Here is a 72,089-nt window from a genome sequence, read left to right as displayed (position 1 = left end):
TGATACTGGAGACTTGGCTCACAAACCGCCAGGACTGGGTACTAAATATTTCTGGATACAAGGTGTTTCCAAAAGATAGGTAAGGAAAGAAAGGAGGAGGGGGCCCAGTAATGAATAAGGAAAACATTGCAGTGCTGGAGAGATAGGATATCCCAAAAGGGTCAAGGGCAGCATCTATATGGTTAGAGCTAAGGAACAATAGAAGTACCATTGCATCACTGAAGATATTCTATAGGCCACCAACTAGTGAAAAAGATATAGAGGAACACATTTCTGAAGAAATTACAGAGAAGTGCAAGAATTATAGAGTTATCATAATAATGATTTTAATTATTCCAATATACACTGGGATAGTCAAGGTGTAAAGGACAGAGAGGGGCAAGAGTTTCTAGAGTTTGCTCACGGAAATTTTCTCCACCAGTATGCTCCCAGTCCAATGAGGAGGGAGGCATTGCTGGATCTAGATCCAGGGAATGAGATGAGTCAAGTGAATCAAGTGTCGGTAGGAGAACATTTAAGGGACAGTGATCATACTGTTGTAAGATTTAGGTTGACTATGGAAAAGGACAAGGAGTAAACTCGAGTAAAAATAATTAATTGGGGGAGGGCCAACTTCAATGGGGTTAGAGTAGATCAGCCTGAGTAAATCGGAATCAAAGGTTGGCAGGCAAAACTGTAATGGATGAATGGACTGCCTTTAAAGAGGACATAGTTCGGGTATCGTCAAGTTATATTCCCATGAGGGAGAAAGGTAGGACAAAAAAATCCAGAATTCCCTGAATGTTGAAAGTGATAGAGAATAAGATGAAGCAGAGAAAGTGTACAGATGTCAGATAGATAATACGATCAAGAATCAGGCTGAATATAGAAGATTTGACAGGGAAGTGTAAAAACAAATGAGAGAAGCAAAGGGAGAGTATGAGAAGAGCTTGGCAGCTAACAGAAAAGGGAATCCATAAGACTCTGATAGGCAAATAAGTAATAAAAAGGTGATAAAAGGAGGGGAAGGAGGACTAAGGACCTAAAAAGGTTTTCAGCATGGAGGCAGGGGGCATGGCTGAGGTACTACTTGAGCACTCTGCTTCTGTTTTTACCAAGGAAGAAGATGCTGCCCAAACCATAGTGCAAGAGGAGTGGTTGAGACACTGGAAGGTCTAAAAATTGATAAAGAGAAGATATTAGAAAAGCTGGCTGTTCTTAAAGTGACTAAGTCACCAGGACCAGATCAGATGCATTCAAGGATACTGAGGGACTTATGGGCAGAAATTGCGGAGGGACTCGCCATAGTCTTCCAATCCTCCTTAGATACAGGGATGCTGCCAGAGGACTGGAACATTGCAAAAGTTATGCCCTTGTTCAAAAAGGGTATATGGATAAGCCCACCAACTACAGGCCATTTTAACCTTTGTGGGAACAATATTGGAAATGATAATTTGGGACAAAATTAACAGTCACTTAGACAAATGTAGGTTAGTTAAGGAAAGCCAGCACAAAATTTGTCAAGAGAAAATCATGTTTAACAAACTTGCTTGAGTTTTTTGATAAGGTAACAGAGAGGGTTTGTTATGATCCCTGCAAAGGCTGATAACTTTTAAAAAGAGATGCAAATTTCCACTTAGCAGCTAAAAGAATGACACGGCAAAATTTCATGCTTTAAAACTTTTACAGTAACAAATGATTAAAAGCACTATTGACTAAACTCCATTTTCATTTTTGTAGGCAACTTTCACATTAAATTACAGAGAGAAATATTCTCCTTTTATACACATCACATTCTGCATGGAATTACAGTCCTTAAAGCAAACAGTCCACAGTTGCTCCCAGCTTTCAACAGGTTCCTCTATCACCATTTTACCGAATAGTAACTTTAAGTGGCCGTCTCCAGGCAATTTCCTCAATTTTTGGACAGTTTCTTAAATCCCATCACTAGCAGTAAAGCCTATTCCAATGATTCCTCTTCCCTCTGAAGATGCCAGAACAAATCTCCCAGAATCCATTGAAGGCCACTGGTTTTGTCTCTTCAACTTGAGACCATCTCCCTCTTGCATCCGGCCGTGTTAGCTCATAAAGTCAAACAGCCTTTTCTCTCTGCTGACCACACAGTAACTCTGAGAGCCCCCTGTCCCTCTCTCTCTTCTGCTGATAAGCCTGGAAAAGCCAACAAATCTACTTTCTGCTAGCACAGCTGCTCTGGCCCATTGTCCCAGGGTTGAGAATTTCATACCTTGGCCACAAGTTCCTTACTTGAGCCTCTTGTTCCCATAGCAACTAAACCTGACTTGTTATCAAGCAGCGTTCGGAACAGGTCACATGACCTCCTTCTTTACCCTACTTATAAATGTAAAGCCACAGTCCCAAAATGTAATAATCTTATGATCTTCTTAATTATAGGTTGATGAGAGTAATGTAGTTGATGTAGTGTATGTGGACTTAAAAAGGTATTTGATAGAGTGCCACATAATAGGCTTGTCAGCAAAGTTAGAGCCCGTGGAATAAAAGGGACAGTCGCAGCAGAGATACAAAATTGGCTGAGTGACATGAAACAGAGAGTAATGGTAGACAGTTGTATGTAGGACTGGAGGAAAGTATATTATGAGGTTCCCCAGGAATCGATGTTGGGACCCCTGGTTTTCATAACATATATTAATGACCTAGACTTGGGAGTACAAGGCATAATTTCAAAATTTGCAGATTACACAAAACTTGGAAATATTGTGAAATGTGAGGAAGATAGTGATAAACTTCAAGAGGACATAGACAGGCTGGTGAACTGGTTGGATAAGTGGCTTATGAAATGTTATGCAGGGAAGTGTGAAGTGATTCATTTTTGTAGGAAGAATGAGGAGAGGCAATATAAAATAAAGAGTACAATTCTAAAGTGGTGGCAGGAGCAGAGGGACCTGAGAGTATATGTGGCAAAAGCATTGAAGCTGGCATGGCTGGTTGAGATAGCAGTTAGTAAAGCATATGGGATCCTGAGATTTACAAACAGGGGCTTAGAGTACAAAAGCGAGGAGGTTATGATAAACTGTATAAAACTCTGATTTGGCTTCAACTGGAGTATGTGTCCAATTCTGGGCACCAAACTTTAGGAAGTTTGTGGGGGCATTAGAGAGGTTGCGAAAAAGATTCATGAGAGAGAGATGAGGAACTTGTATTACATGGATAGATTGGAGAAGCTGGGGCTGTTCTCCTTGGTGAAGCAAATATTAAGAGGAGATTTGATCGAGGTTTTCAAAATCATGCTGGATCTGGACAGTGTAGGTAGGGAGAAGGATCAAGAACTGCAGTGGTCTCTCTGAGAATGTGATGAAGGCAGGTTCAAGTGAGGCCTTCAAATGAGAATTGGATAATTACCTGAAAAGAAAGAATTTGCAGTGCTATGGAAAAAGGTGGGGAACAGAGTTGCTCTTGCAGAGAGCCAGCATGGACAACTGGCTGAATGGCCTCCTGTGCTGTAACCATTTTATGATTCATCGCCTCCCCTGTTGCAATTGTTTCTTAAGTTAATAATAACTTTTTGCCTGCACTACTCCACTTGATCAACACAAAGGCCAGGATTTCCTGGTTGGTGAGCAGGGGGCGGGGCCCACTCGCCAATGCGTAAAATGACGCGGGGCGAAAGTCCCAACGTTACCCAGCCTCATTTCAATTTTTAGGTTGGTGGGAGCTCAGTAGAATCAGCTGTGCGTCTGCCAACCTGTCAATAGCCAATTGAGGCCATTGACAAAGTAGTTAAAGTAATTAATGGACCTGCCCGCCCAACCTTAAGGTTGGCGGGCAGGCCAGGAGCCCTGGCAGGCTTAAGAAAAAGCATGAATCCTCATCCACGGGTGGGATGAGGTTTCATGTAGGTTTTAAAATTTTTAATAAAATTGTCAATGAAAGTGATTTAAATTTTTTTCAGACAGGAGCCGACCTCCCTGAGGCAGCTCTTAGCCTCAGGGAGATGAGTGTGCTCTTTGGCGCGGGGGGAAAATTCTGCCCAAAAAGCGTCAAACAGATTCACTTATGTGGATTTAAATTTTAAGTATAATTTTGTTCCAATAACTTTTAAAAAGTACTAATTTTTCCCCCTCTAGAAAATTATGTCAATAGATGTTGAAGAGGTCAATCTTTGCCTCGAGGAGATTGAAGTATAAAAAGGAGCCACACAATATTTATGTAGTAGACAATGGCCGGGATTTTCCGTGCTTGCCAGTGTCGTGCATGTTCGGTGGTATGAGTGGACAATATGGCACGATCAGTTTCATGATGGCATGAAACCAATTCGCGATCGTCCGCTCAGCCCGCCAATGGCTGGCTGCGTTTCCAACCATCAGACATCAGGATCTTCATTGTAAACATCTGCATGTCATTATTAGGCCAGCCTGCCAGAATTGTTCCCTGCACCCCCCCCAACCCAGCCTCCCTCGCTGGATTGTCAGCGGGAAAGCACTCCAACGTGTTTCACAACAGCACGTAAAAGGCATGCACTTGGCAGGCTGCACTTTGAGTAACTTGGAGGTGAGTACACAGCAACGATATGCAGCCTTCGCCAGGGTCGCCTATTGGATTTCAAGCTTGAGGAACATTGGTGGGGGGGGTGTCAAGGGCAGCCCTGCAATTGAGGTGACGAGGGGGAGGCAGGCAAGGGCTGCCTTGCAGTTGAGACGACTTGTAGGCAGTGGGGGTGGGTGAGTGGGGTCAAGGGCAGCCCTGCCATGGAGCATAGTGCACAAGCATTTGGGGTGAGGTGTGGGGTGGGCAAGGGAAATGGCCACGTATTAGGGAAACCTGTAATAAGTGACCATTCCTCTGCAGCTGAGACAGTTCAGGCGCAGCCACATTGATTTGATTGGAGTCGGGCTTCTAGCTTATCTGCCCACTCAAAAACAGCAGAAGCATCAAAGTGCCACCAAATTCTCCAAAGCTTTTCACCACCCCACCCCCCGCACAGACTGCAAAGTCATGAGTGTTTTAGTGGACTGCAGAACATTTGGATGACTGCACATGTTGTACAATCACCTTGCTAAAGTTGGCCATGGATCAGTTACTGCTGGAGGCGCTCACAGCCCCTTGTAATGTCAGCACACTGGTTTGGACCAGTCTCCCCGATGGTTCAAGTTAACAGTGCAGCCTTGCAGTGTGGGTTAGGAGAATGCCTGTGCCTGAGCTGAGAGCACAGCCTGCAGTCCAATGGGCAAAGCTGCCGCCAATTGATTAGGTGGAGTGGTGCGGAGGTGGGTGGGGTTTTGGGCAGCCATGCAGTACACAAATCTCTGGCCATCCAGGTGGTGGCCAGTACTTTCCAGGAAGCGTTAAGGGACCTTCACACTTAACCAGGACAGGTTGTTAGTACACCCATGTGTCCCTTTCTTTCATCCTGCAGGAGAAGTACATCAGGATATGAAGTCTGGTAGACTAGCCGTTTGCCTGATGACCTACAGAGAGTGAAGGCAACGGAGGAGAGAGCAACTGAGGCTCTTAGGTGCACAGAGGCAGGAGCAGCAAACTCAGGAAGGGGCGGCTGGGACTCCTGCACACGCCGCCCAAGAACCACAGCCAGCTCTAGCTGGTTGGTGCCTAGCAACACCCAGGGTCTATAGACGCTGTCTTTCATTCCTGTGGATGATCGAGAACCAGTGTCATGCGCATGTCTAAGGAACTGGTTGGTCACATCTGCTAGTTACTGCAGGATTTGGCGTCACAGGGGCATAGAGGGAATCCACTGCCAGTGGCTGTAAAAGTGACCATGGCACTCAATTTCTATGCCAATGGCTCCTTTCAGGGCTCCACAGGTGGTCTCTGTGGAATCTCACAAGCCTCCACCCACAAATGCATCCATGATGTCACAGTTGCCATCTTTGCGAGGGCACACAACTTTGTGCATTTCGCCCAGGACCAGGAGAGCCAGGATCCAAAAGTGATTGGTTTCGCCCAGATCTCGGGTTTCTCACAGGCATAGGATGCGATTGACTGCATTCATGTGGTGCTCAGATCTCCATCGCAACACGTGGTGAACTACATCAATCACAAGAGGTTCCACTCACTGAACGTGCAGCTGGTGTGCGACCACCAGAAATGCACCCTGCAAATGTGCACACAGTTTCCAGGGAGCTTGCATGACTCCTACATCCTCAGTAGGTCACAGATCCCTGACATCTTTCAGGGTCCACAGAAGCTGCAGGGATGGCCCCTCGGGGACAAGGGCTACCCGCAGAGGGTGTGGCTGATGACACCCGTGTGGCAGCCTCAGGCTGCAGCAGAGCAATGGTATAATGAGGCTCATGCAGCAGCTCACAACTTGGTGGAGCAGAACATCGGGATGCTGAAGGTGAAGTGCCTGGACCGGTCTGCTGGAGCCCTGCAATTCAGTCCACACAGAGTGTCACAAATCGTCATCATCTGTTGTGCCCTTTACAACCTGGTGTTGCAACAGGGAGAGGAGGAGATGGAGGTGCTGGAGGTCTCCTCCTATGAGGAGAATGCCAACGGGGATGAGGGTGAGGAGGTCCTCGGAGGCGACGATGATGGGGAATGAGACCCTCGCACTTGCTAGACAAGGCAGTCGCATGCTGGGGGCCCTCATAGCTGTTAGATTTGTGGAGGATGATGATGACATGCAGTGAGGACACTCCATAGATCTCTGTGATCAGGGTCACATCATGGAGATGCCGCTGTGAAACTTTGTCTGCCTTCAGCATCTGAGCCCTTCAGGAGCACAGCGTCAATGGTCACAGATGCTGAAGAGATGGGGGCCAGCCCCACCTTGAAAGTGCTGAGATTACACAGAGAGAAAGATGGAACTCTGTGTCACCAGCCCACTACATTCTGGCAGCATTGACAAGTACCATCAAGGTGCAGGCATCGGGAAGTGTGAGGTCAGACCATCACTTTGGTCTGAAGGCTGCACAGAGCACAGGGAAGAGGCCCTGGACTGAGACACCTGCCTTTCTCTTGTGCAGAAAGGTTTCACGTCCGAGTGACAAGAACACTGCTCATCAGAACAAGGAGCCATAGACAGGAAGAGATTCTTGGGAGTTTATTGACAATAGTGAACGGTATGTACAAGCGATTAACATCCATGCCCAAGCTGTGCAACTAATTCTTATTAACTTTCCTAACCCTGTCGCTATGTCTTGGTGCTCCCCAGATATCCTGCTGACTGTGATGACCTTGGCAGACGTCCTCTGGAGGGCAGAGACTTGGAGGGCCCTGACCTGCTTTCGGTGTCCTGCTGTGTGGCGGTGGCACCCTCCTTGGCCTGTGGAGCTGGAGCTGCTGAGGTCAAAGGGATTCGGATGGGCCGGACACTCCCGGAGTCACCTGGATGGATGGCCCCCGGGGTGTGCACCTGCTGATCCGGCACCCTATGGGTGCCGAGCGCCCCAGGCTGACTCGTTGAGGAGAAGGGGAAGCTGGAGTGAAATCGAGCTGCCTGGCACCCCTCTCACGGACACAGTATTGGAGGCCAACTATGGCATCAGTGTCAGGGAGAGGTATTAATGTATATAATGTTATTGGAAATTTTTTTTTTAAATAGAGGTTTAGTTTGTGTGTGTGTTAATCGGATTAAAGCCAGTTAGTCTGGGTGCTTTGATGTATAGTAATTTTGAGATGTAAACAGTAAGTAGAGGTATATTTGCATGTTGTTGAATAGAGCATTCAAAGACTCGGGGGTGAAATCTTGTGCCTAGCTAGGAGACACCAGGCAATGTTTATATTACTAATAAAATCGGTAATATGAAAGTGATTCAAAGAGCCTGGTGATACAATGACAATTTACATTCACAGGGGAGTGCTGGATATAACAGAAAGGAGTTTGTGTGTACAGGTCAGAGGCATGTAAGATCTAAGCCTGGAAGCCTACACTGTCTGCAAAGGAACCAAATTGAAAGGAACTTCATTTTAAATTTGTGAGGTGAGAATAATTTGCCTGATGTCTGTTTAAGTCTATTGGTTATTGTTGCCTTAGTGGAGATTAATTTGGGAATTTGTTAAAAGTTATGATAGTAGTAATTTGTAGCCATGTGTATGTTTTGAATTTGTTGTAACTTAACAAATATCTCATTTAGTTTGATATAAAAGCCTCTCTAGAACTGGTGGTCTTATTCCTGAATTTAGAGCTGCAACTCAAAACATACCAATTGAAATATCAGTTATGACAGTTGTTTAAAGTTTCCCTCTGGGATTTTAAATAACTCAGCCTTTACAAACTGCTATGTCATAACAATCAGTGATAAGTTGAGCCCGCGCAGCAGTGCAGGAATGACATCTTGAACCAAGGTCTCCATGGCAGCCATCATCCTACCAGTGTTGACCTCGGTGTGTTGGCATGCCAGTGCTATCCTCAGAGTGAAGGTGGATGGGCTCCTCTGTCATGCCTTGCAATCTGAGGGGTACCGTGGATATCCCTTCCTGATGTTCCCGAGCTTGCCTTTGCAGCTCCAGCAACTGTGACATGACCAAGTCCAGAGGCTCGTCATCTGACTTGGACTCAGCAAATTTCTGCCCTCCAACAGTTCTCCGAGTGCCGGACACCTGGGAAGTCCTTGCTGCCACCTGCTGTGGATCAGTCAGTGTGACGTGTTCACCAGATTGTGATCCCAGGGCTATTCTAAAGCTAGGTCCCATTGAGGCGTGTGTCTCTGCACTGGTAGAGGGTGTGGGTGAGCGCTGTGACGGGACTTCAAGGAGGGTGCCTCCAGATTCCTCTTCAGAGGTTTCTTCTGGGCTTGATTGGAGGCCCTGGACTCTCTTGGCTGTTTCCCAGCTGTGCCTGAGGAAGCAAGGGAAAATAATTAGTGTATGGCAGTGGCCTGTGAAACAGGACGCATTACTCACAACATGGTTGTCTGATGGATGTTGCACTGCTGGACCCTCATTTGGTAGGGCACAACCAACCACATTCAACACAGGAATGGTCAAGATCATTGCTGGCCAACTGGATGACTCTGTTTTCAAAGTCGGTGAAGACCTTGATCTCAGACATTCATCCACTGGTCTGTGACCTCTCCCTTTTGTTGTGTGCCGGCTTGTCCTGCATGAATAGAGATACAGAGGAAGTGTAAGCAGGACACTGGCCAGGCCAGATGATAAGTATGCCAGACATGTGCGGGTGGTGAGTGGTCCCATGGATGGGATGAGAACAATGACGGTGAGTAAGAGAGTAAATGGTGGTGTCCATTGAACTGGCAGTGAGTGAGATCCCTGTGGATGTGTGATGGGTTTCTGAGTGTGTGATTTGAGAGTGATGAGAAGAGTGACTTACCCTGGCGGAATGGAGCAGATAATTCATCCTCTTGTGGCACTGGGTAGCTGTCCTCTTTTGAAGGACGTTGGCGCTGACCACCGCTGCCACCGCCTCCCAAGCCTGGTTGGTCACGCCACTGACCATCCTGCAGCCAGAGCGGGGGGTAGAGGACATCCTGGCAGGACCCCATGGCATCCAAAAGGCGTTCCAGTGATGTGTCTCCAAATCTGGGGGCTTCAGTCTTTTTGCCTTTCATGGACACCTTCCCTGCAGCAGCCGTGGGCTGGAAGCACTGAGATGTGCGTGAGCAGCTACACTTTAAATATGGCGCCTGGCATGATGAAGAGGCTAGGTAATGGTGGGCGGGTGAATGAGAGCCCAACAGCCATGGAAATGGCATGTTTCCTGGGAATGCATAAATAATGTGGCAGGTTTGAAACAATATGGTGTGAAAATTCGCCATCATGGCTGGCGGGTAAAACATCATTTTCCTGTCCATTTCTGCACTTAGTGCAAATCTGGGGTGATTGTATCCAATGTCTCACATTGCACTCAGTGCTAAGGAGTGAACTTCAGGTGGTTAAAGGGTGGGCAAATAATTGTACCAAGGCAAACATAATTTAGTCCCCATATTAAAGTCATATTACTTTTTATATTCTGTTTTTATTTTACATTTATAGTGTAGTGTCAAGATGACATGAAAAGAAATCCAACTTTATTCTTTTTGCAATTTTTAAAATGAACTTTCTGCAGAACCAAAAAAGATGGCTGCTACAAGTCAGATGACCACAAGATTGGCCCTTTGTCCTGGAAGCTACCAACAGGAGTTACAAGAACAAAAGAATCCTCCTCTCATCGTGGAATCTTACACCCGATTGTAAGGACTCGCAGATCGAAACTCATTATGCCCGCAAATCTGTTAGCAGACTCATCTCACACCTTGGATTGTCCAGATTCATTTCAAAAGGAGATCATTGAAGGGACAATAGACATTATGTGAATCTTGATAAGCTTACTATAGCAGAGTCAGTGGGTCCGCCTAGCCAATGGTTTCCCAACGCAACACACTCAATATGGATGGTCACTCTTTCAAAGGCTAATGGCTGGGACATTATCAGTCCTGAAACCAAAGCCAGTTCTAGACATTGGATAAACATCCCTTTTGAAATCACTATGGACAAAGAAGGTCACATGACTCAGTGACTATTTTGAAATCTCTACATTCCCTTTGAGAATTGAGAAATCATAAGTATGCCGGTGAACCACCAAGAAGCAGAACTCCAGACTGAATAACAGCCTGCTCATCAAAGCCTGTCTCTGCTAGAAGATTTCCTACCTACTTCCTATGGTAGGAAATCTGCAATCTGCAAAAACTGCAGAACTGACACAGTTTTTGTATACCAACTTCACCTTGTGGTATCAGCACTAACTGTAAAGAGAACTCTACAACCCCAGTCATCAGCCAACTGAACTCAAATTCCTTTGTGAAAGACCTCCTCATTGGACTCTGACTCTGGGCTCTGATAATCACATGAATTAATTATTGTGATTCTTTTACTGTTACTATCCATGGTGGTAAAACTTTCTTTTTTCTATCCCCACTTAGTGTGTGTTTGCGTGCGTGTATGTGTGTGTGGTGGAGTGGGATGTTGCAAACACTCCTCCCCTGGGCTTTGAATGTGAAGAAACTATCCTTCTAAGTTAATCATAATGTGGTTTTGCTGCAAGTTATTAGTAAATTGGATCAAACAAACTGAGCTTGGCAAACCTTAAAAATAATTCAAAACAACTTCTCCTTATGGACAGCTGGTGAGAAGAAAGAAGCCCAGTTTGCCTGTCTCTCCTGTCCATAACAATAGTTAAATAGCAAGAGTCAAATAATGGGAATAGTGGAGTAGAGTTCGATGGAGCATTGGAGTTTCACTGCTGTAGAAGCTGGAAGATGAAAAATTGAGATTCTAGACTGCCAACACAACAGCAAGGGTGTAACACCAATATGTGTACTTGGACTGTTTCAATTTTAAAGTGGAAATAGGAATTGATAGTGGGAAAAGTTCATACAAAACGTGATTGAAAATGTGACAGGAAATCAGGTTTTATTAACAGGAAGTGATTTTTATAATTATAAGCACCAGTCTTCAATTTGTTTGTGTTCTGTTGTTAAAGCAGTCAATAGGGATAGCTAGCTTTCAGTCTATCAGATAAGCCAATGAATAAAGAACAATGAGCGCAAATGAGATAATAGCTGTCCAATATTTTAAAGATCACTCATCTGCAAACTTTTAACTTCCACTTGTTTCAAACAATTGACTCGAGGGCTCAGGCTAATTTTGAAACCAAAGAGATAATGGAAGCCGGATATCATAACTGGAATTCCTATTCCCCTTTATTTACTAATCCTTTACCAAAAGTCATATTGCTCACTTCCTATTTTCAGTAACTATCATATCAACTTTCCACTTCATCGACTATTGAGCACCAAAGGACTTCAGACAGTTATTTTGAAGCAAGTTTTTGCTTTGCTGAAACAGGAATACAGCTTAATTTCAGTAATTCTCATCAGGTTGCTTAATTTATTATTCACAATGAGCAAGAATAAGATGCTTTGTCACCACCAATTCCACTGTTCCTGGCTGAATCAGACTGAAATCTTGATATCCTATTTGATCCCAATCGAGCTTTTGGCTCCATGCCCTCTCCATCACCAAGACCACCCACTTCAACCTATGTAACTTCATCTATCTCCACTCTGCTCTAGCTCATCTGTATCTGAAACCCTTGTCCATTCCTTTGTGAGTGCCAGGCACAACTATGTAAATCTTAAGTCCTCTAAGTTTGACTCAATGAAAATTCTGCTGCCCATATCCTATCCCATGCCAAGCCTCATTCAAGCATCACCCCTGTGCTTGCTGCACTTTGGATCCTGATACCCCCAAGCCTCAAATTTAAAATTCTTGCCCTTGTGTTTAATTCCGTCCATGGCTATGAGCCTGTTTCTCACTTTCTAATAGCACTGTGGGTGTACCTGCACCACATGGAAGGTCAAGAAAGTGGCTCACCACTACCTTCTCAAGGACAATTAGGGATGGGTAATAAATTCTGGCCTGGTCAGTGATGCCCACATCCCATCTACGAATAAATATAAGAAAACATCTACAACCACCTCCTTTCATACTATCCATTTACCTTATTGCAGTTTCTTGTACATCCCTCTTCCCTCCATTCCGCCATTGCCATCAACATTCAAGAAAGAAAAACTTGCATTTATATTGTGCCTTTCATTGCCACCAGTTGCCCCAAAGCATTTTACAGCCAATGAAGTACATCTGAAGTGTAATCACTGTTGCAAAGTAGGAAAAGCGGCAGCCAATTTTCCCAAAGCAAACTCCCACAATTAGCAATATGATGGTAATAAGATAATCTTTCTTTAGTGATGTTGATTGAGGGATAAATATTGGCTAGATCACCAGGTGATAACTCCCCTGCTGCTTTTCAAAATAGTGCTGTGGGATCTTTTACATCCAGCCGGGAGGGTAATTGGGGCCTAGGTTTAATGTCTCATGAGGCATCATGTTCTGGAACTCCCTCCTTAAGTTTCACCACTTATCTTTTAATAATACACAATACAAATGCAAGTATTTCTTCCTTCCCTAAAATTTACCTCTGTCCAAACTTTTGGTCACCCTCCCCACCCCTCCACCATCCACCTCCTAATATTTCCTTCTTTGGCTTGATGCCTTACTTTTATCTGAAAGAAAGATTTGTATTTATATACCAACTTTTATCACCTCAGAATGTCCCAAAGTGTATGCAGCTGATGAAATATTTGGGAAGTGTAGTCACTGTTGTAATGTAGGAAATGCAGCAGCCAATTTGTGCAGTGCAATTTCCTACAACCAGCAGGATGATAACGATTGAGTTTTAGTTATGTTGTTTGAGGGATAAATGTTGGCCAGGACACTGGGGATAATTCCCCTGCTCTTCTTTGAAATAGTGTAATGTTTTTTATGTCCACCTGAGAGAGCAGACAGGACCTCGGTTTAACTATTGCACTCCTTTGACATTTTTCCACTATATAAATGCAAGTTGTAGTTGATGCTGTCTCATCAAAATGGCTCTAAACAAAGTCATGAAACATTACCTGTGATGCTTTATTCCTTTTCATTCTTCTTGAGGAAGAAATACAACAGGGAGGCAGAAGAAAACAGAGAGATGGAAATACTGAGATCAGGAGATGAATTGAGAGTCTGGTATAGGAAGAGAAAAGGATGGAGGAAAACATAACAAGAGATAGAAAGAGAAGATAGATAATGAGGTAAAAACAGTATTTCAAAGAATGGGACTACAGTATATATGATATTATTATATTATCTGTTTTTTTTTTGTTCATTCATCAGATGTACGCATCTTTGGCAAGGCCCTTTATTGCCCATCCCTAATTGCGCTTGAAAAGCTGCTGGTGAGCTACCTTCTTGAACCACAGCAGTCAATGAGGGTGTAGGTACACCCACAGTGCTGTTAGGTTGGGAGTTCCAAGATTTTGACCCAGCAACAGTGAAGCAGCAACAATATATTTCCAAGTCAGGACAGTGTGCAATGTGGAAGGGAACTTGCAGGTGTCGGTGTTTCCATGCATATACTGCCCTGCTCCTGTGGTAGAGATTGTGGGATTGGAAGATGTTGTCAAAGGACAATTGTCAGTTTGCCAGAGTGCATCTTTACAAGGTGGTTATACACTTTCAAATGTAAGGTTAAGAAAGAAAAATGATTCCAGAGAAACCTGAACTGAGTGGCTCCCATATAAAACATTTCACACAATCAAGTTGCATTTCAGTTCTTGTTTCCTCAAACAGATATTTTTATTCACAAGTGCAACACACTTCTAAATGAGGGCTTGGCCATTGCAAAGCAAACCTGGAGAGGTCTATCCTTCCCCTGCACACAGTGTCAGGCTTTAACAACAATAATTTGCTTTTATTTATCACCTTTAACATAGTGAAATGTCCCAAGGAACTTCACATGAATGTTAGCATCAAAATTTGTCACATAACTATATGTTAGATGGTGACCCAAAGCTTGGACAAAGGAGGACAATTTTAAAGAGCATCTTAAGGGAAGAGACAGAGGCAGAGAGGTTCACGGAGAGCATTCCAGAACTTAGGACAGCTGAAGGCACAGCTGTCAAGAATGGGGTGATAGACACATAGAAACATAGGAGCAGGAGTAGGCCATTCAGCCCGTTGAGCCTGCTCCACTATTCAAACAGATCATGGGTGACCATCTACCTCAACTCCATTCTTCCTCACTATCCCCATATCACGTGATGTCATTAGTATCCAGAAATCTTATCAATTTCTGTTTTGAACATGCTCAGTGATTGAACTTCCATAGCCCCCCGGAGTAGCGAATTCCAAAGATTCACCACCCTCTGAGTGAAGAAATGCCTCCTCATTTCAGTCTTAAATGGCCTGCCCCTTATTCTGAAACTGTGTCTTCTGGTTAAGTTGGAGTTTGGTGACAGGGAATTTAAGGGTTAATTTCTATCTAAAATCTAGTTTTTCTTTAATTTAGCAATTAACTAAAAGCTGCTGTTTGGATTGGAAGCAGGCAAGTTTTAGGCCAGCTTTAAGACAGGGTTTATACAGGCTCTGCTTGCAGCTACAACTAGTTAATTAGATAATTGGCTTAAACAGGTTTTCAGAGGCTAGATTCAGAGAGTATAAAAACAGGCCATCTTACAGTGCTGATTTTGTCGGCACTGGCGTGCTGTTCTAGGCTGCAGTAGAGTGCTTAAGTTTGAGTTTGGTGACTGAGGGAGGAGGTGAGGAGGGAACGAGGTGATCCCTTGAATACCGTGAGTACAGTCGGACAAGTATTTACTACTTTTATCACTTATAGTTTTTAAGGTCTTATTTTGTGGTTCATTGTTTGTAAGGGCTATATTCTGTAACAATGAGGAGCAGGGAAGAAGAGCCCTAGAATAATTGATATTATTTGATATTAAGTATCTTCCAAAAGATTTAATTTAACTTAAAGGGGTAAGTCATGGCAGGAGAGCTCAAAGCCACGGTGTGTTTCTCCTGCTCTATGTGGGAAGCCAGGAACATTTCCAATGCCCGGGGCCAGCATATATGTGGGAAGTGTCTCCAGCTGCATCTCTGGAAACCTGAGTTTCGGAGCTGGAGTGGCGGCTGGGGACACTGCGGAATATCTGCGAGGCGGAGAGTATCATGGATAGCACGTACAGAGAGGTGGTCACACCACAGACTAAGAGTCCACAGGCAGGAAGGGAATGGGTGACCACCAGCAAGAGTAAGAGAACTAGGCAGGCAGTGCAGGAATCTCCTTTGGCTATTCTTCTGCAAAACAGATATACCGCTTTGGATACTGTTGGGGGGAATGGCCTCTCAGGGAAAAGCAGCAACAGCCAAATTCATTGCACCATGGTTGGCTCTGCTGCATAGGGGAGGAGTAAAAAGTGTAGGAATGCAATATTTATAGGGGACTCAATTGTAAAGGGAATAGATAGGCATTTCTGTGGCTGCAAACGAGACTCCAAGATGGTATGTTGCCTCTCTGGTGCTAGGGTCAAGGATGTCTCAGAGCAGCTACAGGACATTCTGAAGGGAGAGGGTGAACAGCCAGTGGTCGTGGTACACATTGGTACAAACAACATAGGTAAAAAATGGGATGAGGTCCTAAAAGTAGAATATAGGGAGTTAGGAAGTAAGTTGAAAAGTGAGACCTCAAAGGTAGTGATCTCAGGATTACTACCAGTGCCATGTGCTAGTCAGAGTAGAAATAGCAGGATATATCGGATGAATATGTGGCTGAAGAGATGGTGTGAGGGGGAGGGTTTCAGATTCCTGGGAAATTGGGACCAGTTCTGGTGTAGATGAGACCAGTACAAACAGAATAGGTTACACCTGAGCAGGACTGGGACTGGTGTCCTAGGGGGAATATTTGCTAGAGTGGTTGGAGAGGGTGTAAACTAAAATGGCAGGGCGATGGGAACCTATGCAAGGAGTCAGAGAAGAAGGAATCAAGGACAAGAACAAAAGACAGAAAGGGGAATAAGAAAAGTGATAGGCAGAGAAATCAAGGGCAAGAATCAAACAGGGCCTCAGTGAAAAATAGTGGGAACGGGACAAATAATGTTAAAAAGACAATCCTTAAGTGTTTATGCCTTAACGCATGGAGCATTCACAATAAAGTGGATGAATTAACCATGCAAATGGATGTAAACAGGTATGATATACTCAGGATTACAGAGACATGGCTGCAAGGTGACCAGGGATGGGAGCTGAACATCCAGGGATGTTCAGTATTTAGGAAGGACAGACAAAAAGGAAAAGGCGGTGGAGTTGCATTGCTGGTTAAAGAGGAAATTAATGCAATAGTGAGGAAAGATATTAGCTGCAACCATGTAGAATCTGTATGGGTAGAGCTGAGAAACACTAATAGGCAAAAAACGTTAGTGGGGATTGTATATAGACTCTCAAACTGTAGTGGTGATGTTGGGAGTGGCATTAAACAGGAAATTAGAGACGCACGCAATAAAGGAACATCGGTAATTATGGGTGACTTTAATCTGCATATAGATTGGGCAAATCAATTTAGTAACAATACCCCAGAGGAGTAATTCCTGGAGTGTATACTGGATGGTTTTCTGGACCAATAAGTTGAAGAACCAACTACAGAACAGGCCATCCTAGACTGGGTATTGTCTAATGAGAAAGGAATAATTGGCAATCTAGTTGTGTGAGGCCCCTTGGGGATGAGTGTCCATAATATGATAGAATTCTTCATCAAGATGGAGAGTGACGTAGTTGATTCTGAGGCTAGTGTCCTGAACTATCATGGTATGAGATGCGAGATGGCTATGATGGATTGGGAAATGTTACTTAAAGGGATGACGGTGGAAAGGCAATGCCAAATGTTCAAAGACCGTATGGGTGAACTGCAACAATTGTTTATTCCTGTCTGGCAAAAAAGTAAAATAGGAAAGGTGGCCAAACCATGGCTTACCGGGGAAATTAGAGATAGTATTAGATCCAAAGAAGAGACATACAAATTGGCCAGAAAAAAAACAGATCTGAGGATTGGGAGCACTTTAGAATTCAACAAAGGAGGACCAAGGGATTGATTAAGAAGGAGAAAATTGAGTATAAGAGTAAGCTTGCAGGGAACATAAAAATTGACTGTAAATGTTTCTATAGATATGTGAAGAGAAAAAGTTTGGTGAGGACAAATGTAGGTCCCTTACAGTCTGAAACAGAGGATTTTATAATGGGGAACAAAGATGGCTGACCAACTAAATATATACTTTGGTTCTGCCTTCACAAAGGAGGACACAAATAATGTACCAGAAATGTTGGAGATCACAGGGTTTAGTGAGAGGGAGGAACTGAAAGAAATCAGTATTAGTAGGGAAATGTTGTTGGAGAAATTGATGGGTTTGAAGGCCGATAAATCCCCAGGGCCTGATAAACCACATCCCAGAGTACTTAAAGAAGTGGCCCTAGAAATAGTGGATGCGTTGGTGTTCATCTTCCGAGATTCTATAGACTCTGGAACAGTTCCTACAGATTGGAGGGTAGCTAATGTAACCCCACTATTTAAAAAAGGAGGTAGAGAGAAAACAGGGAATTATAGACCAGTCAGCCTGACGTTGGTAGTGGGGAAAATTCTAGAGTCCATTATAAAAGATTTAATAGCTGAGCACTTGGAAAACAGTGGCAGAATCAGAAAGTCAGTATGGATTTACAAAAGGGAAATCATGCTTGACAAATCTACTAGAATTTTTCAAGAATGTAACTAGTTGAGTTGATGAGGAGGAGCCAGTGGATGTGGTTTATTTGGACTTTCAGAAGGTTTTCAACAAAGTCCCACATAAGAGATTAATGTGTAAAATTAAAGTGCATGGGATTGGGGGTAGTGTATTGAGATGGATAGAAAACTGGTTGGCAGACAGGAAACAGAATAGGAATAAACAGGTATTTTTCCGAATGGCAGGCAGTGACTAGTGGGGTACTGCAGGGATCAGTGCTGGGACCCCAGCTATTCATAATATATATTAATGATTTAGAAGAGGGAATTAAATGTAATATCTCCAAATTTGCAGATGATACAAAGCTGGGTGGGAGGGTGAGCTGTGAGGAGGATGCAGAGATGCTTCAGTGTGATTTGGACAAACTGAGTGAGTGCGCAAATGCATGGCAGATGCAGTATAATGTGGATAAATGCAAAGTTATCCACCTTGGTAGCAAATACAGGAAGGCAGATTATTATCTGAATGGCAATAAATTGAGAGAGGGGAATGTGCAATGAGAGCAGGGTGTCCTCGTACACCAGTGGCTGAAGGTAGGCATGCAGGCGCAGCAGGCAGTAAAGAAGGCAAATGGTATGTTGGCCTTCATAGCCAGAGGATTCGAGTACAGGAGAAGGGATGTCTTGCTGCAATTATACAGGCCCTTAGTGAGACCACACCTGGAATATTGTGCGCAGTTTTGGTCTCCTTATCTGAGGAAGGATGTTCTTGCTATAGAGGAAGTGCAGCGAAGGTATATCAGACTGATTTCTGGGATGGCAGGACTGACGTATGAGGAGAGATATTCGCTGGAGTTCAGAAGAAGGAGGGGGGGGTGGGATCTCATAAAAACCTATAAAATTCTAACAGGACTAGACAGCGTAGATGTAGGAAGGATGTTTCCGATGGTGGGGGAGTCCAGAACCAGGGGTCGCAGTCTGAGGATACAGGGTAGACCATTTAGGACTGAGATGAGGAGAAATTTCTTCACCCAGAGAGTGGTGAGCCTGTGGAATTTGCTATCACAGAAAGAAGGAATTAGATATAGCTCTTGAGGTGAAAGGGATCAAAGGGTATGGGGAGAAAGCGGGAGCAGGCTATTGAGTTGGATGATCAGCCATGATCATAATGAATGGCGGAGCAGGCCCAAAAGGCCAAATGGCCTATTCCTGCTCCTATTTTCTATGTTCTAGACTCACCAGCCAGGGGAAATATCCTATCCACATTTACCCTGTCACGCCCAGTAAAATTTTTTGTAAGTTTCAATGAGATCATCTATCATTCTTTGAAACTCTAGAGAAAACAGGCCCAGTTTCTTCAGTCTCTCCTCATAAGACAATCCCACCATCCCAGGTCTGGTGAACCTCCATTGCATTCCCTCTATGGTAAGTATATCCTTCTTTAGATAAGGAGATCAAAACAGTACACAATCCCCCAGGTTTGGACTCACCAAGGCTCAATACAATTGCAGTAAGACATCTTTACTCCTGTATTTAAATACCCTTGTGATGAAAGCCATTTATCTTCCTGATTGCTTGCTGACCCTGCAAGCTAACTTATAGTGACTCATGAACAAGAACATCCAGGTCCCTTTGGATATCAACACTTCCCAACCCCTCATCATTTATGAAGTATTCTGCCTTTCTGTTTTTTCTACCAAAATGGATAATTTCACACATTTACATTACGTTCCAACAGCCATGTTCTTGCCCTTTCACTTAGCTTAACCAAATCCCCTTGAAATCTCTTTGCATTCTCCTCACAACTTACATTTTCACCTAGTTTTGTGTCATCAGCAAATTTGGAAATGTTACATTTGGTCCCCACATCCAATCATTTATATAGATTGTGAACAGCTATGGGTCCAGCACTGATCCTTGCAGTACCCCACTAGTAACAGCCTGCCATCCTGAGAATGACTCGTTTATTCCTCTGCTCTGTTTTCTATCTGTTAATCAATTCTCAATCCATACCAGTATTCTACTCCCAAGCCCATGTACTCTAATTTTGTTTGCTAACCTCCTGTGTGGACCTTATCAAAAGCCTTCTAAAAATCCAAATACACCACGTCCATTGGTTCTCCTTTATCTATGCTACTGGTAACATCCTCAAAAAACTCCAACAGGTTTGTCAAACATGATTTCCATTCAGAATTTGTTGACTCTGCCCAACATACCATTATTTTCTAATGTCCAGTTATCTTTTATAATAGATTCTAACATTTTCCCTGCTACTGATGTCAAACTAACAGTAGTTCTCCATTTTCTCCCCCCCTCCCTTCTTAAATAGTGGGGTTACATTTGTTACTTCCCAGTCTGTAGGAACCTTTCCAGAATCTATAGAGTTCTAAGAGATAACCACCGATGCATCCACTATCTCTATTGCCACTTCCTTCAGCAGTCTGGGATGTGGCTCATAGGTCCAGGGGATTTATCAACCTTCAATCCAATTCATTTTTTGAGTACTACTTCTTTATTAGTATGTTGACACTAATTTCTTCCAGCTCCTCATTTCCACAAGTCACTTGGTACTGTATTATTACTGAGAGATTTTCTGTATCTTCCTCTGTGAAGACAGACACCAAGGGCAGAATTTTTGCATCCTGCCTGTGGCGGGTTTCATGGCGGTTGGGAGCGGAGAATCTAGCGGAGCCAAAAAGTCAGAAACCCGCTGGTGTAATAACAATTTGCAGTTCTTCCAATGGTGGGTTAATGGTGGGTTGGGTATCCCGTTGACCAGTGATGTGAGCACAATTTGCATTCATTACCATCTCATGAATGTTCATTAAAAAGCTTCTCGCTGGAATTACGTGCCGCCTTCCAATCTTCCATCACACCAGTGGGAAATCACATTGGCCTGAATCTCATTTGAAAAAGAGTGGCATACACTGGTCGGACCTCATTTCACTTGTGACTTTGAGGTAAAGGCAACATACATGGCGTACCTGCCACAATGCTGTGCCGGTCTTGATGTGATGCCAGTGGAATGCCACACTGCTAGGGGTGTAGTGTTGGTCTGCTCCAAGTGGTTGCCTCCATAGTCAGAAGGAAACCACTGTGGACTGGTACTCAGGCAGGGATCAACATTCAGACGGAGACCAGTGTTGTGACTGGGGGAGGTGTAGGGGTGGTCTGCTCCAGGTGGGTGCCACTTTTGTCCTGAAGAATGCAACTGTGCAGCAATACTCAGACAGGGCTGAACATTCAGAAACCAACATTTTGACTGTGGGTGGCGGGGGCGGTGGCGGAGAAAGATAACAAGCATACAGGGGACAAAGGGGCAGGAAGGCTTTGCAAGGGGTTGGCGGAGGGGGGCAAATGATGAAAGGCAGAAAGGCTTTACAAGGAGGCGGAGGAGGGGGTTGGGGGTGATGATGGCAAAGGGGAGACCAACAAGGGAAACTGAAACACTGACAAACAAGGTGAATGGGATACCACATGTATAAATGGGAGGGAAAACATGCAGACTCTAAAATAAGAAATGGGGCTGGGGAGGTGTCAGTGTGGGACAAGAAGGATGGGTAACACGGAGACTCATAAGTGGGGGTGTTGGGAAGGGAGACAGTGTAGTTTTCAGTCATAAGGGCAATGGGGAGCTCACTGAAAGTTAAAGTCCTTGGTCTGGGTTTAGTGGCTCGGAGTTTGACCATAGAGACGCTCCTTGGGCTCATAGTCAGTAATCAGAGAGTAGAGACAATCATGGGGTGCAGCAGGCCAGGCTGCAGGGCTATACATCTCAAGGACATTGTACTTCAACTTCAGGGAGGGGCAAGGGCTGTGTGCTCAATTGGAATAATACACAGCTTGGTGTGCCAGGCATTTTCACAGTCGCTGCCCATGGGCTTGTCTGTCTCTGTATTTGGCTGCAGATGGGATGATGATGGTTATTGGGAGGCAACTGCAGCATATATTTGGGGAAAACATAATAAAGGCGGGTATGTGAAGCTTTCCTGGGGTTGGGGGTTGTGGGGGGGTGTGTTCTCCTTGATAGGTGACCATGCACACAGCCTCTAGATGGGGAGGGTAGAGGTCCACATGGCGCATGGGCACGTCAACAGTGATGGGCTCAGTGGGGAATGTCGACCGCAACAACAATGGGATCCAGTATTACTGGAGGAGGCTGGAGAATAAGAAGAGGGAGCTTTACCTTCACATCGTGAGGTTCCAGGTAGATTTCTGGGATGCGGACAGTTAGAAAGGGAGCATTGAAGCTGATCATCAAGTAAAAGCACGGAACCACCAGTTTGCACCATTAAACTAATGATGTAGTTATAAATCAAAAGAAGTGAATCTGCATGGTAGGGTTCTGAGGCAGCCTGGAGGGAGTGCACTGCTGGACCAAGGGGCCCTTTCTGGGGACGTCCTCTAACTTGTTAGTGTCACAAAATTAAAGTGGAGTCTGGCTGAGAAAGGAGGAAGACCTCCTTGAGAATCTAGCCATTAGAACCCATACTTTTTTCAGTGCTGTAACAGGGAAATATAGAAGTCTCTGGCTTGACATCGCAGTCACTGGATTTTAACATTAACACACAGGAATGTGAAATTTGGGAATGCAGGCAACCATTAAGGAGGCACAGGGTAGCATATATGGCACCCCATCAATGGAAAGCTTTCATGTGCTTTCCACAATTGCCATTCATAACGAGCCAAAGTGCATCCTGTCATTAATCATGAGCAACTTATTGTTAATTAGTATGCCTATTCAGAGATTGGAGAGCCAAGCTAGGTCAGGTCACACATGTCATTCAAACCTTCTCCAACCACTGTGGGATTCAGATGTTAAGTCTCAGGGATGGCTTCTAGGTCACTTCAATGTGTCTGTTAGCACCTCAAATACAAGGCTGCATCAGCGATAAGGCTAGTGGAGCAGAAGCCACTATAGACTATTGCTATTGGTTGCTATTGATTTAGGATTGTGAGCTTGACTATGTTCACCCATTATTCATTAATCTATCATTTCAGAGATAAGGATAATGCTGCCTTTTTGAGGATTCTAATACAGTGGAGGAGGAGAAGAAGGAGAGGTGATTCCAAGCACAGCTTCATGAGGAGGCCTGGCCTGAGCTCCAGGATGCAGGGGAGCCAGAGTAAGAACATGAGGATCAGGAGGATTGACCCAGAGCACGGAAAACTGGACACAAATTTTTCCATGTGCTGCCAATACCACCAATCCTGGTTCCTGTTCCATGAACTCAACAAACCTATTTCAAAGTTCCCACGAATGGCTAGCACCAAGGAGGGCAAGCGGACCCACATGTTCAGGTCCACGTTAAATGCTGCTAAGTGGAGTGGGAGTGTACTGTTAGACTATTTCAGAGGCCCATTATGAGTCAACAATTTAACATCAGTGGTGGGTTAACTTTTAGGAACCATAATCTGGGAGAAAATTAACAGCTACTTAGGCCTGTATGGACTAATAAAAGAGAGCCAGCATGAATTTGTTTTGGACAAATTGTGTTTGACTAAATTAGTAGCTTTCTGTTGAGTGAGGGTGAATGAGGCAGCACAGTTGATGGTGTGTATATGGAGTTTCAAAAGGTGTTTGATGAAGTACCATAGAATAGGCTTGTTAGAAAAATTGAAACCCATGGGATTAAATGGATAGCACCATCATGGGTACAAAGTTTTTCAGACTGGAAGAAAGTATACAGTAGTGCTCCCCAGGTTTTAGCATTAGGACTACTGCTGCTTTTGATATATATTCATGATTTAATCTTAGCAGGTACAGGGCACAATTTTTAAATTTTCAGATGACAAAAAATGTGGAAGTGCAGTAAGCATTGAGGAAGATAGTAATAGACATCAAAAGGAATGTGCTGAATGGCAGCTGAAATTCAATGCAGAAAAGCCTGAGGCAATATATTTTGGTCGGAAGAATAAGGACAAGCTCAATGGTACAGTTTCAATGGGGTTTATTGTGAACAAATCTTTGAAAGTGGCAGGCCAAGTTAACAAAAGCAGTTAAAACATATGGGATTGTGGACTTTATAAATAGATGCATGGAGTATGAAAGTCAGGAAGTTATGCTAAACCTTTACAAGACACTAACTTACCCCCATCTGCAGTATTGATGGTGTCCAATTCTGGATACCACATTTTAGGAAGGGCACAGAGGCTTTGAAGAGGGTACAAAAGAGATTTAATAGAATGGTTCCAGGGATGAGGAATTATATTTCCATTGATAGAATAAAGACACTAGACTTGTTATCCTTGGACCAGAGAAAGCTGAGATTTGATTGGAGTACTTGAAATCATAAAGGGTTTATATAGAGTAAATAAAGAGGAACAGTTTCGAATGGCTTAAGGGTCAATAACTATAGGACACGGATTTAAGGTGTTAGCAAAGAACAAAAGGCAACATGAAGAAACCTTTTTCTACAACGAGTAGTTAGGATTTGGAATGCACTGCTTGCTAGGATGGTGGAAACAGCTGATGCAGACTCAATGGGCTTGAATGGCCTCCTTCTGTGCTGTACTATTCTAAGATTTCCTCTACTCTGTGTGAAGAAGTGCTTCATGAATTCACCCCTGACTTGCCAAGTTCTAATTTTAAGCCAATGCCCCTTTGTTCTGGACTCCCACAGCAAAGGATATTGTTCCTATATTTCTACTCTGTCAACCCCTTTAATCATTTTAAACACCTCAACTAGACCGCCCCTTAATCTTCTAGACTTGAAGGAAAAGGAGACTAGTATTGGCAACCTATCCTCCTAATTTAATCATTTTAGTCATAACATCAAAAGAAGGATTTTAATGTGTTTTACCTTCTGTACCGATCTATGGGATAAAATTAGTTAAGGCTTGACTCGATTTTCATTATAACTAAGGAAACTTAACAGAACTACAATCTTTCTGATCAAATTTGGGTTTGGTAAAGGTTGCCAACCTCCTGTTGCATAGTTGGCTCTTCATACCAATCACTTAAGAAAGGTGAGAGAGAAATGTGGAAATTATGAATCATTCATTTGAAATCATTGTGGGCAAGTTATGGGAAAATTTATTAAAAACAGCATGGTTGAGCAATTAGAGAAATTTGAGCTGATTAGAGAGAGCCAACATGGATTTGTAAACAGTAGTATACAGAGAGTAGAAAATAAAGATTTTTTATACCTTTTTGTGCCATGGATTTTATGCTCTGCACTTTTTATGCACATTTTATATTACCTTCTAATAAGCAAAGAAGTACTTGCTGGGTTGGGTTTTGATGCAAATTTACTGATTAGATTAGGCGTAAGTAAAGAATGTCTCACAATGATTAGGGATAGCATAGTGCATGAATCTGGACACTTATAAAAATAAACAGTGGGATTTCAATTGCTCTCCAAATGTCCCTGTCCTGCCCGCAACAATACCTGCCAGTGTCAGGGCCAGAAAATCCCAGCCATAGGGTGGGATGTTAGAACAATGCAGGAAGACTGAATGGAAATGAGAACAGTTTAAAATGATTGAGTTTGCCCGTGGAATGTATAGTTTAATAGTAATAGGCAGAAAGAGGATGGTTAAACGGTTATGCTGTCTGCATACTTTTGATTGTATTACTAAAAACCCTACTTGTAAAGAACAACGTAAGATGTCTGCATGCTAACTTCATTGATTGTAGTTCAGGGTATAGCTCTGACTAGGTTTTAACAGTCCATTGATGTAGCTGTAAATGGTTCATTGATTATATTGATTATTGTACAAATTGATTGCTGGACGTTTACCAAATATAGTAGGGGAAATTGTAGAGATAGGAGCTAGAGAAAGAAAAGAAGGGCTCTCTGGGGAGATCTTGTGCACAGTTTCATCCTACAGAAGAAAAGAGACAGAGGAGAGAGAAACCAGGAGAAGCAGAATCCAAAAGAATAAAAGAGAAGTTAGTACACGTTGAACTGTGCCCAGGTTGCATGGAAGTAAAGACCAGCAGTCTGTCAACTGCTGCCTGTTTGTTAAGTATAACCTTTATTTAATAAATCTCTTATCTATTTAGAATAGCTTTACCATTTGTCGACTTTTTGTCTCACCCAAGAACATTTGTTTTAAATGGTTAAATGTCCAATGTTAATGGTATGTTAATTATTTTGTTAGGATACACAGGTGAAGGGCAATGTTTAATTAAATACTTTGAGCACATATAAATAGGGGATAGCTGGGACACTGGAAGTGTGGGAGGTGAGCTGTGAGATTGAACAAAATCAATAAACTGAGCAATAAGAAAAGATCTGTGTCTTGGTTTCTCCTTCACCAACTGGTTTGAATCCTCTTAACATTTAAGGACATTTATTTAAAACTGAAGGTTAAGTCTAATGAACATAATTGACTTCTTTGAAGAGAAAACTAAAGTAATAGACAGAGGAATATCTATGGATGTAGTTCATATTGGCTTCTAGAAGGTATTTGATAAGACTCCACATAAAATACTTATTGCTAAAATTAAAGCTCATGGAATTGAAGGCAAATCATTGATCTCGTTTGGAGATTTGTTAGGTGGTAGAAGGCAAAGAATAGGGATAATGGAAATGTACTCTAATTAGAAGGAAGTGACTAGTGGTGTCCAACAATGTTCTGTCACTCATCGATGACATAGATAATAATAGTCATATATCCAATTTTGCCAATGACACAATGATTGGTGACAATGGTAAGCAGTGTAGACATGAACATAACATTTTATAAAGACACATTGGTAGTTTAAATGAATGGGTAAAACTGTGAGAGATGGATTTCAACGTTGGCAAGTGTGAGGTCACCTATTTGGGTTAATAAAGGATAGATAGGAGTATTTTTTTAAATGGTGCAAGGCTAGGAAATGTGACAGTCCAAAGGAATTTAGGGGTCCACAAACACAGATCATTAAATGTAGTGGGCAGGTACAAAAAAACTAATTTAAAAAAACTTGAGAGTGTCCACTTTTATAATTAGAGAGCGAGAATATAAAGGAGAGGAAGTATTGCTAAAGTTATACAAAACTCCGGTTAGACCACATCTGAAGCAGCTTGTCCAGTTCTGATCACCATACCTTAGATAGGTTCCTTTGGCCCTAGAAGGAATGCAATGCAATTTCACTAGACTGTTCCCAGGGCTACAAGGGTTAAATTGTAAGTAGAAGTTGCAAAAAAGAGGCCTGTATTCCCTGGAATATATGTTAAGGGCTGAGTTGATTGAGATTTTAAGAATTGACGTGGTAGATAGCAATGTTTTTTGTGGGTCTAAGACAAAATTACATAGCCTTAAACTCTGAGACAGGCCATCAGATATGCCAACATCACTGTCAAGACTTTAACAAAACTTTAAGAAAACAAGAGATTTGTTATGAGAATCATAAGTTGCTTTTTTTTCAAGCATTAAGTAATATAGATAGACAGTTTCTTTATAAACTTTGTTTTTTAATCTCTAATAGGCCTGAACTCTTTACAGAAAAACATATTACTGCATCTTGAAATGTTTTATAAAAAAACTTATTTAAAAAATCCACCCCCACCCCAATGCATGTCAAAGAAGAATCCACTCTCACCATGGGCGCTATTGGCTGAACAGATGCCTCCTGATTGGATGAAACCTAACCCATGTGTCCAAGCTTAATGCATTAATACATTAAATATACATTAATCTACAGTGGTATAACTTATCAACTACAAATTTGAGTTATTTAAAATCTGATAGAGGAAGTTAATACAAAATATGGATAATAACTGACAGGTAAAGACCCTCTGGTCCATCAAGCCTGTCCCACACAATTACAATGCCTTATATATATGTTCTCTATAGTATAAAGGATTAACGGATGGGCTATGCTAATGTATGAGGTAGATGATGGTGTACCACTGACATGTGGTCAGTCATGTGTTAGACTCACAAGAAAGGGTTTGAAATCATGCCTAAGAGCTACATGCTTACTGTGTAACCTGTTTAGAGTTAGTATGAATAAACAACTGTTAAGCAGATACCAGAACGTGTCTACAGTCTGTCTAAGAACCAAGTCCCATACCTAGAGTCCAAGACAGAAGGACCCAATCTCAGAACATGGTGGCAACAAAGGAGATATAATTGTAAAAGATACATCGGTGTTATCGAAGGAACCAGAGAGTGAAGAAACCTTTGAAAGCAAGTCAAGGAATTTTGGCGGAAGAAAAAGACACTGGAGAAAGGTAATGATGGTCGTACCTAGTGAGCAGTCCCTGCCCTTTCCCTGGCTGTTTGACTGCCTTCGTGGGCCCACAGAGAGGCCAGCAGTGGGAGTTATGGAAACGCCATTTTCTCCAGTACTGAGCAGCATCAGATCTTCATGAAAAAGAGCCAAAGCTTTATGTAGCAGGTCCAGTAGCAGATGACATTCTCCCAAGGCAAAGTGTGCAGGAGTCCACTGCAGATTTCGATCCCATTATTAAAGCCTTTGATACCTATTTTAGCCCAAAGCAAAATTTAGTAATTGAAAGAGCACGTTTTAACCAGTGCTTACAATGACCTGGGGAATTGACTGAATTATTCCTAACTGATCCATATCACTTAGATATTTTATGCAAATACAGGATGCTGAAGGACAAGCTAATCTGTGATCACATATTCATGGGTGTCCAGGATGAAAAACTCTCTGAATTTCTGCAGCAGACCAAAGATGACCTTACATTGGATCAAGTGGTTCAGTGTGTAAGGCAGGCCAAGCTTCGAGCATTTAATCAAAATATAATTCATGGCAACTCTGAGGCTTCACATGACTCCCACAGGCCCCATCCATACGAAAGCCCACTGAGCCAAGCGAAAGGGCAGGAAACTCCATGCCAGTGGCCATTTTGAAATGCTTGCATTATGGCATGAAAACCCAGCATAGATGCCAAGACTGCCCAGCAGAGGACATGGAATGCTTCCAGTGTGGCAAAACTGGACACTTCAAGCATTTCTGCAAATCCAGCAATTTTAACTGAAGTCGCAGATCAGCAAGTATTTATGAAACGCATTCCATCCAAGAATTGGAAAGTCTATAAGAAGACAAAACTACAGAGTTCCCAGGGGAGGCAAATAATCTTAATCCAGACTACTGGTCAGTTACAATTCAAGTTCAAGGCTTTGATACTCCTTTTAAAATTGATTCTGGAATGGCTGTAAACATATTAGCAGATGACCTTGACTGGTTTCAGCCGATGACCTTTATCCATCAGACATCAAGTTACAAGGTCTAGGCAGTATAGACCTTCCAAGCAATGGCAGGGTTGCTCCCCTTAGCAACAAGGGACAACAGATTGTTGATTGTCTCTATGTTCTTTACAATCAACATACATCTTTATTGAGTGGTGATTTTAGCATACTTCTAGGAACCCTAGAAAAACCAGATGATGCTCATCATTTTAACAACGCATTGTACTCCATGCAACAATCTTCAACCTTTTACTTAGAAGTACTGGAAATTCAGCCTTCAGAAGCTGAGGACGTTTATACACAGCTTTCTTTCACAGAGACACCATCCACTAGACCCAGGGCAGAGGCTGAAGTTATGAATCTCTCAGTTCTTCACAGAGTACGGCCAAAGGATACAGAAAGCACTGAAGCACATGGTGACCACCCCCACGAAGACCTGCTGGACTTGAATTGACTCTTCCTAGAGAGTGATGAGGAAGAATCCCTTGCAGTACTGAGTAATCTCCTGGAGGTTGAGGTTCTAGAGAATGATTCATCTTTCCCATTGATGGATGCACCTTATGAAGTCTTTTTAGCAGAATCAGCTGTGCTTTTAGTGGCTGAGAATTATTCAGGTCTTAGTTCCACTGAATCTACCAATGCATTACCCACTTTATATCTTATTGTCCATGAAGAGTCTTCCACAAAGAATGCCTTAGCTGAGTCCAGATTAGAGTCCATAGAGGATCACACTGCTCAAGAGCTGGTATCTTCCAAAGGTGGAAGTCAATTGCCACCAATACTTCAGTCCCAGCTGAAAGTCTTCTCTTCAGAGCTGGAAGTCAGCACAGGAGTTGCGGCAGAATCTTAAACATTTCGGACGCTGCAGAATACTGTACAGCAGCCTTGTTCCAGAGTTGATTGTCTACAGGAAATTTCTCTTATTACAGAAGGTGAGGATGTCTTGTCTCCTTTTCCTCAGCAATTCTCCCCATTGCCCATAATGGAGCAGCCTCGTACAGAGAAGTGTGGCTCTCTTACCACTGCCTACAGAAAATATGGAACATCATTGGGAAGTCATCTCTTCTTCTTTTCCTGACAGTCTTACAGGAAGTTAGTTGTTTTTTGCTTTGTCACCTAAGTTCATTGAAATCTCAGGTCTTCAATGCCTTTTCAGTGTTTGATGCAGCAGTTGATGATGCAACTGCGATAGTCTTCCCAAAAGCCTAAGATCATTCCTCTTCAGAAACTTCTTCCCAGAATCCTTCGAGAGAGCAATAAGTTCCCCAGGGTGTGCTGAGTTCTTCTCTTCTAGTCCTAGAGGGTCCAGAGGTCCATTCTCTTCAGTCTTCTCTTTTGGATTAGCCATTCATTGAAAAGTCTTCATTATCCTTGCAGTTCAGTCATTCTGCAACCCACACTCAGCTTTCCAGCAATGCAGATAGTGTTGTCCTATTCTGCAGATGATGACATCATATCAGATGCAGAAGAAAACCCTTATAGGAACATAGAAAATAGGAGCAGGAGGAAATCATTCGGCCCTTCACGCCTACTCTGCCATTCAATATGATTATGGCTGATCCTCTATCTCAACACTGCACTCCTGTGCTCTCCCCATACCCCTTGACACCTTTAGAATCCAGAAATCTATTTCCTTCTTAAATATATTCAGTGACTTGGCCTCCACAGCTTTCTGTGATAGAGAACTCCATAGGTTTACCACTGAGTGAAGAAGTTTCTCCTCATCTCAGTCCTAAATGGTCTACTCTGTATCCTGAGACTGTGACCCCTTGTCCTAGGCCCTTCAGCCAGAGGAAATATCATCCCTGTATCCAGTCTGTCCATCCCTGTCAGAATTTTATATGTTTCAATGAAATCTATCTCATTCTTTGAAACTCCAGTGAATGCAAGCCTAGTTGGCCCAATCTCTCCTCATACAACAATCTTGCTATCCCAGGAATCAGTCTGGTGAACCTTCGCTGCCCTCCTTCTATGGCAAGCATATCCTTAGGTACACACAATACTCCAGGTGTGGTCTCACCATGGCTATGTACAGCTGCAGTAAGACATCCTTGCTCCTGTACTCTAGTCCTCTTGCAATGAAGGCCAACATACCAGTTGCCTTCTTAACTGCTTGTTGCACCTGCATGCTTGCTTTCAGTGATTAGTGTACAAGGACACCCAGGTCCCTTTGTATATCAACATTTCCCAACCTATCATCATTTAAATAATAATCTGCCATACTGTTTTTCCTACTGAAGTGGATAACTTCACACTTAGCCACATTATACTGCATCTACCATGTATCTGCCCACTCACTCAACTTGTCTAAATCGCCTTGAAGCTTCTTAATGCCCTTCTCATTGCTCACATTCCCACCAAGTTTTATGTTGTCAGCAAACTTGGAAATATTACATTCAGTTCCGTCATCCAAATCATTGATATATATTGTGAATAGCTGGGGCCCAAGCACGATCCCTGTGGTAACCCACTAGTCACTTTCTGCCATTCCAAGAAAGACCCATGTATTCCAACTGTTTCCTGTTTGATAACCAATCATCAATCCATGCAAATATATTACCCCAAATCCCATGTACTTTGATTTTACACATTAATCTCTTATGTGGGACTTTATCAAAAGCTTTCTGAAAATCTAAATACACCATGTCCACTGGTTCTCCCTTATCAATTCTGCTAGTTACGTCCTCAAAGAACTCCAGTAGGTTTTTCAAACATGATTTCCATTTCATAAATCTGTGTTGACTTTGTCTAATCCTGTTAATATTTTCTAAGTGTCCTGTTATCACATCCTTTACACTATACTCTAGCATTTTCCCTATTACTGAGGTTAGGCCAAAGGTTCTGTAATTAACTGTTTTCTCCCTCCCTCCTTTTTTAAATAGTGTGGTTATATTTGCCACCCACCAATCTGCTGGGACTGTTCCAGGATCTACAGAATGTTAGAAGATGACAGCCAACGCATCCACTATTTCCATGGCCGCCTCCTTTGGGATGCCTCCTCCCTGGGATGTAGATTAACGGGCCCTGGGGATTTATTGGCTTTCAGTCCCATTAATTTCTCCAGCACTATTGTTTTAGTAATAATAATTTCTTTCAGTTCCTCCTTCTCACTAGACCCTTGGTTCCCTAGTATTTCTGGGAAGTTATCTGTGTCTTCCTCCATGAGGACAGAACTAAAGTAGTTCTATCCCCTTTTCCCAATAAGTTATAATTTTTTTACAAATATATTTTTCTTTTCCCTCCTATTTTTAAATTTATTTCAATCTATTCTTTCATCTCCACCTTTTAGCCCATTTTGATCCCTTCCCCCCACCCCCACTAGGGCCATTTGCCACTTGCTCGTCCAGCTTTCTACCCTTAATGTCCCCATTAGCACATCCTTTAGATAATATCACCACCGTCAACACCCCTTTGTCCTTTTGTCTATGACATCTTTGGCAGTCTCTTCTTGGCCTCCTCCTATCACTGGCCCTCTATCAAGCTCTACCTGTCCCACCCACCCCCCTCTACCAGCTTATATTTCATCTCATTTCTATATGTCTTAGTTCTGATGAAGGGTCATACGGACTCGAAACGTCAACTGTATCCCTCTCTGCAGATGCTGTCAGACCAGCTGAGTTTTTCCAGGTATTTTTGCTTTTGTTCTAGACTTCCAGCAGCCACAGTATTTTGCTTTTATATTAAAGTAGTTGTTTAATTGCTCTGCCACTTCTTTGTTTTCTATTATAAATTCTCCTGTTTCAGACCATAAGGGACCTACATTTGTCTTCAATAATCTTTTTCTTTTTACATACTTATAGAAGCTCTTACAGTCTGCTTTTATGTTCCTTGTAAGTTTACTCTCATACTCTATTTTTCCCCTCCTAATCAATCTCTTGGTCCTCCTTTACTGAATTCTAAACTGCTCCCAATCCTCAGGCTTGCTATTTTTTCTAGCAGCTTTATATGACTCCTCTTTGGATCTAATACTATCTTTAACTTCTTTTGTTAGCCATGGTTGGGCTGCTTTTCCTGTTGTGTTTTTGCACCAGAAAGGAACGTATAATTGTTGCAATGCATATATTCATTCCTTAAATATTAGCATTGTCTATCCAACGTCATGCCTTTTAATGAAGTTTCCCAATCTATCTTAGCCAACCCATGCCTCATATCTTAAACATGGAAACATAGAAAATAGTAGCAGGAGTAGGCCATTCAGCTCTTCGAGCCTGCTCCACCATTCATTATGATCATGGCTGATTATCCAACTCAATAGCCTGCTCCTGCTTTCTCCCCATATCCTTTGATCCCTTTCGACCCAAGAGCTATATCTAACTCCTTCTTGAAAACATACAATGTTTTGGCCTCAACTACTTTCTGTGGTAGTGAAATCCACAGGCTCACCACTCTCTGGGTGAAGAAATTTCTCCTCATCTCAGTCCTAAATGGTCTACCCTGTATCCTTAAACTGTGATCCCTGGTTCTGGACTCCCCACCATCGGGAACATCTTCCTGCATCCACACTGTCTAGTCCTGTTAGAATTTTATAGGTTTTTATGAGATCCCCCTCTCATTCTTCTGAACTCCTGCGATATAATCTTAACCGACTCAATCTCTCCTCATACGTCAGTCCCGCCATCCCAGGAATCAGTCTGGTAAACCCTCACTGCACTCCCTCTATAGCAAGAACATCCTTCCTCAGATAAGGAGACCAAAACTTCACACAATATTCCAAGTGTGGTCTCACCAAGCGTAGTTTCCTTTGTTATGTCTCCAAGCCATCTTCCGAAAGGGCCAGGAAAACTGAGGGAGATTGAATCCCCCAGAACTGTGACTTGGGGAGGGCAAGAGTAGGAATTAGAGTTGAATAGGGTCTGTAGTTGTAAAAAGGGAGTTCCAGAAATGTAATGTAAGTAGTTAAAGACATAGGTTCATGTTGGTGTTAAAAAGTAGGATAGTATACTTAGGGGAAGGTATAGTACAAAGGGTTAACAGGTGGGATATGCTAATATGTGACGTAGATGAGGATGCACCACTGACACAAGTCAGTCATGTATTAGACTCTCTCTCAAGAGAGAGATTGGAATCATGCCAAAGAGCTATGTGCCCACTGTATAACCTGTTTAGATGTAGTCCTAATAAACACGTGTTAAGCAGATACCAGAGTATGTCTATAGTCTATCAAAGGGCAGAATTTTACAGCCCCATCATGGTGGGAGCAGGGCCGTAAAATGTGATGAGCCATTCAAAAGTCCATTGGTTTTGCCAGGACCAGAAAATCCTGCTGGTGGGAGGGGCCATCAAATTCTGCCCCAAGTCCCTTGCTTAGGGTTCAAGACATGACCCAATCTCAGAATATTCTTCACCTATAAAATTATCCATTTCAAAAATCAGTTTTAATCCTTACTTTCACTTGTGTTATGTTCCCCAGCTAAGATTACACCTGGACAAGCCTGATTCCAGGGTGCAACCCAGCTTGATAGATCCTAACTTTTATCTGTTTGTTTAGATACGTGGAGAGTAGCTACTGAACAGAGTCACAGGAGTTAGCTAATGAACTCTTAACAAAAGAATAAAACATTTGTTCAACAAGAAAAGGTGAACTATATTACAATACTCCTTCATTCACAACTATATCTTTACATACACAGATTTGTAAGGATCACACAAGTTACAAAAGCTATCTTACATTTTAATGTTCACAGTAAGTACACAGTCCATGTAAACCAATAGGCACCCCTGTGGTCAGACATACCCCTCTCTGAAACCAAGTGGCAGATGCCACCTCAACCGGATGCAATGGATCTCTTCTCAACTATCCCCAGGCGCTTGTCACACCGTGAGCCAACTGGTCTCACTGAACTCTGTCTTTCACACAAGGGTTTCCAATCTCCACTCCCCAAGAACTCACTTTGGAATCTTCGCCCAAACCAACGCTTTCACTCAGAAGCCTTCTGCAAGGATTTCAAACTCTCCTTCTGATGTTCCTCTTCCCATGGCCACCATATACATTCAGGCTGTCTTCCACAAACTCTCTCTCAACGACTCAGCCATCAACAGTACAACTGCTTCACATACCCATAGAAAGAATTACAGACCTTCAGTTGTTTCTTTGGACCTTCTTGCCTCTTGCAAGCTGTTTTCACTTTAAATCTGCTTTCTGCTGATTTTGTCTCTTTAAGTCTGAAGCTTGGAGCCTTTTTCTCTGACCCTCACTCTTAACTTCACTTAACAGGACCTTTTCCAGGTTTCTGTCCTTTCTTTGACTAGAAGGTCTTCTTGGGACTTTCTCCTGTTCCACTCCCCTGGATTTGGGATCTTTTCTTTAGCTTGGGACTTGCCATCTGTCCCCTTTGATCCAGTCTCTCCTGGCAGCTACTTTCAAAACCAACTGAACTCAAGCAGCTTTCAAAACAAACTGCTGTTTTTCTTCTTGTGTGTGTCTTTGGGAGGGACTAACCTTTCTGGATCCCTGTTTCTAGACAACAGCACTTTTTTCTAATCATATTTGTTTACCTTAGCTGAAACAGTGGTAAATATCTCATTAGAAATGCAGGTACCTTTTTAAAAGTGAAACTAAAACTCAATTTGACCTTTTCTTAACACACAGGTGCAGAACTACAAATCAAACTTAAACATTAAAGCTAATACTCATTACTAACACTTACAAAAAACAATATAACTTACTTAAACTATCTTTATTTCTTAACACATGAAATATCTTTAAACAATTTAATACAACAAATGGACAAATGTAGAGTAACAGAAAATTAGTGAATAGTACAGTTGCACTGCTCTTTTCATACCAACAAAAATTTCAATTCACCTTAGGCAGGGACATATCTCAAAGTGCTTTCTGCTGAAGAATGCAAAACAGTGCATGCTGGAAGGAGGGGAAAGTTTAAAAATGAAGAATAAGTTGGGAAAAGAAATGCACTATGGAAAAAAATGTTTGAGGGATTTTTATTTCACAGCAGGGTGGGAAGAACTGAATACAGAGGACGGGTCTTTATTAGCTAAATAGTACAGAAGTGAAAAACACTACGAAGCTTGGTGTTACAGCAGTGGTGGAGGCATACAGAAATTTGAAAATTAGGCAAAACATTTAAATCAGCTCTCTAGGACTTGTGTAGTATCCGAGCCAAGAGAAAGGCGGAGATAACACTGATTTCTGGCTTAATGTTTCCAGTCTCCCCGTCCCCGATACTTGAAAAGTGACGATTATAGTTCGACAGAAGGGCGGTTGGAATGGGTAAAAAGCCAGCTTCAGGGCTTTACAGAGCAACTCCCTGAATTGCCAATCAGCAAACCCGGTCCTGATCCATCTCCCCAACAGACAAATCCTGAAATTTCATAGCCCTCTCGCGAGATCACGAGTGAGGCTGTATTTGACAGAGAAATCGTGACAATTCTTCCGACAAATTTGCGAGAGGTAGTATTTGTGGTCAATTTCAGGGGAGGAGTTAAGGCACAACTCTTCATGTAAAGGGCGGTAGACGTCCTGAAATGTCTCCACAAAAAGCTGTAGATGTTAGCCCATTAACAATTTTAGATCCGAGATTAACAGATTTTATTTTTGTTGACCAAGGTATTAAAGGATTTGGAGTCAAAGTGGGTGAAATACAGATTAAATGGGGTAGAAGAGGCTGAATGACCTCCTCCCATTCTATTGGCCCAACGCTGTACCTACTGAGCACCAACGGTAGGGGGCGAAAGAGGGGTGAAGGGGCAGGCTCAGAGCTGGATAACTGATAGCTGCGACCAATGGGGATGCGGAATCACCAGCAGCGTCTTCCCCCTTTGTTCCAGCGCCCAATCCGGACTAGCCGTCGGGAGCACCTGTGGCCAATCAGCGAAAGGCTAGGAGGCGGGTTCGCGCGCCTCGAGCCGAGCCCGACGACTGCATTTTCGGGGTCGTGGACAAAAGAGCGAAGCGGCGAGTTGTTGGGAAAGAGACGTCTTTGCTTAAAACGGTTTCTCTCCCACCGCCCCCCCTCCCCCTGTACGACGGTATCGAATTCTTTTTATTCGGTAAAAGATCTCGGTATCGAACAGTGCTTTGACCAGTCGGGCCCTTATTTTTGTGGAAGCTTCTAGTTTTCTTTCAAGTTACATAACAGCCGCGGCCTCGGTCGAGAGACTCAAGTTTCCTTCCTTACAAGTATTTTTGGAGGGCCGGTGGGGGGAAAAATGTCTTCGGTGGACTATTACGAGTCGACGGACTATCTGGACGAATATTACGAATCCTCCCGACACCCGTCTAAACGGCTCAAGGTCGACGAAAGCGACACCGATTTCGACAGCGAGGAGGACGAGGGACGCGACGTTGGCGGCTCGGATGCCGGGGTAAGCTGGGAGTGGTGGGGGGGATGGGATTGAGGACTGGCGGTTGGGAAGGCGGTGAGTGGGGGAGGGGCGTTTCGAATAATCGGCGTCCGAACGTTATGTAACGTTCCGTGGAACAGGAGGGATTCGAACAAAGGAGATTAACGTTCCAAATTCCACCCCGCGCTGCGGCTCCCGCACTCTTGATCCTTTTTTATATTTAAACACAAACACATTCCACACCACTGAAATTTCATCCCAACTTTAATAATTCATAGACAGTACGCTCATGAGTGTTGTTTTTTTAAAAAAATGTTTACCCCCGGTTCATTCTTTCGTTCTTTCTGCGTCGCCCCCTACTCCTTTTTAATCTGCCTTTCTTTCGCACTGCACCAAATGTGCCAGCGTGACACTTTTTTGGTGCACTGGTGCCAAAGTGCAGCTGCTAACCTGTCTTTCAACGCGGGTGCGAGATGTGGTGGGATGGTGTCTTGAAACTGAAGTTCTAAAGCATGTATATATTTGCATATTACATAAAGCGACGTCAATCTGGCACCATCGTGGGATAGTCTACCGGTTTATTATCGCAAGAAATTGGTTTGGTGTGGCAGACGCTTTTGTGCATGCCTGTCCAACGAGTCGGCCTACCCGTGGATTTCTGCTTATAATGCGGATAAAAATGTTGATGCTATATTTACTGGTTAGATACACGATGAAGACACCAAGGAATGGTGTCTAAAATCAAATTAAAATGTTAAAACGTTTTAAGTCCATCCTGTTTAATTAACTACAGATGGTCAATTTAATTTGAGTTTTTAAATAAATTGCATCCTCAAATAAAGATTCTGTTACAAATCCTGTGTGGGTGTATTTTTGCTGAGAAGTGTAATGTGTTACTGTAAAGCTGCTGACCCTAAAGCTCCTCAGTTTGAAAGGGCCTTGGAAACTGGCTGTTGATGCTCAGTGTGAGTAAAACATGGCTGTTTACTGAGTAAATATGCCAGCCATATTGGGTGTGTGGTTAATATGGAGGGGTGGGTGAACTGGTTTTACAGTTTTTCAGCCGTATGTTCCGAATTGCCATATATGAAACATGTGAAGAAGAAACTTAATTAAAATCGTTCTGGTGTCCTGAAGTAGAACAGGTGTGGTACATCTGAGCAATGGAGATCTGCAACCTCGTGGAATGCAGGCTCACCAACCGTTGGGGGCATTTTTACTTACCTTACAAACCAAGTGTTTGGAAGCGAAGGTAATGAATGTTTGCTGATTTTTTTTTTTCCCTTCCCCTCTTTTGGGGACTTTCTGTCAAATGTTTTTCACATTTCCTTCTGAATGTTTTAAAATGTGAACTGCAGAGCTTTGACAGCTTGAGATTTAAATTCACATGAATTAAACCCCCATATTACAAATAAACGGAAGCAATGCCTTTATAGGTGGCAGCTCCTCGACGAGATTCAATATTTTTTCTGATTCTAAAGGTTTGTCTGAAACTCGGTTTATTGAAACACCTTTTAAACCATAAGCTTTCAGTGATATTGGTGAAGTCGTAATACAAGCAAGGGAATACTGGGTTTTAACAAAACACGTGCATTTCATTAACTTCTGCACTCTTACTAGCTTAACTGCATTTTTGTAAGGCAACAAAAATTAGCCTGCTGTTGATAAATATGTTTAGTTTTTTTGCTTTCTTTGAAGTTCTAATGGACTAATCAAATTGTCAAGGGTAATCTTGAGGGAGAGTTCATGGAGCGTATTAGAGTGTGTTTCTTGGAGCAATATGGTGTGGAACCAAGCAGGGAGCAGGCTATTCTGGATTTGGTTTTGTGTAATGAGATGGGATTAATTAACAATCTCATGGTAAAGGATCCTCCTAGGGAAGAGTGATCATAGCGTGCCAGAATTTCAAGTTCAGTTTGAGAGTGAGAAACTTGAGCCCCACACTAGTTTTCTGGAGTTAAAGGTAACTACATAGGTATGAGGGCAGATTTAGCCCTAGTGGACTGGGCAGGAAGACTACAAGGTAGAACACCTGGTGAACAGTGGCAGATATTTAAGGAGGTATTCAATTCCTCCCAAGTAAAATATATTTTAAAGAGGAAGAAACATGGTAAGGGGGGGGGAGGGGAGGGGTGGGGGGCGGTGGGGTAGCATCCATGGAAAAGCAAGGAAGTTAACAATACAGAAAGTCAAAAACTAAGGCATACCAAATTGCAAAGGTCAGCGGCAGGCTGGAATATTGGGAAACTTTAAAAAAAATCAACAGCGTTACTAGAAAAAAAATAACGAGCAAAGGTAAATTATGAAAGAAAACTTGTTCAAAATGTAAAAACTGATAGCAAAAGATTCTACAAGTATATAAAAGGAAAGAGAGTTGCCAAAGTGAATGTTGCCCCCTTGGAGGATGAGACTGGGGAGTTAATAGTGGGGAACACAGAAATGGCAGAGACGCTTAATCAATATTTTGCCTCAGTTTTCACAGTGGCGGACACTAGTACCACCCTAATAGTAACAGGTAGTGCAGAGGGTATAGAGGAGGAACTTAGAACAATGACCATCACTAGAGAAAAAGTACAGAGCAAACTATTGGGATTAAAGGGTGACAAGTCCCCAGGACCTGATGGCCTACATCCCACGGCCTTAAAGGAAGTGGCAGCAGAGATAGTGGATGCATTCGTTATACTATTCCAAAATTTCCTGGATTCTGGAAAGGTTCCAGTGGATTGGAAAAATGCCCTTATTCAAAAAGGGGGGAGGCAGAAAGTAGGAATCTATAGACCAGTTAGTTTAACGTCTGTTGTTGGGAAATTGTTGGAATCCATTATTAAGGAAGTAGTAATGGGGCATTTGGAAAGTCAAAATGCAATCCATCAGAGTCAGCATGGTTTTATGAAGAGTAAATTGTGTTTGACTAATTTGCTAGAGTTTTTTGAAGATGTGACAAGCAAAGTAGATAATGAGGATCCTGCAGATCTTCCAGAAGGCCTTGATAAGGTGCCACACAAAAGATTAATACACAAGATAAGATCTCTCTGAGTTAGGGGTAATATATTAGCTTGGATAGAGGATTGGCTAACCAACAGAAATCAGAGAGTCAGGATAAATGCATCTCTTTCTGGAAGACAAGCTGTAACTAGTGGAGTGCCATAGGGTTTGGTCCTTGGCCCCCAACTATTTACAGTCTATACTAATGACTTCAATTCAGCGCTCGAAGGTACTATAGCTAAATTTGCGGATGACACCGAAATAGGTGGGAAAGTAAGTAGCAATGAAGAAATAAGAAATTTACAAATGGATATGGACAGGTTAGGTGAATGGGCCAAAATTTGGCAGATGGAGTTTAACGTGGATAAGTGTGAGGTTATTCATTTTGGTCAGAAGAATAAAAAGGCGACGCATTATTTAAATGGAGAGAAACTTCAGAATGCTTCAGTGCAGGGGGATCTGGGTGTCCTCGTGCATGAATCGCTGAAAGCTAGTATGCAGGTACAGCAGGTAATAAGGAAGGCAAATGGAATTTTGGCATTTATTGCTAAAGGAATAGAGTATAGAAATAGGGAAGTGTTGTTGCAACTGTACAAGGCATTGGTGAGACCACACCTGGAGTACTGTGCATGGTTTTGGTCCCCTTACTTAAGGATGTAGTTGCATTGAAGGTGGTTCAGAGGAGGTTCACTAGATTGATTCCAGAGATGCGGGGCTTGTCTTATGAGGAGAGATTGAGCAGTTTAGGCCTATGCTCACCTGAGTTTAGAACGATGAGAGGAGATCTAATTGAGGTATATGAGATGCTAAAGGGGATCGACAAAGTAGACGTGGAGTGGATGTTTCCCCTTGTGGGGCATTCTAGAACGAGAGGCCATGGTTTAAGGCAAAGGGGTGGTAGATTTAAATCAGAGATGAGGAGGGATTACTTTTCTCAAAGGGTCGTGAATTTGTGGAATTCGCTACCTCAGTGCTGTGGATGCCGGGACGCTGAATAAATTTGAGGAACTAGACAGATTTTTAATTAGTAATGGGTTGAAAGGTTATGGGGTGAGGGCGGGGAATTGGAGTTGAGGCTGAAATGAGATCAGCCGTGATCGTAATGAATGGCGGGGCAGGCTTGAATGGCTGAATTGCCTACAGTTCTTATGAAGTTCTATCCAGGTTACTGCTTTGATAATTGGGGACTTATCAGTACAAATACTGACTAAGCTGTCAGCACTGCAGAAGAAAATTATTTGTTAGCTGGTGCCTAGTTTGATTTTAGAAAACAGTTTGGGACTTTAAATACTATGGAAGTAATTGAAGGTAAAGACAAAAAGCGTTCCACTACTGGCTTTTTTTAAACCCAAAAAAGGCTTGTCTGGTGTGAATTGTAACAGGAAATGGAATGTATAAAAAGGTTACTTTTGTATGAGTTGGAAACAGAAGTCCTGAGTATGTGTTGAACATTTTACATTCCCCAGTGAGTGTTTTCATTTCTTTCCTGGAGGCACACACCCTGAAAGGCAGACTATTCTGGAAAGGATTGGTTGATTCTTCACATTTCTAAGGCCAAATGCAGTAACTAGTCAGTCGCTCTGGTCAGTGGGTGATCATGTTATTCAAAGTAGAATTTATGTTCCTTGTTATGACATGCTTTTTTCCTGATAACCATTCCAGATAAAATCAAAATACTGTGGATGCTAGAAATTTGAAATAAAAAAGTGCTGAAAAAACAGAGCAGGTCTGGCAGGATCTGTGGAAAGAGAAAGCTTCTAGTTCGTATGGCTCTTCAGAACATTCAGAACTTGGTTTCATATTGTTGCCACACATTATGGTGATATGATCTGATAATTAGGCACTAATCTTTTAAAAACAGACTTCCAAACTGCACAATCAGTTGTGACCAAATACTTGATGCTGACTTACGTTGTTGCAGACACAATAGAGGCTAATGTGTGAATATATATCTAAGTGAATTCCTCATGGCCTTGCTCACAAATATATTTGCCTAACAACTCCATGAGATACTAAGTTCCTCTCTGGGTGAAGATTTTTTTTTGATATCTTAGTAACTATCATATTTATCTCCCGATTTTAAGGCTCTTTTCAAAAGAGCCCCTAGCCTGTTTCATCTTTCTTTATGGTTAGTTGATCTCTTCCTTATTTCATTTTCAGCTTTTGAAGCCACACTTTTTTCCCCAGTTTATGTATTCTGACGTTATTATATTTCACTGTGCTATATTGTGAGACTTTGGTTTCTGTGGCTTGTAAGCAATTTGTATCCCAGATCTTTGGTGTAAAGCAGCTCTGAAGTATTGTAAGATATGATCAGCTTTTTAGGTGGGGGGGGCGGGGAAGTAACATTCCATTGAAGCGCTCCTTTGAAGCCTAGTGCTCTTGGGAAATGGTTGACGTTTCAATTTTCTTTCCATTTATAAGTGAGAAATTATGCAGCTAACGCATTATTCTTGTTCGGTAGTGAATAATTTAGAGGTAGTAAATCACCATATGTTAACTTAAGTAATATAATACTTTGAAAAATCAGTGTTACAATGTACTTTTTTTTTTTGCAGCTTCAGTTGAATGCAACTATTTTGTGACCATTATTATTTTCCCCAACCAGCTGCACTTTCTACACGAACAAGATTAGTTATTTCTTATCAGTTAAATCTGCTGCCTTCTCTTCCCCCTTAAGTTGAATATTTATTTTTCAACATGGATACCAAGTAATTAAAGCACTTTTTTGGGACATAGCAGAGGCCTTAAGTCGCTGGAGCCTACCATTCAATTAGATCATTTTCCTGTCTTTGCGTCTTATCCCCATGACTCCCCTGCCCAACAAAAATCTCTTGATTTCAATCTGCCTTGTGCCTTAATTGGTTAAATAAGACTTAATATTGAGTTTTAGAGCCATGTCAATCTTGGGTGGGTGTTTTTTGGTCTTTGCAACATGGTTTATAACATTTTTTTCCTACACAATCTCAAATATGTCACCCATGGCTTGCTGGTAACATTCTTGCTTCTGGCAGCATTTTTGCTTTTTACTCAAATGGTTGTGGCTTCAAGCCCCACTCCAGAGACTTGAGCACTTCATCTTGTTTGGCACTCCAGTGCAGTACCAAGGAGTGTTACACTAATGTCGTTGAAATGTTAAAATGTTAAACCAAGACCTTTTCTGTCCCTGAAGTGGATGTAAAAGATTGGATAACACTCTTGAAGAAGGGCAGGTGTCCTGATCAGTATTTATCTCGTAAGCAACATTAGCAAAACAAATTATCTGGTCATGTTGCTGTTTGTGGGACCTTGCTGTGTAAATTGCATAACAGATTTCCTACATTACAATAATTTACTTTGGCTGTAAAGCACGTTGAAATATCTTATGGTCATGAAAGGTGCTCTGTAAATGCAAGTTCTTTCCTCTATATTGGGAATAGTATTTTACAAATGTACATAATTCCCACTGTTGTGTCATTATGGAGTATACCCTATTAGATTTGTATTGTTACAGCAAAGTAAAAGCTGTGGAAGAGAAGTGGATGTTTTTCTGATGGCTGTGTGGAGCCAGAACAGGCAGCTTCAAGTTTTGATCAGTCATTGTGCGATTATGCAATTCTGAAGGTTTCCTAAGAATTTTTACTTTGCTGTTGATGTGGGTGCAATTTGCATAGAGCAGAAATTCTGTAATGATTGTTATACATCCCTAAGCTGCTCTGTTCACAGTACTTATTGAATCAGTGCAGAAAGAGGCCATTTGGCCTTGTGTGCCTGTGCCAGCCATTTGGAAAGGCTATCAATTAGTCTCATTACCCTGTTCTTTTCCTATAACCCTACAAAATTTTTCCTTTTCGAGTACATAATGCAAAGTTAGTTTTGAATCTGCTTCCAGAGGCAGTGAATTCCTGTTCATAACTTGCTGCTTTTATATTAAAACATTTCTCCCCTCCAATTCTTTTGTGAATTATCTTGAGTCTTAAGTGTTTGGTTTCTCCATGGCTCATATTCCTTCAATTTTGTAATTTTAGCATCAAGACTGGCTAATTCCTTCTATGGACTGGTTTTGTGACTTGGCAAAATTCAGGAGTTGCACAAATCTGAGATTGCCATTAATTTTCAAAGGCCTGGACCTTGCCGTAGCAGTGAATGCTGAGAGGTTTGTTGCTATTGAGGGCAGCAACAGCACAGCAACTTCTGGAGTGTCCGCTTGCACTCAAACCTGTGGAGCCCATGGTGATGATTCTGCCAGGACCTGTCATGCAGGAACTTGGTTGATTGCTAAGCAATTACACTAGTTTTTACACAGCTTTGTTTGACTGTGAATACATCCCTATTCCTGGCTTCTCTTCCTCCTCCCTGCTCCCTTATTCCCCCAACCAGCATCACCACAAATGTCGGAAACTGCCCTTTGTGCAGGGGAAAGTCCTGAAGGTGGTGGAGAGGAGCCATGGATGGTGAGGATTAAAAGTAATTACAATTAAATTAAAAGTACATCCAATTTTTTTAAAAATGAAAAAAATTAAAAACCACATGTTATGGAGTTGAAGACAGGCCTCTCCATTCAGATTGTTGTTGGATCCCACATTGTAGCCATCTAGTCTGGGTGCTTTGATGTATTGTAGTTTTGAGATGTTAATTGGATAAACGTAAGGAAGTTAAAAGGTAAAGTGTAAATTTGCATTTGTCGAATAAAGCATTTGAGTGGGAGTAAAATCTTCACTTAGCCGGGAGATGCCAAATGATGTGTTTATATCATTATTAAAATTAGTGGGATGCATATGTTAGATGTGACGTTAAAAACTTGGTAAATTTGCATTCCAAGGGGAAGCTTGGTATAAACAGAAAGGAGTTTGTGTATAAGTCAGAGGCATTTATGATCTATCCAGCTGTGTCTGCAAAGGAAACAAATTGAAAGGAACCTCATTTGGAATGCGTATGGTCAAATGTGCTTTGCCTGGTGGCTGTTTAAAATCTGAGTTACTGTTGCCTTGGTGAAGATTTACCTGGTAGTGATTAATTTGGAGATTTGTTTAAAAGTTATTATGGTAGTAATTTGTAGACATGATTGTGTTTAATTAAATTAATAAATGTTTAACTTAGTTTTATATTTAAAAAAACCTTTCGCAGTTCGGTGGTCTTATTCATGAATTCAGAGCTGCACCTCAAACATACCAATTGAAAATATAGGATATGACAGTTGTTCAAGTTTCCTTCTGGAATTTAAACAACTCTGGCTTTACCAACTCCTGTGTCATAACATTCCCAGATGTTTGTAAGGAGGACTTGCAGGGTTGACAGGACTGAGCCTGCCGTTGTCATTTCTGGTGCTTAGGTCGATGCTGGTTGGTCCATCTGATTTAATTCCTTTTTTATTTAGACTTTGTAGTAGTTTGATGCAACTGAGTGGTTTGCTAGGTCGTTTCAGAGGGCAGTTAAGAGGCAACCACATTGCTGTGAGCCTGGGGTCACATGTAGGCCAGACCAGGTAAGGATGGCATATTTCCTTTCCTAAAGGCCGAAATGAGATCAGCCATTATTGTATTGAATGGCGGGGCAGGCTCGGGGCTGAATTGCCTACTCCTTGTTCTTAGTGAGCCAGATGGGTTTTTACAACAATCAACAATGGTTTCATGGTTATCAAGGCCATCAGACTTTTAATTCCAGATTTTTATTTTTCTGCCATGGTGGTATTTGACCCTGGGTCTCTGGGTTACTACTCCAGCGACAATACCACTGCGCCTTTGCCAGTGGTGTACACTGCTGCTACTGTGCATTAGTGGTGGAGAGTGTGAATGTTTGTGGATGGGGTGCCACCAAGCAGGCTGCTTTGTCCTGGATTGTGTCAAGCTTCTTGTTTTGGAGCTGCACTCATCCAGGCAAGTGGAGAGTATTCCATCACACTCCTGACTTGTGCCTTGTAGATGGTGGATAGGCTTTGGGGAGTCAGAAGTTACTTGTCACAAAATTCCTAGCCTCTGACATGCTCTTGTAGCCGCAGTATTCATATGGTTGGTTCAGTTTAGTCTCTGGTTAATTTTGGTGGGAAGAACATGGAAAGACAATATGAAAGGCTGCGTTTGCTGCCAAATGTGTGGGTGCGCAGTTATATGCTGATGTTAGGCCCGTGTTAATGCCTACCATCTTTATAGGGGAAAATGTGTATTAAGACGTGTGTGGCTGCCATCTTTATACGGGGAAATGTGTGATATGAACCCAACTCGTTTACTTTCAAGAGCTATGAACCAAGCATCAAAATCAAGTGACTGCCTGTATTTTTCAAAAATCATATTTGGTTCTGCTGCATCAGTAATTCATTGATCCTTGCTCAATAATGATTCTGGGTTGTCCCTGTCACTCCTCATAAAATACTGTAACACTTTCTCCAAGTGTCAATAAAATGTTTGAGAGATAGATCTTCTGAGCAACCTGCTGACTTAAATGATGTGTGGAATCCACAAACTAAGAGCATTTTGCAACAAGAGTTAGAAAGCAAAATAAGTTGGCAGTGTGCCTGGTAAACATGGGTGTGTGCCTTTGGATTTCCGCACAAATGCTTGGACCAGTACAGATTGGTATCAGCGGCCATCTTGCATGGCCATATTATGTTGGCAGGAGACAGTGGCTTTTTTAAAAAATGAGTACAATTCTGAAGAGGATACAGGAGCAGAAGGACCTGGGTGTATTGGTGCATAAGTCATTGAAGGTGGCAGGACAGGTTGGAAGAGCAGCTAATAAAGCATACAATATCCTAGATTTTATTAATGAGGGCATAGATTACAAGAGCAAGGAGGTTATGTTGAACTTGTACAAGACACTAGTTCAGCCTTAGCTGGAATATTGCATCCAATCCTGGGTGCTGCACTTTAGGAGGGACATGAAGGCATTAGAGAGTGAGTGCAGAAAAGATAGATTGGAGAAGTTAGGACTTTTTTGATTGGAGAAAAGAAGGCTGAGAGGAGATTTGATGGAGTTGTTCAAAATCACGCAGAGTCCAAACAGAGTAGATGGACCAAAGCCTTTACCACTCGTGAAAGAATCAATTACGAGGGGGCTCAGATTTAAAGTAATTGGCAAAAGAAGCAAAGGCAACATTAGAAAAATGTGCAAGGTTACAGGGAGAAGGCAGGACAATCGGACTAAGGAAATTTCTCATTCAGAGAGCTGAATGGCCTCCTGCGCTGTAATGATTCTTTGAATTAATTAATCATCCTAATGGCCTGACCTTTGAGTGAAGTAGTCAACTTCATTCATTTGTATTGTAACCTATGATTTTATGCAAATTGTCCATTCCATTACTTTTGACCTCCTCCCTAATTAGGAGACTTTTTTTTTCTGTCTGCCAAGTTTAAAATTCAAATCCAGGCACTCAGCCATCCATCAACCATTTACTTCCTGATCCCCACCTCCCTCATGCCTTGTCGTTCCTGAAAGATTTTTTCTCCTCAGTTATCATTTTTATTATGCACTCAATGGAAGTGATTTCCTGCGTCCTTAGATTTATGACCTGTCTGCAGATTTAAATAATTTGTGCTGTCTCCATTATCACTGATTCTAAATTTTCAGTGACCTGTTAGCAAAATTGTTTATATCTTCAAATTCTTGCAATTTTTCTTTCAGTTTACTTATGTACCCTTAGGTTGAGACTGTTCTGCTACTTTGTTTTGAGTTTGTGTTGGTGCTTGCTTAAGAACCAGAGATTCAAGGTTTATATATTTGCTCTGTTTTGGGGCATACTTACTGAGAAAGGTATTATTATGGGACACGAAAAACAGACTGTGACAGGAAGGGATAGAGAGTACAAATCTAACAGTAGATCAACAGATGAGACTCTAGAGGTTATAAAAAGAATCAAAGGGTAAAACTAAAGGCTCTGTATCAAAATGCATGAAGCATTCAAAACTAAACAGATGGAACTGAGAGCACATAGAAATAAATAAGTATGATTTGATAGCCATTACAGAAACATAGCTGCAGGAGGACATTGATTGGGACCTGAATATTAAAGAGCATAGCATGTTTAGGAAGGACAGGAAGCTAGGAAAAGGTGGAGGGGTGACTCTGTTAATACCACTATTTATTAGCACAATAGAGAGGGATGACCTAAGTTCAGGAAGAGTAGAGATGAGAAATGGTAAAGGCAGGAAGTCACTTACGGGAGCTGTGTACAGGCCCCCTAATAGTAACCACATGGTAGGATGGAGGATCAAGGAGGAAACAATGGGAGCTTGTCAGAAAGGCACAGCGATAATCATGGGAGACTTTAATCTATGTATAGACTGAAAAAGTCAGATGGGCAAAAATAGCCTAGATGAGTTTATAGAACGTTTTTTGAATAGTTTCTTAGAACAACATGTTTTGGAGCCAACCAGAGAGCACGCTTTACTAGATCTGGAATTGTGCAAAGAGACAGGATTAATTAATGACCTCATGGTGAAGGCGCCCCTAAGTAACAGCAACCTTAATATGATTGAATTTTACATTCAGTTTGAGGGAGAGAGGAGTGGGTCTGAGGCTATGTTTTTAACCTTTAAATAAGGGCAATTAAGAGGGCATGAAATCAGAGCTGGCTAAAATGAATTGGCAAATTAGTTTAAGGGATCGGTCAATAGAGATGCAGAGGCAAACATTTAAGGGGATATTTAAGAATACATAGAATAGATACATTCCAAAGAGTAAGAAACGTCCAAGGGATGAGGACATCATTTGTGGTTAACTGGAAAGATTAAAGATAGTATCAAACTTAAAGAAAAAGTATATAATTGTGCAAAGATAGGTAGACGGCCAGAATATAAGGATAAGATTAATAAGGAGGGAAAAGAGTATGAGATAAAGCTAGCCAGAAATATAAAAACAGTTTCTATAAATATTTTAAAAAGAAATTAGTTAATGAAGTGAGCGTTGGCCCTAAGAACGTGAGTCTGGAGGATTGATAATGGGGGGGGATAAAGGAAATGGCAGATGAATTTAAAAGGTATTTTGCATCAGTCCTCACTATAGAGGATTCAAGTAACATCCCTGAAGCAGCTATAAATCAGGAAATGGAAGGGAGGGAGGAACTCTCAAAAATTACAATCACCAGAGAAGTGGTGCTGAGTAAATTGTTAGAGCTGCAGGCTGAGAATTGCCTGGACTTTATCCTTGGGTCTTAAAAGAAGTGGCTAGTGAGATAGTTGATGCATTGGTTTTAATTTTCCAGAACTCCCTAGATTTGGGGAAGGTCCCATTAGATTGGAAAGCAGCAAATGTAACTTCACTAGTCAAACAGGTAGACAGAGAAAGTAGGAAACTACCGGACACAGGTCCCATAAACAAAAATGTGATCGTGATCAGAATCTGTTGTACTGATGTTCGAGGGATAAATATTGACCATGGCAATGGAGAGTTCCCCTGCTCTTTGAAATATTGCTGTGGGACTTGTTACATCCACCTGAAGGTCAGCAGGCCTGGGTTTAATTTTTTTATCTGAAAGGTGTCTCTCCTGCCCCATCCCCAACACCAACCACTACTCCCTCAGTACAGTACTGCATTAGTGTCAGTCTAGATTTAAGTGCTCATGTCTCTGAATTGGGACTTTAATCCATGCCCTTCTGATTCATGAAGTGTGAGTGCTGCATACTGAGCCACAACTGTTGTCAGTTAACAACAGCTGAAGCACCTACATTTGGCTGCTGGAGACTTTTTGAAGTTGATTTTTACAGCTTAGTGTTCCCAATTAGACATCGGAGAAATAGCACTAGTGAGGCTTCATAGACTTGATTTAAACAATAGCCCACAATCAAATATGGGGCTAAAATGGGAGCATAGTTTTTGAAGATAATTCATTTACAGCAATAAAACCATTTCAATTTTAGGATCGTGATAGAGATCGGGACCGAGATAGAGACAGAGACAGAGACCGAGATCGTGATCGACCAAGAAGTCAATACAAGACTGCCCCATCACCTGTGGTTCATGTCCGTGCTCTATGTGATTCCGTCATTGAAGCTGATCTGGTGAAAGGTGTTGACCGATTTGGACTCATAAGGTAAATGAATCGCTTGTATGGCTCAGAGTACTTAGAATTCCCAGTGGCCTTTATGTACCTCTCTTTCAGTTTCCAAAACGAACAATGCTTTTGAAAGGAACCAGCGGGGTGGGGTTTGTTGGAATGCTCTTTCAATGTAAATGCTCCTCTCTCTCAGCTTGGGTTTTATTTGTTGGCCTGCTCTGCTTTCTATACATTGCTATAGTCTGCTGAATATGTTCTTTCTCTTAATGGGAATTAAACTACTAGAATGTTGAGCATGTAATCTTGTGACCTGGCCTCTTTCCTGATCTGGAATGCTGATCTCTAATCTGTCTCTGGTTAGATTAAGGCTGGATTTAGATAACAATCCAGGTTATTGTTAGTTTATTTAATTTTTTTTCCCTCGTGCGGTTATCCTTGCAGCATTGAAGTCACGGATCCTTAGAATGGTAGTTGCTGCATAAGTTGGCAAACTGTTTTTTGCGGTACTTGTACTCCACATTTACACATTAAGTTCCCAGAGGTATTCTTGTTTTTATTGACACCTTTTTTTAGTTTTGATGTCCAAGTAATTTTGTATAGATTAGCACTGGGGTTAAATGTTGACTTGTGTCTTAAAGATTACATCAACTTAAAATCAGGTTGTAGTATCATCAAATGGCCATGTCCATTTTGTCTGTGTCAGCTTTCTGTTGGAGAAACTCGGGTAACCCCACTCCCTTTTTCCTGTAGTCCTGCAAATGTTCCATTTTGTAATTATCCAATTCTCCTTTGAAAGCCATAATTTAATTTGCCTCCACTGCACTCTCGGGCAGCACATTCCAGATCTTAACCACTTGCTCCCTTTTTTTAAAATAGGTTTTTCCTCATGTTGCCTCTCTTTTGCCATTCACCTTAAATCAGTGTCTTTTGGTTCGTGACCCTTCTGTCAATAGGAACAGTTTCTCCTTATTTACTCTTTGAAAACCTCTATCAAATCTGTTCTCAAGGTTCTCGTCAAGTTGCACAGCTCCATTCCAGACTATTTTAAGATTATTATAGAATCTAATATTACAAACGTTTTTACGTATAGAAATTTAAAAGGAAACCTAGTTATTTGCTGTTGCATTTAATTGGGCAAATTCTGCCATGATATCACTTAAATCTGATGACCACAAATATTTATGGAATATTTAATGAAACTCCTTATGGTCAGTATGCAGTTTGTCTTGGGGTGGGACAGGGGTAGTAATGGGGAGCTAATCACTGGATTAGCCTGCCACCCTGGGCTAGATGCTAATGTTGACTTGTGCTGATTTACATCCTGCTCTAGGAGATACTTGGGGTGATCGAAGAGGTGTCTTGTATCTCATAGGCTTCTTGGGTTGTGGAGGTGTTTTTAGTCCAAAGGAAAAGTTAAAAGCAATGCTTCATAGCTGATGGACTTCTCATTACAGCTATGTGATGATGTTGCCCAACAAACGACAAGCTTTGGTGGAGTTTCAAGATTTGCGAAGTGCCCAGAAGTGTGTTGCTTACTCTAAAAGGCGGATTGTCAATATTGCCGGACACCCCGCATTCTTCAATTTCTCTACCAGTCAAAGGATTACTCGCCCTGGGGGCCCTGAAGACCCAAAGCATGTCAACAATGTTTTGTTCTTATCCATTCAGAATCCTCTTTATCCAATCACAACGGTAGGTTTGCCTTCTATTGAAAGTGTTGAAGCTAACTTCACAAAATTGTTTTTAATTCATTGCAACTTGTAGCATGGTGTACTGACTATTGGTAACTTAACCTAACTTACTGAAGTATCTTGTATTTGAAGCACGTCTGCCTTAATTCTTCATGTTCAAGAGAAAAATAAATGAATTGCAGTCTGGACCAAATTCAAACTCTGATAGACAAGGCAGCACTTTAAACCAGTTACATCTTAATCCTATTTGCTCTTTTTTTTGTGTGTGGAAAATTCTGCCAAACCAATCTCTGTCTTATCTTTCAGGATGTTCTGTACACTGTCTGCAACGCGTGTGGTCCAGTCCTGCGTATTGTAATATTCAAGAAGAATGGAATACAGGCTCTGGTTGAATATCTTTTTGCAGCAGGAGAAATGCATTATCCCAAGTGCAACTCTGGTTGACTTTCAGTTCCTGTTGATGATCAAGTTATGGGGCACAGATGTAATTTATTTTGCTGGGGGATTGGTTTTGGATTCTTCCACTTGTAGTGCGCCCCCCCCAGTGGCTGCTTCAGCGCACCATTTATTTTCAGAGCCTGTATTAATCATCAGCCCCAACCTTGTGACCACAAATGCATTAATGGTGGGATTAGTGTGAGTAATGCAGTTGATATGGTGTATGTAGACTTCCAAAAAACAGTTTGATAAAGTGCCACATAACAACTTGTCAACAAATTTGAAGTCCATGGAATAAAATGGGCAATGGTAGCATGGGTAAGAAGTTGGGTGAGTGATAGGAAAGAGTAGGGGAGAATGGTGTTTTTTTTTTGGGGAAGGTATATAGTGGGGTTCCCCAGGAGTAGTAGGACTGCTGCTTTTCATGACTTATATTAATGACCTAGGTTTGAATATGCAGGGCACAATTTCAAAATTTACAGGTGCCACAGACTGAGGAAGATAGTGATAGACTTTAGGAGGAAATGGACTGGTGGTGTGAGTGGACATGTGCCAGATGAAATTTAATGTGAAGCGATACATTTTGTAGGAAGAATGAGGAGAGGCAATATAAAGGATACCATTCTCAAGGGGTTGCAAAAGTTAAGAGACCTGAGGGTATAAATGCACAATTCATTGAAGGTGGCAGTGCAGGTTGAGAAAGTGTTAATAAGGCATGGGAGGTGCTCAAAATCATGAGGGGTCTGGACAGAGTAGCTGGTGAGAAATTGTTTCAATTGACAGAAGGATTCAAAACTAGACTGCACAGATTTTAAAGTGACAAAAGAAGCAAAAATAAGATGAGGGAAATCCCTTTTATGCAATGAATGGTTAAGATCTGAAATATACTGCCTGTGAGTATGGAGGAGGCAGATTCAATCATGGCTTTTAAAAAGGAATTGGATAATTACTTGAGACAGAGGAGTAGCACTAAGTAAATTGGCCTTCCAGAGAGCTGACACAGACACAACAGGGTGAATGACCTCTGCGTGCTTTTAACCATTCTATAATTCTAGTACAGAAATCTTAATTCTATCCAGAAAGTATTCAATTCGGCCTCATGTCAGTACTGAGAGGGGGGGCTGCACTGTTGGATGAGATATTTAACGGAGGCCCTGCCTTCCCCCCTCAAGTGGATGTAAAAGTCCCCCTGACACTATTCAATGAAGAGAAGGGAGCCCAGAAATCTATCCTTCTACCAATGCCACTAAAGCAGTTTACCTGGTCAGTTGTTTGTGGGATCTTGCTGTATCCTACGTTACAATGTGACAACATTTCAAAGGTACTTAATGGGCTGTAAGGTTCATTGGGATGTTCTGAGGTTTTGAAAAGTGCCTATTAGACCACAGCATGAGTAGGCAATGCAGCTCTTTGAGCCTGCTCCATTCAGAGAGATCATGACTGATCATCTGCCTTCCTGCTCTATCCCCATATCCCTTCATTCCTTTAGCGTCCAAAAATCTATTGATCTCTGCCTTGAATGTACTCGTTGACTAAACATCCACAGTGCACTGGGGTAGAGAATTCCAACTATTGTGAATTTCTTCTTTTCAGTCCTGAATTGTCACTCCTTTATCCTAAAGTCCAAGTATTTTATTCAGGGAGCAAGGAAAATTTTGAGTGAGGGGCTAGGGGCGAATATGCAAGATAGAAGGGGATGAGAGAGAGCATGTATCCTTATTAACAGGACAGAAATGGGTTTGGGCATGACTGTTGTTTAATTATTAACATTAACTTACTTAAATTTCTGTTGACTCCTTAACATTGTGCACATTTGATTCAGTCCAAAGTGCCCAAAAGGCTAAGGCTTCTCTGAATGGTGCAGACATTTATTCTGGTTGCTGCACACTAAAAATAGAGTACGCAAAGGTAATCTGTTAAAGCATTGTGTTACTTTTCTAAATAACAATTCAATTTTTTCACATATTAAAACAAAGAGATGTTCTTTCAATTCACTAGCCTACTCGACTGAATGTGTTCAAGAATGATAGCGAGTCCTGGGACTACACTAATCCTGATCTGACTGCACGAGGTATGGTGTACCCTCATTATTTGTGTAGATTTTTAGATTTTATGTGCGCATGAAGAATTCTGTGTTCTATGTTAGACCTCCAGCAACAAATGTCAGTTTTGCCTCGAGTGCAGGATTGGAATCGTGACAGAAATTTATCTAACTTAGCAACAGAAAATGTGCTAAAATCAGGATCTGCTAAAAGCTGTATTAGTCTGCATTATTGCCATATTCTAATTTTTAGTTGGTTTGCGCACATAAAATAGACTAACTGCTATCTGTTTTGACTAGCAGCTGAGGATTCATATCTGCATTTTAAACTTTCACAGTAAAGTGTTTCTTGCCCTTGCTTAATGGAAACTGGAAAATTGATCTTGAAACAGAGGGCAGTGACAGATGTGCCTTGGTGTTCTGAGCTCCCAAAGGGGGAAATTTATACTGGGTTCCTTCTCCTAATTGCTATTCTGTGGCTTCCCAGTGGAAACCACACACAATTAATAGTGTGAAAGTTACATTTCTTCTGAATTAATTGACTTGCACAAGGCATTGGTATTTTTCCTAAATTACAACAGTGACTGTATTTCAAAAAGTACTTCATTGGTTGTAAAGAGCTTTGAGACATCCTGAGGTCGCGAAAAACGCTATAGAATTGCTGGTCTTTATATGTGGAAAGTAGCCATTCTCATTTGTGGGACCAAAGCCTTGTGAGAGTTACTGTTTTCAGGAGAGAATAGGAAACGTAGGGAGACCTTCAGGTGCAACCCATGTATGATCTGAGTGGTGCAGCTTGTTAGAGCAGTGCTATGGTTCAAATTGAGTCACCTAACTCTTGTATAAAAATGAGGGGCCTCTTAATTTTTTGGGGGGGTGGGATGGAATTTGCATTTGTAACTTTTCAGTAATGCAGCACTCAGATGTTTTACAATCCTGTAACTTTTAAAAAGGGGGGGAGAAAACAGCTTTAGCTTGGTTTCCATTCTTCAAAGTTTCCTAACCCAGATTGTGAACTAATGAAGAGATTTTAAATTTTTTTTAAGGAGAGGTTTGAGGTATGACTCTTCATTGAACAGGCCAAACAAATTAGCTATCTTTAGCTTTTTATCAAGGAGTGAAACTTGAGCACTCATTCTGCATATAGGAGCTGAAGATATGATCCAAAGTTATAGTTCTTTATGGTTCCTACTATTAATGCACAGTACTCTTCTAATTATTGTAACGCTTGATACTTGATGGTTTGTATATTTGTACAGTAATTGCTGGTAGTCTAACATCTGTTTGGAAAAAAAAAAATCAGAAGTTTTAGCTGCCTGTGTTGAACTGCACTGTCCTCTGCTGGATGTTCTGAAGTTCACTTGCAACACTTGTTATAGCACTGTAGCTGCAGCTCACCTACATGAACTGTACATGCAAACAAGGCTACGGCACAGAAAATCGCAGCTTTCAAAGTCGCACGCAGTACTCAAGAGCATTTCACTCAAAGGGGAAAGAGAGAGAACCAAGACTTCAGTTACAGAGATACTAAATCTTCAAAGCTACATTCACCTTCTGCAGATTAATATCTTCACTGCCGAAAGGATATTGATCTTTCCCCCCTTCCCTACTGGAGCAAGACATTTTCTCAGGTACACCAGCGAAAGTGACACCACAGAAAGAGAAGAGGGGCAAGCCAGGCAAACTAACCACTTCATGCACCTTGCCAACGAATGCCAGCATTCCGCAGTTACAAATGACAGCAATCCAGCCTTCAGAAACAGAACAGACTCTTAATAAGTCTCAGCTCACCCAGACTGCATGCAAACACATCCTCAGGAAACTTGATCAGGAAGGACACTTTTCTTACCCCCCATTCAACGGTGCACAGAGGATATGTTTGCAAAGTGCCATCGTAAGACTGAAATGAAATTCTATTTGAATGCATTAAATGCTGTGAAATAAATCATTAAAGAAAATGCAACTCTTGTAAATTTCAAATGAAGAAAAGAAGTCTACTTAATGACTGCTGTTTTTTTTTTTTAAATCCTGTGGAGACTTCTGAGATTGAGTTTCAGACTGAATTAATTTGAGGTTTTTGACAAATCCAGGAACCATTGAATGCCCACTGGATGGAGGGCTGTAAGGATTATCGGGGAAAATTGTTTCTTTTTATGGTTAACTCCAACACCATATAACAATTAGAATGTTTATAGTGTGTTTAATGGGATAGTGACTATGGGGAGTGTGGTCATTTTAAAAATTACAGCACCAATGATCTTCATACTTTTACATGCTTTTAAGACCTAAAATATCAGTGGTACAGATGTTTCAGGAATTTGTGTTTTTTTTTAAACTTTGGTTCAAGTTACGAAGCCATTATGTTTTTGTGACTCGGTAGGTAGCATCCTCAACTGAATCAGAAGATCATGGGTGTCCCAAGTCCTACTGCAGAGACTTGAGCCCTTTATCTAGGCTGACACTTTCACTGCAGCACCAAAGGAATGCTACACTATCACAGGTGCTGTCGCTCAGATAAGAGACATTAAATCAAAATCTTGAACGCCCTGTCCAGTGATGTACACGCATCTATTCAAATAATCCTTTATTTAACCGTAGGGAAGTTCTCGTGATCTCATTCAATCCTGAAAAAATAGATTATCTTGTCATTACCACATTGCTGTTTGTGGGATATTGCTACCTTGTTTCCTAAATAAGTGACTTTATGGTTAATTGGCTGTAGCGTACTTTTGGGATATCCCAAGGTCATTAGAGGCATTATATGAAAGTTGTCCTGTTGAAGCAACCTTAAATTGTTTACATAATGGAAATCTTTCTTAAAAATAAGCTTTACTTCCATTAAAATCAATCTGAACGTTGGAAAATTCTAAATGTAGAAAATAACAGGTTTTTAAGGGAATAGCAAGGGTTTTATCAGGAGTAGTGCGGTTAGTGGGAGGTGCTCTTCATGAGGTGGAACTGAGTTAACCCAAAAATATTAATTGATCTTAAGTGGGTTAAGCATCAGTCAGTATCACTTGCCTAGGGATCGGGCTGTAAAGGGGGTGGAGGAGAAACTGATGGGTGCAGTTACTGTACCAACTACTGTGACAGTTGTATAGATTGTGGTGCTGAAAGTGTAAAGTGGTGCGTGCCCATAAACTGCCCACAAATCCTTATGTAAATTGGGCAGAGTAAAGGAGCATCGTTCTGGTTTTGGCCTATGTAGCACCTGACTGGGTGCTTGGAACTACTGTTTAAAGCCCAATGGATGAAATTTGTTGCCTGACGCACTCACTTGCACACATTTTTTCTTTCTCTCCTCTTAGGTCCCTGTAATCTACTTGCAGCCATTAGATTGAATGAAGATGCAGTGCTGGTAGTAACTAGAGCAGTTTGGTAGTTTTCAAACGCTGTCACTCTGGGATATGGACGTTTTGAGCAGCACCCAGCCTCTGCTCTACTGGCTTCCATGTTTGGATGCCTCGGCAGAGACCTGCTGGACTCTCCCTGAAATGGAGAAAGAGAGGAAAAATGTCTTCCCAGTTTTAACCACCTCACTACTTAAGTGCCTTCTATATTGGAAGAAAGGTTTCTTTATCCAGATCAGAAGTGGACCCTTTTTTGCAGTTGAGTGGCAATATTGCACATATACCTGCCTTGGTCTAACTCATTGCTGGTAGTAGAATAGTGTCAATAATTGATTTGGGATGTACTATAATCGTATTTGACAGATCTTTCAGTGGCCTATTTTTAACCTAACTGCAGTAAAATGTAGCGGCAACGTTGATCTGTTAAAAATGTTTTTTAAAAAATGATAAATAGTGTTTGTAGGGCAATGCTGTTAATTTTGAAAGGCAGGGTTTTTTGGGTCTTAAAAGTTGTAGAAATGTTTTGGCTGACCATTTTACTACATCTTTTGCATTATACTAAACTGTTTCTGGATTTGTGATAAAGCTTCAGTCTTGGTTGACCAAGTCCATACCATTAAAATTGATGGTTTTAGTTTCAATATTCTGCTGCAATTCTGGATATTTAACATTTAACTTGCTGCATCAGTTAAGCAGCGAAGTCACTAACCAGTGACCTAAGCAAATATCTGGATAGAATATGGTTATTTTTAATGGTTTAAAGCCATTGGATTTGGCCAACCAAGTGTTCTCCTGATTTTACCATGTGTAAAGTTTATGATGTATTTCACCTTTAAAACCCTGTATTTACTGATTATAAAACTGTAATGCAGGGGCGAAGCATCTCGCTTTTGCTGAATCCTCCTGCAAGTTATTAAGAAGGCCGTTTTGAAACTGCTCTATCTTGCTGTTTGAAGCTTATGGTACAAAGAACAGGTACTGTTTTTTCAAAATTGTATTTTTATCAATTGTAAAATTGACCAAATGTGCAAATGTTTTTTGATTTCTGTACAATGTGTTGATGCAAAATGTGTAGTTTTGTTTTTGTTTTTAAATACTGCACAGGGGGAACCTAGGTGCTGAATTTAAGTACTCATTTAATCACGCAAGCATCGGCAAACCATTTAATTTCTTCTCCTTTCCTTGATTCTAGATGAAAGAAGGCGACAAGGACAGCCAGCCCTTCTGGGAGATCACCCTTCAACATATGGGGGTAATCAATAGTCTAGCAGAATCTTTTAAGCAGGCTCTCTCCAACCCCAATATTGTGACCTTTGACCTATTTCACTTTTTTTTTAAAACCTTTTCCCCTCAACCTTTTAACCAGAAGTACAATTCTTTAATTTTCTTTTAAGCCTTTATTAGGAAATGCAGGAAAATCTTTGGATTTTTAATACCATTGAGGAAACTATTGATATTTTCATTGCTGAACTTGAATCTGCCCTGCAATATTTACTGTAAATTCTACAGAAAAGGGAACCTCGTTGAAATTGCAAAGTCTAAAGAATCACAATGATACCAATAGACCCATTGTGCAGGTGCCAGCTCTTTGAAAGAGCTGTCCAATTGGTCCTACTCCCTGCCCCGTTCTTTCTTCCCCATAGCTCTACAAAGTTTTTTTCTCTCCCAATATTTATCCAGTTCCTTTTTGAAAGTTACTGAATCTGCTTTGACTGCCCTTTCAGGCAGTGCATTCTAGATCATCATAACTTGCTGGTAAGATAATTTTCTTTATCACCTCTGCTCTTTTGACAATTATCTTAAATCTATGTTCACTGGTGACCAACCTTTCTGCCATTAGAAACAGTTTCTTCTTATTTATTCTAAATCAAATCCTTCATGATTTTGAACATCTATCATCATATTAACCTCAGTTCTATAGTCATTCCAAATAACTGAAGTCTTTCATCCCTGCTGTCAGACTAGCAAATCTTTGCACGTAACTAAAGCCTTGACACCACATGTTTTGAAAGATGTCTGGAATTGAACATAATACTCCAGGTGGGACCTAACTAATGTTTTATAAAGGTGTCCTTATTTTTGCACTCTGCCTCTACAAAGCTTAGGATCTCATTCCTCTTTAATAAACTTCTCAATTTACCCTGCAACATTCACAGCCTTGTACCTGCACCCTCTTTAAAACAGTGATAGTTAATATTGCTACTCCACATTCCTCTTAAAATGAATTCATTCACACTGCAATTAATTCTATCTGCCATATTTCTGTCTTCCTGAGCTCTGCTACTATCCTCAAGTTTACTACAATTGAGTTTTGTCTCATCTGCAAAATTATACTTTGTACCCAAGTCAGGTCATTTTATCTCTGTCTCTCACTTGGCCATTTTATTACTCTTGAGTAGAACCAGTTAAAGAAATTGGCCATTTTTTTTATCCAGCAGTAAATCGTGATTGACTTATTTGCTAGAGTTCTTTGAAGATTTGACAAGCAAAGTGAAAATGGGGATCCTGTAGATGTAGTATATCTGGACTTCCAGAAGGCCTTTAATAAGGTGCTGCACAAAATATTAATACACAAGATAAGATCTCTCTGAGTTAGGGGTAATATATTAGCTTGGATAGAGGTTTGGCTGACCAACAGAAAGCAGAGAGTCGGGATAAATGGATCTTTTTCTGGATAGCAAGCTGTAACTATTGGGGTGCCACAGGGTTTGGTCCTTGGCCCCCAACTATTTACAGTCTATATTAATGACTTGGATTCAGGGATAGAAAGTACTATAGCTAAATTTGCAGATGACACCAAAATAGGTGGGAAAGTAAGTTGCAATGAAGAAATAAGAAATTTACAAATGGATATGGACAGGTTAGGTGAATAGGCCAGAATTTGGCAGATGGAGCTTAACGTGGATAAGTGTGAGGTCATCCATTTTGGTCGGAAGAATAAAAAGGTGACTTATTATTTAAATGGAGAGAAACTTCAGAATGCTTCAGTGCAGAGGGATCTGGGTGTCCTCGTGCATGAATTGCTGAAAGCTAGTATGTAGGTACAGAAGGTAATAAGAAAGGCAAATGGAATTTTGGCATTTATTGCTAAAGAAAAAGAGTATAGAAATAGGGAAGTGTTATTGCAACTGTACAAGGCATTGGTGAGACCGCATCTGGAGTACTGTGCACAGTTTTGGTCCCCTTACTTGAGGAAGGATGTAGTTGCACTGGAGGTGGTTCAGAAGAGGTTCACTAGATTGATTCCAGAGATGCGAGGCTTGTCTTATGAGAGATTGAGCAGTTTAGGCCTATACTCCCTAAAGTTTAGAAGAATGAGAGGAGATTTAATTGAGGTATATAAGATGCTAAAGGGAATCAATAAAGTAGGTGTGGAGCGGATGTTTCCCTTGTGGGGCATTCTAGAATGAGAGGCCATAGTTTAAGGCAAAGGGGTGGTAGATTTAAATCACAGATGAGGAGGGATTACTTTTCTCAAAGGGTCGTGAATCTGTGGAATTCACTACCTCAGAGTGCAGTGGATGCCAGGGCGCTGAATAAATTTGAGGAGATAGACAGATTTTTAATTAGTAATGGGTTGAAAGGTTATGGGGAGAGGGCGGGGAATTGGAGTTGAGGCTGAAATGAGATCAGCCGTGATCGTAAAGAATGGCGGGGCAGGCTCGAGGGGCTGAATTGCTTGCTCCTGCTCCTAGTTCTTATGTAATGATGGTTGCATATGCAGAAATGGAAGGAAAGGAATATTGACGGCGATGAGACACTCCTTCAAATAGTCGCTTGGTAGTATAGCACTTGAATTTTGCTGAAGAAGAGACATGCTATTGAAGGTTTTCATCTTGCACTCATCAAATTGTTCCCCTTGAAATTTTGTATTCTTGTGTCAGTCCTGATGAGTGCAATTAGAAAGCTTTGACACCATGATTTTCTTCCCATCAACCCATCATGCTAAGACCCTGGGGTGGGAAAGCTAGAGCAGCTAGATGTGCAGAGTGTAATAGTTGTTTATATGTAGGTTGGCACATTTGGAGGTTAAAAGGAACAAAAATAGTTAATCACATAATGGAAGGGAGAGGGATGCAAATACTTTGATTGACATTTGTGGTGAATTAAAACTGCTGCACTGTTTAAAATTTTTTTATTTCTGATACCTTATCTGTGTATAAATGTTTTATATATTGGACATAAGGTAACTTAGTAATCTTTGAACAGGCTTTCAAGCCAATCCATTGGCATTGACACACAGAATGGATGCTCGCTCTTCCAACAGCAGACCCATGCACCTGTACTCAGCTCCTGACTTTGAGTTTGTGCCCCAAGGCAAGGTTATAATGATTTATGGACTTAATCCGCACAAAATGAATTGTGAAAAAATCTTCAATCTTCTCTGCCTCTATGGCAATATTGAAAAGGTAAGACTTGATCCATTTCTACTTGATCTTGGTTGATAAGGCCTACTTGCATCTCCTCAATTTGAAACTTGCCTGAATTGACTTTTTAAAAGTGAGTTCTGTGCTCTACAATCAGAAAGCAGTGGTTGATTTTCCAGTGATTATGATATAAAGGAGAGCCTAGGTTTCCATTTGAACTTGCGCAAATCTCATTTTAAACCTGAGTCGTTCCTTCCAACTGCTGGAGAATATTGGAACCATGTTTTTGAAAATTAATTAACCACCCAAGTCAGGGAAAAGAGCACAGCAAGAAGAAAATTAATTTTTGCGTTTAATACTGTGTAACTTGATTTGGTACGCTTCTTTGCTTCAGGATGTGCTCCCCCTTTTTTAAAAAAACGAGTATTCATTCTATAAACTATTTTTTATTATTCTTAGGTCAAGTTCATGAAGAGCATGCCTGATGCTGCCATGGTGGAAATGGGTGATGAATTCTCTGTGGAGCGAGCTATCACCCATCTAAACAGCGTAGAGATGTTTGGAAAGAAACTTAACTTGTGGTAAGCCCTTTTTAAAAGATTTTTGCACAATTATAGAGAAGAATTTGCAGTTTCAGTTTTTGTGCTGTGCACAGCTGCAGTATTCTAAACTACTTTGCCACTACAGTGTCTCTAAGCAGGCATCGATTGTGCCAAGTCAGTCGTATGAGTTGGTGGATGGTACTGATAGCTACAAGGAGTTCACCAACTCGAGGAATAACCGCTTCACTAATCCTGGGCAGGCAGCCAAAAACAGGATCCAGCCTCCTTCCAACGTACTCCATTTCTTCAATGCTCCACCTTGTGTGACAGAGGAAATATTTCAAGAGGTAAGATTTATGATGCTAATGGAGTAGTAGAAGTGTTCCACTATTCCTAGTTAGAAGGTAAGGCTGGAGTGTTGCTGCAATATATCCTGCAGTTCACGCACCATCGCAACCAAAGGGCTAGTGATGAAGAGAGTTCAAGGGGGACTAACCAAGCAAGCTGTTTTTTATTGTTGCAGGTGCACCTATCCAGGCTAGTTTTGAGTGCTCTGCCACAGTCCTGATTTGAACCTTTGTAGAAGGGGGTTGGGTGGTGAACAATTAATTAGAGTACCTGACTTTTGCCCTACTCTTGTAACCATTATGTTGATGTGGCTGGCCCAGTCAAATTTCTGATTGGTGGTGACTCTGTCCCACCCAGAATATTGATGTCGAAGACTTGGATAAGCGCTATCAGAAAGAAACGTGAATACCACTGCAATCTGTAACTTCATTTTTTTAAGGCATTACTTGGCAACATTTTCCCCCCCAAGCTGTGGAGTTGCACAGCAACCTTAAAGACCTCATGGAGGCTGTACATAAGTTATTGCCATTTGTGTGTGGCCGTGCACTAAACCGCCCACGTGCGCGCACAAAAATTAAAGGGAACATTACTCTTTGGTACAGCTCCTAGCATGACCACCTACACTACCTAATAAACGTGGGTTGGCCTCTTGGCTTGCCTTGATGATGATAGAAGAGGTGAGGTATCTATTTGCCTAAGAGGTAATAGATTGGTGACTCTTAGCGCCATACAGCAATCCAAAACTGCGTATCTTTATTTGTCCTACTTTGCATGGAAATTGTACCACTCAACACAATGGAGAAAGATTTCACTGTCTTGTGTTTAAAGATTATATCGTGGTCACTCATACCAATGTTATCATATCTGTGGTCGCTAAGTGCTCAGTTCAAACAAATTACTTCCTCATATTGCTTCCCTCGCAGTCCAAGCTGCAACTGTATCAACCAGGATTCAGCTATCTTGGTCAATGATATTAAGCAACCCTTGGCCATTTGGTGTTCCTGCCCCCACCCAGAGTAAGTTCTGTGCCTTTGGTCAGTGCATTCTGTAAATGGCATTCACCATTGAGTATTGATTTTGTCACTTGAAGCGAGCCAGTAGGGATGGTCAGCAGGCATTTTCTTGTTAGACCTGGAGTCTGTGAAGTGCTATGTTTTAGTAGGAAGAATGAGGAAAGGCAAGAGGCAATATAAAATAAAGGACACAATTCTAAAAGGGATGTAGGAACAAGAGAGACTTGAGAGTGTGCACAAATCATTGAAGGTGGCAGGGCAGGTTGAAGAAATGATTAAAAAGGCATATGTGATCTGAGCTGTATAAATGGTGACATAGCATGCAAAAGTGAGGAAGTTTGGTGAACCTGTACATAGAATACTGGTTTGCCTCATTTGGAGTGCTGCATAAATTCTGAACGTATTTTAGGAAGGATGTAAAGGCAAAAATGGCTCTGGAGATGAAACTTCAACTATGTGGACAGATTGGAGAAGCTGGAGGTTGTTTTCCTCATGAGAGAAGATGTGATAGAGATGTTGAAAATCATGAAGGATCTGGGCAGAGTAGATGGAGTTAAATTGTTAATGATCGAGAACCAGAGGACACCAGTTTAGGTGATTGGCAAAGAACCAAAGGTGACAGGGGAAAGTTTCTTGTGTAGCAAATAGGAGTACACTGCCTGAGAGTTTGGTGGAGGCAGATTTAATTGGCTTTCAAAACAAAATTAGATTAACACTGGAGAAAATTTGCATGGCTATGGGGAAAGGGAAGAGTGATCCTACCTTTCTGGATCTTTCCTCCCAATGGGATGGGTCCCATGGGATGTTGATGGAGCCTTAAGAGGCTGGATGAGATTCTGTGAGGATCATTGTGAGGCTGTTTCCTTATCAGCCTTTGGAGTTTTCCTCCTAACTTGGACACAGTCCCGAGATGTTGAGTTTCTGCAGGGTTGCCTGCAGTTGACCAATGGTTGACCCTGTCACGCATTAGCAGTTTTGTTGAATTAAATTCCACAATTTGGCAATAATGGGATTTGAACTCAACAACCAAATTTCTAGCCAATACTGTATCCTAATTCTGCTGAGTATTAATAACAGACTCCTCACTGTTCACTGGGTAGAATGCTGGCAATGGAGTTTCTGGATATTTTGGGGTTTGACTAGAATGGAATGTGAAAGGGGGAACATGAAGTCTAGTGTGGAGACCCAAAGCAGATTCTTGCCCTTTAGGAATTTTAGGAACTTCCATTGTTTGAAGATGTTTTCTTCCCTTTTGGGAAAGGGGGTTTGGAAGGGTGTGCATTGTTAAAAACATAATTGCGGAGTTCATAATTATGCATTCATTAGGAATGCTACACTGGTAATTGTGGTGCACTGAGGTGATGATGATCTCACTGTTATAATATTTTCTGCTGTCTTGCAACTCTATCTTGCCTAGGTTTGCGAGGATTGTGAATTGAAAGCTTTTAGAACTTTCAAGACATTTACTGGGAAATGTAAGTAATACAATTGTGAAAGTGGAGAATTGAGAACTGCCCAATTATAAATTATTGGATAATGCTTTATTTTTAATCCTCTGCTAGTTTGTAAAAATGTAATTTACAATGATAAATATCTTAATGTTTTGAGAATTAACCATGCTTTGCTTTTTAACTAGATCAGCTTTGAGCATTGTCATTATTGACACATGTTTGGTTAGGTTTCCATTCATAACATAAAAAATAGGAGGAGTAGGCCATTCGGCCACTCAAGGTAATTCAGAGTAATTTTGAATCTAGTTTCAACTGTACATCGCCTTCAATTTGATAACCATTTACATGTATCACACCTTCAATATAATGAGGCAGCTGACAAAGCGATGGACACTGAACAAAAGTTTGGGAGGTGGAGCTTTGGAAAGATAACTATAGCCAAAGGAAAGCAGGTTCTTGAGGATGTGCAAGCTGGTGGGCTATGGAAACGGAGCTTAAGTGCTAGGAGTATTAGCTGAAAGAGATGGAAGGAGAACAAATCTAGAAGAGCGGAGGGGTGCAAGTTGTGGATGTATGATTGGAGAGGGGTTTCATAGATGGAACACTAGACTAAGATTGTAAAATCTGTACCCTGAGTTAATAGCTGTCTTTAAAATCTGGAATTTCTGGATTCTCTGAAATGTTTTCATCCCTGCCTTTATTCATCTGCAGAAAGGTTAGTTTGACAATAGACATGATGTGAGGATGGGCTTGCAGCCATTTTAACACTGCATGACAAAGCTTGACTGCATGTGAACAGTCACTACTGTCCAGATAGTGTTGTTGCCAGGTTAAAATTGCTTTCCAGTTTTGCTTTAATTGGATGCTTAGTAAGCTATGATAAGTCTGCTTGCAAGATGACTTTCACTGATCTGTCTTTCTAGCCGACAGGAGTTTATCCGGCTTGTTGGAGTGGGAAACTAAAAGCGATGCTGTGGAAGCACTGACTGTCCTGAATCACTACCAGATGAAAAACACAAGTAAGTATTCCATGATAAATGTGATGGTCAAAGCTTAAAAGGTTCAGATTGTTTTGACAGGTAAGGATTGTCTTCGCCTTTGGAACCTGGGATTGTCAGTTTGTGTGGTGAATTTAAACAGTCTCAATTTAGTTACTTGAGGGCCCCAGGATGAAAGTAATTGGTGAAACCCTTTGAGCCATAGTGGTTGATGTGGGAAATTTGGGGAAAAGGCTGCACAGCTGCTATGAGGACTGCATTCCTCAAGTTGAGAATGAGAGCAGGGTGAGAAATCTACCCTGTCAGCCAGTGCAGGCATGATAGGCCGAAAGGCCTCTTCTGCACTGTAACAATTCTATGATTCTGTGATTCAGATGCTCAGGATGGATAGAAGAGTAGTCCACTTTGATCCTTAATCTTTGGGGAAGGTGGAGGAAACACTTAAACCATGCTCTTTTGTGTACTGATGGCACAACTGAGATTTAAAACAAGTCAGTATTGCAGATGTTTGAAACCTGAAAACGGAAAGTGTTGGAAGTCTGGCAGCATCTGTGGCAGAGAAACAAAGTTAACATTTCAACTTGGTGACCCTTTGTTAGAACAGGAAACATTAATTTTGTTTCTCTATCCACAGATGTTGCCAGACCTGCTGAGCATTTTCTAGCATTTTCTGTTTTTGGTTGGAATCTGAAACTGGTCATGGTATGGTGAATTGGTTCGTTCTCCCAGCTGTCAATGCAGTTCAGATATTTCTTTTGAATTGAGATGACCAGCAAGAATAGCCAACTAACGTTTCTTGTACAAGTCCATATTCAAATATTTGATGTTTATTTCCCCACAATTTACAAACAATACAGATTATCATGATCACAGCATTTACAATAAATGTGAGATTCAAATACATCGATACTTATGGATTGTTGTATGTTTGTTTGGGAGAGGGAGGTAGTAAGTATTAGTTTGAAGATTGACTCCCCTTGAGGGAGCAAAAGGAAACCAAAATATGCGAGTCATGATGTATCGATAGGAAGCAGTCAGAAAGCTGAATCCTCATGTTACACGCTGAGATAATGCGTAAACCTTTGTATGGTAATTAACTAATTTTCAGTGGGAGAGAGCAGACTCAAAAAGGAGAACAAGAAGGATGAGTATTGAGAGCAGTACTTGAGCATTAAAAATGAATAATAATAGAGACCAATGATCAGATATTTGCTGCTATGTTATCACTAACTATATCTATCAAGAAGAAATTTTTTTAACTTTCGGTGAACAAAAATTTTGTTGAGCAGTTTGTATGTCCAGGAGTATTGAATTCCACACATCTGGATCACTGTGTCTTTATTCATATGCTAAAGCAGTTTTTGGATTGAGCAATTGTACATTACAGGAATTTCTGGTAGGTTAGTTGTGAATAGCAGAATTCAATTGAAACATTTTGTTGAACAAAGGTGGCAGTTGATTAAAATGAAATTGAAACATGAGAGCATTTTGTAAAAGATGTACATCTTTCAAAGTCTTCATTTTCAGCGTCTTACAGCAAATAAATAATGGATTATTGTTGTCAAAATAACCTGTGCCTGCACAATTTTGTAAAGCATTCTTTCCTAATGGAAGAATAGAATGGGTTTTTGATTTGTGATATGCCTACACTTGATTATAGTAGGTTAAATGTGGCCAAAGAATATAATTGTAAACTGTAAATAATACTTGAGCTAACAAGTGATATCTCAATTTAGATAATGTGCCTATGCAACAAGAAGCCTTTTTTAACATTAAAATTGGAATGAACAAAAGCAAATGTTTTCAAATTCCAATTTATGAATTAATGGCAAGGGCTTATACAGATGGTAACAACTTGTACTTTGTAGTATTGTTAAAATGTATATTTTAGTTTGTTTTTCAATGTTTAATGTACTTCATAAAGTTTTGTTTGGAAGCCAAGATTTTAATGAAACTCAAACAATTTTGTTTTTAGATGGCCCATATCCATACACCTTGAAACTCTGCTTTTCCACCATGTCCCATGCATGAAGATCCAACTAAAGTTTGAAGAGGATTTTGAATTAACACTTGTAGTCAACTTACACGGGCCGCTTCCAAATAGTGAGAGAAACCTAGATCTTTAGTGTCCTTCTTGCACCTAATAAGTGGAAGATATTTTCTTTGTTCTGTTTAAATTGTATCAGTGTAAAAGTAGACATTTAACTAAGTGTTCCTTTTCTCAGTAATTTTCTTTGCAGTGTGTCAGTACTTAGAGCTTAATGTTTATGCAAGTGACCTTGTAAATTAGAACTATGCAAGTGGTTTAAAAAAAAACATCTGCTTGAGGCATATTCACCAATTTAAAGGCACTTTTCTCCAGTGACATGAAACTAGGATTATCATTCTTCGTGAAATGTAGTTTGCAAGTTTGTTTTACTATAAACTAAATACAGGAGAGCTCTGTGTACTACAAACTGAAGTGCCAACATAGTGATTTTGAACACTATACCTATACTTGGTATATGTATGGCTCGTTGCCACGTGTTAATTCTTGCTGTGGTTCAGTAATTCATTAAACAATTATTACCAGGATCTGTGGATTGTTTCTCTATTAGCAATAATAAAGGCTGTAAAACTAAACTAAAATTGGTGGTCAACTTGTCACAACTAAAACGGAATAGCTGACCCTAACTAGGTCTCTTATTATTTGTTACTTCTCTTCTCCCCCTCCCCTTGCACCCCCACACCACAATCTGTTATGTATGATGCACCTGGGGAAACCTGTTGCGGGGATTGATCTTCACACTGCTGGGAAATCTAAATGTATCATTTGTTTACAAGATATGGAGTCCCTTCTCCATAGAGGGACACTTGTTTTCCTGAAATTAGGTTTGGTTTACCTAGGCTTGGGAACCTCCGTTTCGAAAAGGGGTAATATCGGACTTGAAACGTTAACTCCGTTTCTCTCTACACAAGTGCTGCCAGGCCTGCTGAGTTTTTCCAGTACTTTGTTTTCATTTGGGAACCCTCCAAGTGGGCATGTCAGCAGGAGCTGAAACTGTACAGCTTAAATAGAACATTTGTCTTACCACTTGACCTCTGAACTGCAGGGATCACCCTCCCACTGTCAAAATTGCCAGTCTATTTAGTTATTGGAAAAGGGGCCCAGAATACTGAGGCTCTAACTGGCTCTGGCCTCTTGTTATGAAAAATCTTCATGGCTGTTTACTAAGTTCTGAGATTTCATTGCCAGGCATGTCCTCTTCGAGTCATTTGGTTAAAGACATGCTGATATTCTTGGACAAAACATTTTAACTGCAATTTATTTGATCCTATTAAGTTAATAGACTGCTTGTTAACTGTAAGTTACTGCTCTTTCATGTGAACATGATTCTTGATCTGCAGCAAAATAGCACACTTTCCTTTGAATGTGAGAGAAGCTGTAAATGGCAACAGCAAAATAATTACCAAAAGCAATTATGATAAATGGTAACATTTACTTAGACGTAGACCTTTCACAACGCATTGTAGAACCATGTGTTTTGAGTTGAATGGAACACTAAAGTAACTAAAAGCAAAATCCTGCTAATGCTGGAAATCTGACTAATTTGGAAAAAAAACATTCAAGTTCAATGACCTTTCATCAGAACTGGAAAAAGATGTAAAGTAAGTATAGAAGCAGACAAAGGGTGGGGCGGGGGAGGAAACTAAAGGGAAGGCCTGTGACAGGATGGAAGACTGGAGAGAATCTAATTATCTTCCCACAACATTAAACAGCGTTACCATCCTGAATCTCCCACTATCAATATCCTGGTCCAGCCATACAAGTACTGTGGCTATAAGTTCAGAGATGGAACTCTGTAGCGAGTGTGAGTGTATTGCGAGCAAGCAGTACAAGGAGGCAACTCGCCATCATTTCTCAAGGGCAATGGGGAATGAACAATAAGTGCTGGTCTAGCCTGCAATAACCACACAGTCTTTGAGGAGTCAGGTGGTGAATTACTGTTTTATCATCTATCAGGTAAAAGTACAGGATGCAATGGAATACTAAGATAAAAGCAAAAAACTCGATGCTGGAAATCCAAAACAAAAATAAAAATACCTAGAAAAACTCAGCAGGTTGGCAGCATCTGCGGAGAGGAACACAGTTAATGTTTTGAGTCCATTTGACTCTTCAACAGAACTAAGTAAAAATAGAAAAGAGGTGAAATATAAGCTAGCTTAAGGGGGGGCGGCGGGTTAGAGCTGGAAAGAGATGGAGATAGACAAAAGGACAAAGAGGTGTTGAAGGTGGAGATATTGTCTAAGGAATATGCAGGACAAGCAAGGTACAGATAGCCCTATTGGGGGTGGGGTGAAGGGAAGGATTCGAAATAGGCGAAAGGATCGAGATAAAACAATGGATGGAAATACATTTAAAAATAATGGAAATAGGTGGGAAAAGAAAAATCTATATAAATTATTGGGGAAATAAAGGGGGGGGATCGGAAAGGGGGTGGGGATGGAGGAGAGTGTTCATGATCTAAAATTGTTGAACTCAATATTCAGTCCGGAATGCTGTAAAGTGCCTAGTCGGAAGATGAGGTGCTGTTCCTGCAGTTTGCGTTGAGCTTCACTGGAACAATGCAGCAGGCCAAGGACGGACATGTGGGCATGAGACCAGGGTAGAGTGTTGAAATGGCAAGTGACAGGGAGGTCTGGGTCGTGCTTGCGGACAGACTGAAGGTGTTCTGCAAAGCGGTCACCCAGTTTCCAGTTTTACTGATTTAACACAAGAACAAGAAATAGGAGCAGGAGTAGGGCATTCAGCCCCTCAGGCCTGTCCCACCATTCAATAAGATCATGGCTGATCTGCCCCAGGCTTCAACTCCTCTTTCGTGCCAGCACCTCATAACCTTCACCTCCCCGATATTTCAAAAATCTATCTACCTCGTCTTTAAATACTGTCAGTGATCAAGCCTCCACAACTCTCTGGGTTAGAGAACTCCAGGCATTCACTACCCTCTGAGAGAAGAAATTCCTACGCATCTCAGTTTAAAATTTATGTCCCCTTATTCTGTAACTATGTCCCCTAGTTTGAGATTCCCCACCAGTGGAAACATCTTCTCAACAACTACCCTCTCAAGCCCTCTCAGAATCTTGTACGTTTCAATAAGATCACCCCTCATTCTTCTAAACTCTAATGAATGAAGGCCTAACCTGTTTAGCCGTTCTTGATAAGTCAACCTTTTCATCCCAGGAATCAGCCTAGTGAATCTCTTTTGAACTGCTTCCAATGCTAATATATCCTTTCTTAAAAACGGGGACCAAAACTATACACAGTACTCCAGGTGTGGCCTCACCAACACCCTGTACAGTTGTAACAAGACTAATGTATTTTTAAACTCCAACCCCGAGCAATACGGGCCAAAATTCCATTTGCCTTCTTAATTATTTGCTGCATGTGTATGCTAACTT

General features: G+C 41.3%; 1 protein-coding gene across 1 annotated transcript; it reads left to right on the top strand.

Moving 5' to 3' along the window:
- The first annotated feature begins 36,978 nt into the window (after nucleotides 1-36,978).
- On the top strand, nucleotides 36,979-69,224 carry LOC121290791 (heterogeneous nuclear ribonucleoprotein L-like). Its single transcript, XM_041211719.1, has 13 exons — nucleotides 36,979-37,480; nucleotides 50,275-50,447; nucleotides 51,866-52,103; nucleotides 52,409-52,494; nucleotides 54,352-54,448; nucleotides 54,539-54,611; nucleotides 59,124-59,183; nucleotides 62,141-62,340; nucleotides 62,758-62,879; nucleotides 62,986-63,187; nucleotides 65,619-65,676; nucleotides 66,576-66,671; nucleotides 68,626-69,224. Exons 1-13 carry the CDS (start codon nucleotides 37,325-37,327, stop codon nucleotides 68,679-68,681), a joined length of 1,617 nt encoding a protein of 538 aa, XP_041067653.1. The 5' UTR covers nucleotides 36,979-37,324; the 3' UTR covers nucleotides 68,682-69,224.
- Nucleotides 69,225-72,089: the final 2,865 nt, after the last annotated feature.

This window comes from Carcharodon carcharias, chromosome 2, assembly GCF_017639515.1.
Source record: "Carcharodon carcharias isolate sCarCar2 chromosome 2, sCarCar2.pri, whole genome shotgun sequence".
Classification (NCBI taxonomy): Eukaryota; Metazoa; Chordata; class Chondrichthyes; order Lamniformes; family Lamnidae; genus Carcharodon; species Carcharodon carcharias.
This window is presented reverse-complemented; position numbering and strand designations above follow the sequence as displayed.

Coding starts and splice junctions, on each gene's coding strand:
- LOC121290791 (XM_041211719.1), top strand. CDS start 37,325: ATGTCTTCGGTGGACTATTACGAGTCGACGGACTATCTGGACGAATAT. Junction 65,677..66,575: donor CAAGACATTTACTGGGAAAT/GTAAGTAATACA, acceptor CTGTCTTTCTAG/CCGACAGGAGTTTATCCGGC. Junction 66,672..68,625: donor CTACCAGATGAAAAACACAA/GTAAGTATTCCA, acceptor TTTTGTTTTTAG/ATGGCCCATATCCATACACC.